Raw genomic sequence first — 72,089 nt, 5'->3', positions numbered from 1 at the left:
GATTATGATAATAATTAGATCCATTTGCAGCATTTCCTAGTCATATTATAATATAATAGTACTGTAGTAAGAATTATTCAGTGTTTGAAAGAAAGAGCCTCATTGTCCTCTTACAGTTGGTGCCAGATTCTCAGGTGGTGTAAATCAACATTGTTTCCAAGAGCTGAAGATCTTGGCTTCTATTTTTTATACATACTTTGTTTAGAATGTTATTTCAGAAGCATTGTGATAGTAATTCTTTCCCTGGCAATTATTATTTTTTCCATTTGCAATTTTTCTTTCCTCAATCCTGTTTTCATTGAAATTAAAATGAAGAATGTTTTTTCACTTCAGCATTAGTTTAGTGATTTGATACAAGATGCTTAGTTAGCATCAATTTTACTGACAAGAGGAGAGGTCTTTTTAATTCTATGTTGTCCCAAGATAAATTCTATAGATCCTTCATAAGTAGCAATGAATATTAAATTCTTAGACAAGCTAATAGGTGTTAGACATTATTTCCAATTCTGTATATATTGGTATGGGCACTGTGTTAAAATGTCCTTCTGTCTGGGATCTGACCAGTAGGTTTTTCTATATATTTATGCATACAAAATGAAAGCTTCCACAAGAAGTAGTAATAGAAATCACTGAACTGATTCACTGAATAGAATTCCCCGTGTTTCAACTAAACTCATTGACAAACTCCCCTTCTGCTTAACCTTTTCCATTTATAACTTTTCTGTTAACAGATCTGTTATTAGCTCCTGTGCAAAAATCAAGTTTCTTATCTCTCAGTTCATAGTCTTTGCCAGCTTTTATGCTACTTACAATTCCACTTCTGTATTTTCTGTTGCTGTTACACCTGTTCCTTATATTCCTTCCTTCCTGAAAATCATTTATGTCTTTTCTCATTCTTTCTAAAGAGCCACCTGTTTCCTGAGGTAGCAGGGTGGCTGTTTCGCTCCAGTTCTCCATTGTGCTCTGTTGCACTGGTTTGTTCATTTGCTTCATGCTATCTGAAATTCACTGGCACATTCTAGCCTCATGCATCTATTCCCCCTTCTCTGTGATGCTGGTCTGCTCTTTCCTCAATCAGGCAAGTATTTTCTCCTCTATGCAGGGAAAATCTTTAGTGATGAGCAAAATTTGACCTAAGATAAGAAGTCTTAAAGACCCACTTTTTTCCACAATTGGTATTAAATTAACCCTAATACCACAGCAGGTCTTTTCATCACTGGGCTTCCAAAATTATGAACTGAGTCCACCTAACAAGCAAATCGTTATATTGACTGAAAAAAACATGCGAGATGACACCCACAATACTGTATTAATACTGATAAATTGTGAAGACTGCAGAAAAGGCAGTTTCTTAAATGTTGAAAGTAAGGCCGCCTCCTGCACATTTGCCTCAGATGGCATCATTTACAGTTTTTTGTTCTAGCCAAGGTCTGGGTCTGGGAAGATGTGTTGAAGCAGCACAACAGGGCAGTACCTGCTCAGTGGGATAGAGTGTGGGGAGAATCCTATCTTCTATGGCATGAACTCTGTTTGGGAAAGGGTGATTTTGGCTCTGAAATGAATTTCCACAAGAACAGCAGAACATTTCACTTTGTGTTCTTTTCACATACTGAAGCACTGCAGCAAACCATAGAGGGCAACGTCACTGTCAGGAGCAGGTTACAAGAATATGTTATAAATTAAAGTCTTAGCTGGATTTGGCATAGTGACCTCTATTCTCTCTGATGTAGTAGTAGTTGCTTAGTCTGGAATTGTTTAAGATGAAGAGTATTCGAAGACAGTGAATAGATATTTGCTTCTCTGAAGGTACCATTTCTGGAGCACTACCATACACAGTACCATCAGTCTCCCTGGGGATCAGACAAGAGCTGAGACCTTAAGGTTGCTAAGGCATACTCTCAAGCTACTGGACCATTCTGGACAGCTTAATAAGCCAAAGTAAGAAACATCTGAAACAAAAATGTAATGAACTCTAACTGGCCCCGAAGGACTGTTAAGTGTTTTTAATTGTTCAGCCAGTTTCTTTCAACTGTTGACCTCTGAAAAACATTGTTTGCTGCTCTCAAATAAGGAATGACCTCAGTTAACAACAGACACTTTTTGTTAACTAAGTTTTCTAGAGATAATCAGCCTTCTTCTTTGACCTTCCACCTGAAAGGCAATCTCTGACAACACAAAGTTATTAGAACAGAAACAATGCATTCTCTTGTACTGAATGCATTTATCACTTTGTGCTTGCAAAATTTTAGTTATAGGAAGAAGTGTGTAAGTTCAGACATGCTGTAGGTCAAATCTGAGTTCCTCATCTTAAGTTGATGGAAAAACTGATGGATTGTTAGTTTCTTTTTTTTTTTTAATTCTTTTTTTTTGTTGCTGCGTGATTTACAAAGGCATACAAATTATCACTATTTCACTATATACACTTGATGTGCAATTTTGCTGTTCAGTCACTTCAGAAATTGTTTGTCAAGGCACTTTGGTGTTTTGCTTGCATGAAGTAGAAGCCAGGTCACTTTGCTAATTATTAGGGATAAGCAAGCTGGGCCAGATAGACAATATTGCAAGGTAGTAATAATAAGAATTATTAATAATAATAACAATAGTAATACGAGTAAATTTGAACAGGTTTCTCTGGTATTAAAGAGCTTTTCTACTGAGTGAATTGCAATTACCCATAATGTAAGAGTAGAACTCTTTCCTGATCGTGTTTTTATATCATTTAGTGCCTGATAGTCCATGGGAACGATGCTGCCCAAAGTGACTACTAACCTGACTCATTTTTATACACACTCCTCAACTTGCAGCTTGCTTGTAACGTCCTTAGACTTCTAATGTGTCTTTTGTCTTCTTTCGATGGGGAAAAATGCTGGAAATGTCATTCATTCACCCCTACAGATGCAAGAGTAAGGTAGCTGGATTCACAGAGTGCAATGATGTGTGTATTCAGTCTCTTGAGATACTTGTCTTGTTGAAATACACTTAACAAAATGTCTCATACTGAACAAAAGAAGAGTCAGGTTGTTGTCTTTGGACTGCAGGAGTGAGGAACCTTGGGAGTGTACCCTCTGTATCCCATGTTTCTCTTGCCTGGGTTGGCTGGGTGGTGGACAGTAAAGGGCAGGCCGAAAAAGGCCATTGTGATGGCATTTTCCAGCATGTTGAACCATTCCCAGCTGACTTGTAAATAGTTTCTTAGAACTGCCTAAGCAGAGATCAATAAAGCTTCTTTAAAAATAAACACAGATTTCTATTGGCATTTCTGTCTAAGAAATTGTAGAGAAATGGAAAAGAAGTCTTTAGCCACCACGGTGCCTAAAAACAAAAAAAAAAAAGTATTGTCAGCAGAGTAGTGACAGCATAGTTTAGTACGCTGGTTTTTTTCTTCCCTGTTAGTGAAAGGAAGGGTTGAACTGAGTGTTGGAAGACATCCAAGAGATTCATGGTTCATGTATTCTGTAGGGCAGGTATGTGATGGAGCCAGACTCTCTGGTTCCCAGAGCATGCATCCTGGGAAACTTGAGTTTGCCTTCTCTGTGCCTATCCATCTAGCATACCCTTCTAATGGAAAACTGAGTAGCCAGATCTCCTTGCACCATAAAATCACATTGTAGCTATGCAAACACTTTTCCAGTCCAATAGATACAGGCAGTATTTGCAGGGTCACAAGCAGTGGCTCTGTTTCTCCACTGTTCTTCAACTCATGAATTCAGAAGTTTTCACAAGTGTTTGGGTCAAAATATGTGGTCTGAGGATTTGTTGTCCCATGTGGCATAAAAGATCAAGGTTCACTTCCTAGGAATATTAAATACTTTCACTGGACAGAATTCATACTACCATATTAATAAAACCTTTGATGATGGCAAATATCTTAGATATTCCCCACCTTGTATATTAAATTTAGGTTTGTAATAAGGTTTTAGGTTTTTGTGATATCTAGCATACCTGTAGAATGGGAAGAGAGTACGGGAGGGCTAAGTGGCACTCTTGTGGCTCTTTCTGCACTTCCCATCCTTTTTGTGTCTTTTGCAAATCTAATGAGCTCAGTTTGAGGACCCAAGACATTCTTTTCAGGCTGACAAACTGTAAAGTGAATGAAAATGTTAACTAAAGTCTTATGGATCTCTAGCTCAAAGAAAAGCGTTGAAGTTCCTCATGTAAAATCTATCTCCTTCCTTCACGGGGTGTGGTTGGAACACACCAAGAACAAGAGACATAAAGCAACAGCTTTTTTTGATCATGATTGACTTTGGGAAGCTTTTCCTCTGCACAGTTTTAGTGTAAAATAAAAAAAAAAAAGAAAAAAGAAAAAAAAAAAAAGAAAAAAGGTATCTTGGTATCTTAAAGCCTGACTAACCTCGTACCAATGCTGTGCAGAGAAGGAAAACTGTTTTGGAGAGGGACAGCGGAGAGAAATAGAAGATTCATACAGAGGAACCTCAGGACTCTCAATCAGAGACCGCATAAGCTTGTGACAGGAAATTGCTATATACTAGTTTGGGAGTATAATCACCGGGTACTGCACCTTTTACTGTACAGTACCTGGTAACTTTTCAGTGCTGATGTCACAACATTGGTATCTCATGTAACAGGGATACAGGAGATTATATTTTCCGTAAATGGTAACTAGTAAGAAAGTACTCAGTATCAGTAAAGCAACTGAGAAAACAAGGCATTTCTGTTTATAAAGCAGGGATATCGTAACAGGCACACTCTAATGAAACACCTTGCATGTCATTAGTTATGCATTGCAGATGGGCTATTACGTAAGCACACTATGGGAAAGAACAGCACAAAAGAAAATATGATACTGTAAAAAATGATGGGAAAAATAGTAATGGGAAATTGAACTTTTCATTCACCTTATGACTAAATACATTTTTACACAATGGGACACCTGGTATTCCAGCAGACTGAATTAACAAGTCGGTATTGGTGGAATACGAGAAAGAGAATAGGAAACTGCATATTTTATCTGCATTCTACCAAAGCTGATTAATGTTCTATGCAATGCTAATGATTTAAGCAGAAAGAGAATATGTTTTTTAAAAGAGGACAAATTCTTTACTCCCTGGCTGAATGAGTTATATGAGTTTTAGCATAAATATGGCAAATACTGGTAGGTCCATATATTGCTTTCTTTTACACCATTTACTTATCTTTTCAGATGATCATAGCATGTTTCAATTATAAGAATTTCTGTATCCTGCTTTTCATAAATGTTACTGCTGGTTCCCACAAGTCCTAGTTTCACTGTCTTTTGACAGAGATGAGGATAACAATTTCATAGACCGAAGAAGGGGCTGGCAATTTGACAGGAATTAAAACAAAAGGAGGTGGGAGCATTTCCATCTTGCATCAGAGCCAGAAGTAGTATAGTTGAATCAGTAGAGCACTGAGCCGTAGCTGTTAAGTCAGTTCACGACTATAGCAATGTGCCAGTATGCTTAGGGAAGCATGTGTTTCTGAACAGCATCAGTGTGTGCTAGATAACTGCCCCTGTCCCATTTCGTACCAATTGATGGATTCTCTGAACTCTCCTTCTTTGCTCAGTACAAATGTCCCTGTAAATCTTTAGAAGCATAAAGTTCAGTGTTCTTTTTTCGATGTATTCAACTTAGAAAAGTTGGATTTTAATTTCACATTTAAATCCATCTTTAGAAACTTTGTAGTGGTCATGCCTTATAAGATCACTTAACCTTATGCTTGATAATAGATACCCAGGTTTGGACACAAAGGATTAGATTTTTAGTCTCACTATAGTATGATGGAGACTTTTCCTTTTATATAGGGAAGCCACAGGTGAAAATAGTGTAGCTATAGGGTGAATTAATTAAGCACTGGCTAAGCACTAATATTTTAGAGCAAGAACACGGATATTCCAAATGTTTCCAGTTACACATTGGTCAATGCTGCATTAAACATGGCAGATCCATTTAGATATTATGGAGTCTCATGATCAACTCATTCCAAGCTATCACTTGATAATAATTTTCAGGCTTTATCTATTTTGATACATTGATTTTGTTTACAATTAAAGTAGATATCTTTAGCATTTAACCCATGAGTTAATCAGAATATATTGTATAAGCACTTTGAGGTAGTTTCTTTTCTTTTTTTTTTCAGATGTGCTTATTGCTGTGTTTCTATTTGAAAGCAGAATGCAAGATGATCATCCCTTTTACTTTAGCAATGAAAATTGAAGGAACCCTGCACATTTAGTTTCTTTCTGAGTGGCCCAACAGAAATTATAGTTTCTTTATAAGTAATTTTACAGCACAAAAAAAAAAAGAGGCTTCATCTGCAATTTTTCATAGAAGTTCTCTGTGGACTGTTCTGATTACTTGCTTTGCACAGCATCTATGTAAGGTAAAGATGGCCTAGAACTCTTACAATTTTACTTTCTTCTTTTTCCCTGGCAGATATCTCTACTCATCTAGACTTTTTGTCACTCACTTTGTACCGTCTAAACCATGTGAAAATCTATCACCTCTTCCCTAAGCAAGATCCTGTCTTTCTTCTGTTTGTAAGCACACCTTCCCCACCCACAAGCCCATCACATCCAGTCAACTGCATTATGTAGCTCAGAGTGGCTTACTACATAATGGGAGTGGAATTCTTAAATTCCCAGCAATCCTTATTGAAATATTTGTGACTTTTAAACCATATCCCTGCATTTATCTTGAGTTTCACTTATAATTTTTAAACATTAGTGACTTAGTTTTTGCTAATCTCTGAATAAATTGTGGGTTTTTTTTTCTGTTGGTAGTATTTTATGTGGTAGCAACTCATGTTTTACTATACAGGAGGAATCATTCTGAATTAATAACAAAAGTAGCCTTACATTACTCTTGGGTCTCATTTTATAGAAAACCCACTGAAACTCCACCGAGGTTCTAAGGTATTATTCATTATTCCATTCTTTACAGGGGAATAAAAAGGCACTCTATTTTAACAATAAAGTAGTTGAACTTCAGTGGCACAATAAATTAAAAGCAATTAAGCAGAAAAGAAGGTCAAAATTCAAGGTGCATGCATGTAGAATACTCATAAATCTTAAAATAAAAAGGAGGTGATCTTTTCAAAATGGAAATGATGGAGGAAGAAGCTGAGTCACGGGAAGTTAGGAGAGTAGCTCATGGTCACCTCACAGAGCAGTAGGAGAGCCAAGCATCGAATGCAGCATAAGGCTCTATGTTCTGGGCTCTATTGAGTATTTGTTCCACTGATTTTTGCCACTACTGAGTAGACCTCTGAAGGAACTAAAGAATATGTAAACGATATATTTGGTCAAAACTGCTGTCTTTACTTTGTCAAAATTACTCTGCAGTTGAAATTTCTCTACATCGATACATTGTTGATGAATCCATTGGATCCTAATTGATGTTTTTTGCCAAAAGACAAAGCCGACTTCACTTCTTAACCTTGAGGGAAGAGGGGGGCATTTTTTTTGCTTTAGGACAGTATCTCAATTATTAGAATAATCAGGACTGATAAAAAAGTCAAGTATGTCTAATCTGAGAATATAAGATTAATTGCTGTGGCAGGTCCTTTCAACAGTCATAGAGTTAACTGTGTTCAGCAGCTGAATAATTTGTGATCAGCTGCATTATTAGCACTGTTTTATAAATACTAAAATGAGATTGGATGAAATTTTCAAAATCATATTGACCACATTGTTAGGTAAAGAAACAGAGTATATTGACGATGGAAGAAACTCAGGGAGTTAATATAGGACTAATAATAGGACTAAAACAAAACATTGTTCAGATGAAATGAAGTTCCATAAGACCCACCACAACCACAAGAAATAGGAAGGTAAAAACCATTTCAGAACACAGACATTCAAGTTCACTCTGAGATTCCACCGTATGAAATATCCTGTTTTATTCACTTCATCCACAGAGGGTACAGAGTAAGTCAAGCGAATACAGAGAATATACTGCAATGTTAATTGCTTAGGAAGGCTTTGGTTTATTTATGAGTCGCAAGATAGGATAGCAAGAGAATAGGTCACAGCTCAGACAACTCTTGAAGACTACATAAAGTTAATTTTTGCATAATTTCTCTCTCACTGAAGGGACTGAAAGAATTGTTTCATTTACTTCCCATATGGGATGAGGACCTGAACAGGTGTACAGTTTATTACTATTGCTTCAATGCATGCAGTTTTAGAAGCAGTGAAGGAAAACTTCTTAGTCTTCAGATCATTGTGTAACTTCATCAAGGGCCAGGTCATCCTGAGAGCTGAAATGCCACGCAAAGTGTATGTAGCTGAAGGAGAGATCGAGGGGAATTTGTCTTCCCTATATATATCCTTGTTTCTGAGTCTCCATGCTCACTTGAACAGAGAGAGTGTTCCTCAGAGTAGTCTGAAACTTTTGAACTCTAGGTTTGGTTTTCAAACCTAAAAGAAGAGAGCTGGTTCCTTTCCTGCTGTAGTCATTTATGTGAGTTCATGCAAAATGTGTGAATGGACATTAACTCTCCCTACGCTCTTTCACTACATGCTCCACTTGCCTTGTTTAAACTGTACCAAAAAAAGCAGCTGAAACCTCCTATCATGATCCCTCCAGCCAATTCTGCAGTGGGTGATACCCTCTGACAGAGGGATGGTAGCAACCAGCTAAAAGAAAGTCATAGCTCCAGCATCCACTTGGTTAGGAAACATATGTCAATACCATAGCAGGTATGTAGTCAAAAACCAGATCAAGAGGATTATGCCGCTACAAGGAAGAGGGCAAGATGTGTGCTTGTGTACTGGGGAGTTCCTGAGCCTTTATGTTATCCCTGGTTTATTCCTGTTACCCTAATTGAACCTTAACGGGATAATCTGCCTGTAAAGCCAAACGTGATAGGCTGAAGAATTCCTTGAAATACCAAAAACTAGACAGCAGTGCAATAAGGTGGGTGACTTTTAAGACTATGAGGAGAAGAGTTCTCCTATAGTCAAGGAAACCTAGTGCTGGAAGCCTTATTACTGTGGCTGCTTATTGCTGTATTGTGCTAGCAAATAGGGACTGACTGTTAAAGGATAAAATGTCTTCTGTGGGCAGTGAGAAATGCACTCTGTTTGCCCCAGTTGCCCTTCCATGGTGTGTGTTATCTCATTATAGCTATTAAGGTCTACAGAGTGAACTGGCCCACAGGTCTCTGTGAAAAATAGCTGACTTAGCAGGACAGGTTATTTTTAGTTAATTGGTCGGGTCAGTTCACTAGCTACATTTATATGATGGCCACTCAATGTAGTTATCTAGGTGCACAACTAGTGAAGGCAGAGGGCTAAGACATAAAGGGTAAAGCTGTTCAAATAGGGACTTCTTAAGGTGACTTCACAGCTGAAGATCGGTTATTGTGAAACACGAGTTAAGCCATAGCTTGACATGCAATATAAACCCTATTCTATCCTTCCAGCCAGGATCAAAACACTGTGACTACATATTGTAAAGCACCTGACTTAATTTGAGCTCACTCTGCTGTTTTAGTTTTCTTTGAAAAAAATCTAATAAGTTAACTGATCGGTTAGCAGGCTTTATTATAGTAGACCAAATGCCAGTTCTCCTGCAGCTGATGTAAAGCCTACTGAAAACTCAACTTTTTGTATTGGGCTGACTTCACACAACTTCAGCTGTGTGTCCATGCCTTGTATAGCCAAATTTTTCCTAGTTACAGGCTTGCTAATATACAGATTTGTTGTTTATGATGGTAAAGCTGTGCCTTTAACCTTATGTGCCCTACAGGATATGAGGTTGGACCTCAGTCTAACAGCAAGCAACACACCTAGTGAAAGAGCATATTTACATATACCAACTGAAGCTTTACTCAGTGCTAGTTTGTATTTGTAAATTTGTGGCTCATTCAAAGGTCTTTTTTATATGTTACTGTTCTGAAAACTTCTGTGATGAACTAGGGATCAGACTTGAAGTCAGATGTCCCCCAAAAGAGAGTTAAAGTTGGAGGAATATAATCTAAGTTTATAGAATGAACTTTAACTCATCAAAGGATTTATGACAGGATTCCATGTGAAGTATTTTTGCTTGAACTGCTTGCAAGTCTTTCTTGGTGTAAGAGAAGGAAGTTATTGAACCCAGGCAAAAATTTCCTTGATAATAACTGTATAATCTTTTGCTTGTTAAGTTCGTAAGTGTAGGTGTTTAGCATACATTGCCTTTCCAATTCTTTCCACACTGTTTTTTCAGTAAACAGACAGAACTGAAATGAGGATAGTGGATATTTCTCTAAATTACTCCACTTTCCCAAATGGATTCATATTGATTTTTTGAATGCATCTTCCAAACAAATAATCTGTTTCTGCCAACTAGATGTGCCAGGCTCTACTTCAACTTAATTACCATACAATGTTGCATGAGATTGAAATAAAACCTTCATAATTGAAAATGAAGAAAATAAATTTTATCACATTTTGGTACCTGCGTGTCTTCCAGCAGATCACAGAATAACTGCTGATCAATTTTTACTTTTTACCCTCTCTCCATGAAGTCAGCCCTCCCCAGTCAAAATGTTTATACTGTGATCCCTGGTACCCAGCTTTTACAGCATTGCATTATTGGCTATGTGTGCCAAAGCTATCGTTACTTCTGGTAGATTTATGGGTTATCTATGCAAATCCCTTGTGTTATGTACACAAATCATGCTTCTCATGAGCTTAGAAATCCCTTAAGATAGTGCTGCCTAAATCATAGCCTTGCTGAAAATACCTTTTAGTTTTTGAACAGCTGTGTGTTTGAGCTCACTGCTAACATAAGGCAATCGAAGCATCTGGCTAAACTTTTTTCAAGGTTTGCTTTGGCAGTAGCCTGGCTGATAAATATTGATGAGTCTGTATTTGAAAGAGCAACTCTTTGTGCAGAGGTCTCGGCAGAGAGGGCGGGCAAGGAATATCATTTGGAACTGCAGAGCTATACATCTGTGTTGGACAGAGTCTGTGTTGTTGCATTGCTTGCTGTGTTATATGAAAGGGACTGATTGGGAATAGGGGGAACTCTGTCTCTTTCCCCTAGCTCCTTCCTTGTTTGCTGGCTGAGATGAAACCTTCTAGTGGGAGCTGATGATTGTTCTTTCCATGGGAGGAGGCAGTGATGTTTTGGGGAGACAAGCTGCTACAGTGCAGAGTGAGGCAGGTAAAGAAACCAACGGGGAAATATAGAAGAGGAGGGAGTACATAGAAAGACTGTAGAATCCCAGAGAATATGAATACATATTTTAGGCAATTATGCAGTGATCGTTATAAGGAAGTGGCCCAAGCTCTGGCTCAGAGTCATAGTCCCATCACTATGTTTTAGGAACATAAACATCTGTCTCATCCCAGGTCATATGTAAGACAATTCTGAGTACTCGATTCCCAGAAGTTCCCAACAATACAGAATGATTTTTCCCCAAAGCATCATCTACTATCTGGGCCAGTAGTGAGGTTAAAATAGATATGAATGAAAAACAGTCTTTGCAAAGAGCAAGTTATAGTATCCAAGGGAAGGTCCCATCTAAAGCCAGAAAATTGTTTTTTAAATTAATTTAGGAACTTGAGGAACATATAGATATGCTAGAGTTCCCAGACTCAAAAATACTGAAGTAGCTTGTACTCCGGGAGGAGAGAGAGCAGGCTATAATCTTCATATATGGAGAGTGCTGCTTTAATTGCTTGTCTGCTGAGTTATAGTGCTTAATATTGGCAATATGGTTAACTTCATTGCTTTATATTTAGCCTTATAACATTGATAGTTTACTGAAAGTTCAAGAGCTTAGAGAATCTAATTCATCTGATTCAACTTCTTTTGTTAAGTTTTTAGCACATATTACTTGCAAAGAAAAGCTTGAAAACATAACCCATACCACCAGTGTTCAGCAAATAGGCACAAAATCATCTTTCTTTCCCTAAACTTAAAATAACAACACTGGAAACTGTCTTATCATTTGCAGCTGGCAGTACTGTGCCTGTTAGTTTCCAATGGCCACTTTTATTTACTTTTCAGAGACTAATTAAATGTATGAAAGCAGATGTGGCTTAGTGAAAAACTGGTGAAGTCTGATTTCTTAGAGTTTTCTTTTAGTTTACATCTAAGGGAGAGAGAGTTGTAGCCAGACTACATCCATAACGCAGGATCCAAGAAGATGGGGATCTGTTATCCCAATAGTTATTAATCTGAATCAAGAAATTTTAACAAAATATCAGGTCTACATTGTATGTACATCCATAAGTTTAAAAAGTCATCATTGCCTCAAACAAGACAATGTAGGGTTTATTGATCACTACTGGACTGTGAACTTGGACTGTCGGATTTTGAGTCTAGAATACTAATGGTTATAATTTCACCTACAAAACCAAATGCTGCATCATATTAGAAATGTAAACAGAAAGATGCTGTTTAATACCATTTTTATGGATTTTTAAAATATTCATTTTAACATCTGCTACCAAATTAGAATCCAAAAACCTCTCACAGCATATTGCATTACTAAAATTCTGGTTTTTATTAAAGGAATAATGCAGTAAAAAAAAATTAGCTGAAAGGGCTACATTCAAGGATGCACTTTGCATTATGGAATCTCATATGTGAGTGCAAAGTGAGGGTAAAACATTGGCTTTTGTACTTGTAGCATTTAAAAAACATTTTGCAACATCATTAGTAAGTATACCTAGTGCAGCATAGTGGTAAATGAGTGTTGAAATTTTTCAGCAGAAAACAAATAGAGTCAAATTCCAACTTATGTTAAACTGATGCAAATCAATTTCCTGTCTGGGCTGAAAATCAAAGCAGGTTTTGATCCAAGTACTGTGCATAAATCAGGTATTCATCATATGTAAATTGGTACAGTTTCATTCCTTCCCTTTCAGTCATATTATTCCAACAGATAATTTTTCTCCTGTATACATATGTACCCCAGAAGCTGATCGGTTTAAAGCTCAGCCAACAGTATATTCATATCATTCATGTCTTTAGAAAAAGCAGTATGAGTCACATAGGTGACTGAAGTATCATTCAATGACATTAGGTATGTTTAGTGTTTGGGACTCTAAGGATCAAAGCTCTCTCTTTTCAGGTGTTTCTATCCACTTATAGTCCTCTAAGAAATATAGGAATTGAGACTGTAAAAAAAAGCCAGCGAGAGAGAGATTTTAAAAATATATTTTAAATAAACAGATGGCATTGGTAGTTTTTATAACATGGAAGAACAAAATTTAAGATTATAAATGCACCAAGTCATATTTAGAAAACTTCATCATGTATAGGAGCATTGCTATGAAGCCATTTTTAGTTTGAGTGTCCTTTATGAAGCTAAAAGTAATGTGGTTCAAAATGAAAGGAGGTAAATCTTTGTGCAGTGAGTGGTATATTTGTGGATGTTTTTGTTACAGAAGAATGTGGGGTTTTTAAATTGTAGATGGAGTCAGGAGGAAAATGGGCAAATCACAGACTAAAAACATTCAGAAATGGTGAAAAGTACACAGAAATACAGGAATTCCCTGAGCTAGCTGAAGATGTTCTAGAAATACTAGGGAGAAATATACATATGTAGCCTTTTGTCTTCTCCAAGCATCTACTTAACATTATTGTTCTCTAATAGGAAACTGAACAACACAGACCTTTATTCAGACCCACAAAATTCTAAATCCTGAATCTTGGACTTAGCAAGATTTTGGGTCTCGTTGAAAAGTTATAACCACAACTTCACTATAAAATTAACTTTAAGGCCTGGAAATCCCATCTGAACTTTCAAAGATGTGCAATATCCTATCTGTACTCGAGCTCTTTGGTACTTGTGGTTCTGCATTCCTTTACTTGAGGGAGAGCTTCTGGAGACTTCCTGTGATCTATGGTTGTGCACTAGGCTCAGCTCTTTCAAAGCAAAGAGCGAAAGTATGACTCTGTTATTTTCTAGGTTATATGTGTGGAGGTGTTGTTAATCAGTGCTAGATTAGGACACTTCAGATTTCAGATTCCAGCTTTGTCCTGGTTTGAGGTAAAACAGAACCAAGTTTCTGTTCAGTAATTTTATATTTCAGCTAAGCCTTTTCTAACTAACTGAACTCTCAGAAATTAACAGCATATTTTTCAGATACTGTCTGCTTCCAGAATGATAAGACCTGATTGCTTATAATTTATGCCAAAGAATGCCATGCAGAGAAGCTCTTGCTTATACTTATTGCTGTAACAACCAACATCAGCTAACTTTGTTCTTTGCCCCATTGGAGGGTCAGAAACGGAAAAGCATGAAGGGGTTGCAGCTGTTGGGAGGAGGGGACAGGACAGGTGACCCAAAACTGACCAACAGGGTATTCCATCTCATGGGCATCTTGCTCAGTATAAAAGCTGAGGGATCGAAGGGGTCAGCCTTTCTTCAACAGCCGATGTCCGAGGAGAACTGTCTGTCTGTCTGCCTTTGATCCCAATTCATGCATTCCTGAAGCCAGATCCAGAATCCAGCTCCCATCCATTGCTGAGTCCAGTCTGGGACTTTCCCAGTGCCTGCCAGTGACTTGATCATCATCCTGGGACCTCAGTATGTTTTTTTACATATTGTTTCTATTTCATTAGTTTCTTATTAACATTATTATTTTTTTCTTACTAATTATTTTATTATTAATATTGCATTAAAGTAGCTTAGTTTCTTTTCAACTCAAAAGTCTCTCTCTCATATCCTTCTCTCCCTGAAAGGAGATGCTCTCCTTTCTTTGAAGGGGAGCGAAGTAAAAGAGAGCATCTGTCGGTTGTTTCAGTGGCCAGCCAAGCCGAAACCACGACAAGCTTCCATTTTAGTTGGTGCCAAAGTTTGTATCTTACTATGAATAACAAACATGGGAAATGCTGGAATTGATACAACCTAGGCAATTCACTTGAAAAAAATGAGGTTAATATTAGGTCCAGAATATGATATAAAGTATTTTGGATTCATTCTCTAAGAAAAGAAGATAAGAGATCATTCTGTGTGGAATGTGGTTGACTGGTGATTCATGGAAAATTATGAAAAACAGCAGTGCATTTATAACTTCCATGTAATGAAGACATTGTATTTTGATTATGGTGAAGCTTACCATAGCCTTCAGCATGACCTTCCATAGTGACATAGACCATAGTCAAGGGAGCAGGTGGATATCATTATCTAAATTGTTATAAGTCTATTTACTAATTTGGAACAATCATATATGAAGGCTCCTGTAAGTTGTCAACAGTTTTTTGCACTACTTCTTCTCTGCTAACCCACAAAGGCCTATCTCCTTGTGCAGGCTGGAAATAAAGTTGTAGTTGCAGACTACAAAAATGCCCACCAGAGAGTCAAGCTGAGGGTAAGCCACCGTTGAACTGCAATGCTTATAGAGATTATTGGACATGCTCTGCATTTTATACTATATGAGAGAATACCACAGTTACGGGGGACTATTTAGTGAGTGACTTCTCAGAAACTGTTGGACTGGCCAAAGCTGCATATACTGCCAATGATTTCCAGTCCTGAAGAAGGAAATAGATACGTGTTTGGAAAATACTGCCTGCAGGAGGAGCTACTGAGGGTCTCCCACTTGTGAAGGACACTCGCCTGTGCCAGTGACTTAGGTTTCCCAAGTGAGAAAACAAATTGAATGCAGTGAGTGTAAATTCTAAAGCCCTGGGTTTTCATTGATAGATCCCCTGATCCCACCAGGGAAAGCATGGGAGCTGCTATGCCTCTTGGAGGCAGGAAGAATGGAGAATGAAGCACCTACCGATGTACACCTCTGCAGTATGTGGCTTCCCCTTCCGCTCTACAAATTCAGACCAGTTAAGCAGTGTCAGTCCTGTTGGAGAACTCACATCTATTTCTCTATGAACACCTTGGTATACCTTTGTTAGTGAAAGAAGGGCTGAAAGCAGCCAATGTCCTTTTTCCACAGCATTAACAATACTGTCCCTGATTCTAGCTCAGTTCGCCCAGCAATGATACTCTTTGTACCTGCTCTTTAAGAAGCTCTCTCTTCTGGAAAACCATTTCTCTTCATACCACTAACAACTCCTCTGAGGAAGTTAGCGGTCGGTTCAATTTGATTTCTCCATTGAGACAAGACAAGACAATGACAAGATAAAACAAGTCAATAAAGCAAATGAGGACCAGGTATTGGACCAGGTTAGAAACACAGGAATTCCAGGAAAAGAGGAACAGGGTTTGCACCTAGTTTAAAGTGAGACATGGAAGCACATCATTTCTTTGATGTGTGTTTCAATACTTTGTTATTCATTTGAAAGGAAAAGCACTTGAAAATGCAACCTAAAAATTCTAGCAGCAGCCTCGTCAGAGATAAGCATCGCTTGTTAAGCTGATAATGTTCTTCCTCCCTCGAGGAGCTTTGTGGTCACAGACTCCTGAGAACAAAGCGCTATTATATTTAGTGTATGATTCACCTGGAGCCCTGCCAGGCACGCTAGACAAGGAGGTTTATCACATCCCCTGTGCTTTCAATTGACCTGTTGCTTGTTGATGTAGGGGATGGTGTTCAGGGCAGTCCAAGGAAAGATAGTGTGAGCTCCATACAGAAATTCTAAATATAATCAAATCTGTTCAAGCTGGTGAGAGGTATGGTATTGATTAGAGATGGACAGGTCTCTTCACCTTTTCTTAATAAGACAGAATAGGGTAATGAATATGTTGGAAAGATGTCCACTTGCTTCTCAAATGATATATTACCTTAACGTGTCTTTGGCCTATTCCCAGATTTCCTTTCAGAGCCAGTTTTCCCTCAGGAGAGGAGGACTCCTACACTAATTGTAGTCTCATTTCTAGTGAGTTGTGATGTTAGCAAAAGCTCTGCTTTACTATTCCTGCCTCATATGACAGAAAAATATGCAGAAAAGTGTGGCCTGATCACAAGGTATTCAGATGGCAGCAGGTATATCAATTACCCCAGGTGTTCTACTTTCATTTCTACCATTGGGTTGAATCCTTTGAGGCATTTACAGCTAAATACTGAAACTGCAATATAGAAACTTTGTTTGAATAAAAAGGTCTAATTCATATCTAGTGCTTGATGGTGGGTTTTTTCAGGAGTGACACGCGTATTTCTCATCTGCCTGGAAGGCGTAGAAGAAAGCAGGAGGTCAATATAACAGTATCTCCTTGCCAGTCTCTTATGGAGCAAATGTTTTAGCTACAGGATGAAAACTGGGTAAAACAGTGTCTGATGTAATACACTGAGCAGGCTACTGTAGCTCTTCAGAAAGCTGTGCTGAGTGTAGGGTGAGAGCTCTGAAGTGGCTCTGGCAGTGGCACCATCTACTTTAAAGCCTGTGGCCCTGTGGACTTTCTGGAGTGACAGATAAACCTTCAGCAGTGCACAGGTAGCCATATTCTTTGCTCAGGGCAGGCACACCTTCCTCACCTGTTGTTGCAGGTGTTGTATGGCTGGAAGTAGATGTGCGATGTGACCACTGTTCAGGTTTTTGCCAGCTGTTCTGAGACCCCATACACAGCCACATGCCCCAGCAGGTGGTGCTGGGCACAGCTGCTGAGCCAAGCGCAAGCTGACAAGTGCGGATTGGCCACTGCCATATGGAGCAGGTGGTCGCTCACAGGACATGTTGTGGCAGACCCCAGCCTGTCCTGGAGAGGTGATTAGCAGGTGCACTTGAGTTTGGAATGCATCATGCTATTGCTGTCATGTGTTTCTACAGGTCATTGACTTGGTGTTCCGATTTCCCCACCCTAAGAAAGCTGATTGCAAACCTTTTCCCATGTATTTGATCCATATAATGAGGACAGAACTGGTTTCGTTCATAGATTTTTAATTTTTTTTTTTAGCCCATTAAATGCAAGCTACCAATGTGGAGTCATTTGTTCTTCTTTTAGGGAAAAAAAAAAGCTTTGAAACTTTTGGATTTTTTTTTTAGAACGCTCAGAAAATGTTGTGCTTTCTTTCCAAAATTATGTTTTAAAAAATCAAGATTGTGAGTTAAAAATAAAATTTCTCTTTACCATTGAAACAAATTGATCTTCCTATCCATGTAAAATGTGCTTTGTTGTTTCAACATGGTTACGTAGTTCAGCTATTATATTTAGTTGAGAGGTTTCTGGCACATGTCAGATTACAGAAAGCCGAGAGAGAAAAAGCTATTAGGTCAGTGAGTCTAGATTTCCACAGTCTGAATTATTTTAAGAAGCAGTCGTTCAGCAGAAAGAAGAAAAATTTACTGGGACCATTGTTAGATAAGTTGTTGAAGGAACAAGGGGAATTACAGAATTTGCATTTTACTACTGTCTTATAGACATCCCTGGGTGTTATTCACAAAATATGATTTTTTTGGTAAAAACATCGTACCCAATCAGAGTAGTTATGGCCAGAACCCAGTTGTCTGCCACATCCTAGGAGCTGTTTGAGCCACGGAGCTGCATTTATTATTCTTTTATTTTTTTTTCTGTTTTCAGAAAATTTGACATCAGCTCATTGACTGTGCAATGACAAAAGAACAACTGAAAAATAGACAGCAGATCAAAAAATAGCAACAACTGACAGAGTGATCCCATACAGCTTCTTTTTTGGTATTGTCCAGACTACTCTCCTGAAATCTGTAGGTTTGAATTAACTCTGGCAAAAGAACAAATGTGCCAATGACTAAGATATTTTATAAAAAGTAGTCACTTTAAGTGCTGTCACCAGCTGCAGATGTATTTATGTACCTGGAGCTCCAAGTCACATGTTCCTCAAATGAAATTGGAGTTCAAATACTCCTCCTTCCAAGCATTTTTTTTTTATTTAATTAGATATCTCCTTACTCAGTCATCGTGCTGGTGTGGATTTCCTAGCAGACCCATATACCTGCATAAGGCAGCCAGACTCTACTTTTGGAGAAGTGAGGAAAAGTTGGACACTGTCAGGTTAGAATTCCCCAGAGGTCCTAAATTCTCATGAAACAGCAAGGAGAAACAATAAGGAAATTCAAGAAATGTCCAGCTGTCATCACTCAAACACGGAAAACGAAATGGCTTCTGACTGGGTTCCCAGGTAACTCCAACCAACAGACTGGACACAAAATGAGTTTGAAAGCTCAAAATATCCAGAGATGTAGGAAATAAAACTGTGATTTGGAGTGTCGGGAGCAAGCAGAAGTTGATGGATCTCTGTGGTATCCTGATGTGTCTCCAGGATGAGGTGTGGCAATTGAACAGACATATTTTTGCATAATCAGAAGTTTGCTTATAGTCTGCCTATGTAACTTCAAATCCTCATGGTGAGCAGTGGGACAAGATTTCCACTTGATTTCTGGGTTCAGTGTCAGCTAATGAGTTTATTGAGGAACGTGTTTGAACGCTTTGCTTGGGCTGCAGATTAAAAAGCAAGTATATGGCAAAAACACAAACGCAAGATTGCTTGTCAAAGTAAAACTTCTCTGAGAGGTCTATATATGAATGCTTTAAAAAGTGTTTGCATCACATGTTAGAGAGAGAGATAAGTCTCTTTTGTGAGCTGTAGTTATATTATAACTCGATAAATCCACCATCCTCTGGCAGGCCAGAGTAAGTGGATTTACCAAGGAATCTTAGCCTGTGCAACGTGGTGGGTATGCTCTACCACATAAAGCAGCATCTCCCTTGGTTTTCACATCCAGCTTGTATCACTTCCACGTTCACTGTGAGCTTAAGCAAGTCAGTCCTTCACCAAACCTCTCTCAGCTAGATGCTATGATTTCAATTTGGAGCACCTGCTTTAGTCCAGGGAAAACTGTGATTTTGTTCCTGGTTTATGGTAGAGTCTCATTCTTCATTGTCTTGGGTTACGGTTTTTACCACATTCACTTTGCTGCCCAGATTGTCTACTTGCAATGGCAAACTTGACTTTTAACATAATTAGTGACAGAGCTCTGCTTTTTAATGTCAAAAGATTTCTTGGCTGCTTTTCTCAACCTGCTGCTCCCAGTGTTTGGAGCCTGCACTGAGCCTGAAAGCCCATTACTGGCTGTCATCAGCGAAATAAGGTATCAAAAAAAATAGCTGATGCATCATTTACTGCAACTGGAAACCACTTAATTAATATACTGGTTTTATGTATTTAGTAATTAAAATTTAATTAATTCCTCTTCCTTATGAGTGTACAGAAGGGGTAACTACTCCTCCAACAAATGCTCTACTTATTGTTTTAAAGGCATTTGGAAATTGTCTTATGAGAACTAAAACACTCTCTTCATATGCTTCCCTTTTTTCCTTCGAGCTAGCTCATGAACTAAGAACTGAATCAGTAGAAATTATGCTCAGAGCTGATGGCTCATCTATTTCCATTCATTGGCTGCTTTTACAAGTAGGCAAAGAAGGTGCTGACTTGGCAGGCTTCAGAGCCAAGACTTTTTAAGACCAACTAGTGATTTGGAGTTCTTCTGTTTTATATGCCTGGCTTGAAATGCTGTAGAGGCAATTGATTTTCAGAGGAATGGCACTCAGCACTTTGTAGAAATCCAAGCCCTTTGTAGCACTTTCAGAATTATTGAGTACTTTTGAAAATCCAAGTCTTTTGAGTTTAGGCTCTGACAGTGACAATCCGGGTGCAGTTTTGCTTCAATGCCTCTGAGGGTTTGGACTGCCAGAGCCCTTTGGAGGAGAGAAGTTCTCCTCAGATGTCTCTTTCCGTGGTCCTTTTGTTTCCTGCTCTGTTTAGGAGCTGGGAGGAATTGACACAGCTTTCATTTATTTAGATACAACCAAAATCTATGATATATGCTTCTTTGGACCTCTGGAATTACTTTGAAGTTCGGTTTGAGGCCACAGGTGGTTTGAGTGGAAAACAGAATGCCAGACAATTTTGAATTTTTCAAATTTTTTATTTTGGATATAATTATAGATAGATTCACAGAGGATGAGATCTAATTTCTAGCCAGTGCCTGCTTTAATTCATAAGGCAGAGCACACAAAGGATTGAAAGCAAGGCCACAAAACCAAAGGAGTAAGTATATACAACCCTCTCTCCTGGGATATAGCAATTCATCAGGCAGAGCAGGCAGTGAAAAGCGTGCACTTTCTGCCTTGCTTCCTGGATCATCAGGAAACACACTGGTTGGCTTCTCTGGTTTTCAGCAAGATAGGGACACAAATGTTGTCAGCTGCAGTGTGGGAATTGCCAGGGAGGGATAAAGCTATACATGTTGTATAGCGTCCCAACACTTTCTAACCAAATGAAAGCACTGAGTAAACAGCAGTACCTACAAAGAAGGGATGAAGATTTTTTTCTCGAATATGTGAAAAACAAAGAAAACCTTTCACCAAGAAAAAAAGGTCTCCCTTTTTATCATTAGGGACTATTCTGTAGTCACTGAGCAGGACTTAGCCTCCACTGTTTTAAGTAGAACATGCTGAAAGTAAATTATTCAATAGAAATGGAGTGACATAAGTCTTGTTTTGGGGTTTTTTACTTCAGATTAAGAAGCAGTTGACCTTAAACCTAAGATTGGCAGCTGTTCTGTGCTATTCAAAGTTGAATAAGGGGATTCATAGGCTGCTCTGAAGGGGTTTACTCAGCACCTCAAAACAATCCTATTATCAATTTTATAGTTCTAAACAACCTTGTGGTGGAAAATGGGAGAGGAGATGGGGAGCATAAATTAAAAGCATTACATTAGTGATCTACCTGTAAAACTAGGTAAATGCACAATTGTTTTAAGAAGAAATGTAGTAGAGGGAGTGAATAAGTAGTGTGATGCATTCCTATTCTAAATTTCAAGGGCAAATAATTACTCTGATTTGCTTTTCTCACTGAACTACTTTGCTTTTTAGCTATAAATAATTCACCCACATGTGCAAATTTGGACAGAATTTAAAGGAAAAAAGTCAGGTGCAAGACATCACATGGCAATTGGTATGCCAATTAACCTGATTCTAAATATTTTTCCAAAGAAGAAACACTTCTGAGGGACTTGACTCAATCATACTACCAGGGCCAGGGCAAGGAACATGGAAACATCCAAGAAGTTTCCTTTGACACTCGATAAACACTAGTTTTCCCTCCTTCTCTCTGCTCCACTGCCAACATAAGAACCAGCTTTCAGTATTTTAAGATTAGCTATTTCCCCCATGTATGGAAACTAAGCATTTTCATTACAATATAAATTTAAATAATATTTATTCCACTAATATGAAACAATCTCCTTAAAAATACAGCATTGTGAAACTTTAAGTAGATAGAGAAAGTGTGTTTTCTTAGGAATTCTGCTGCTAATCCCGTGCCATACAGATTCAAATAATGAAAGAGAGTAGAATAAGAGAAAAAAACAAAGCAAATCCTGAAATAGCCTGTTACTTTTTAACTGTAGTGGTCTTGGGCTAATTTATTATCAAAGAAGCTATTGCTTTTGGACAAGAATAAAATTAGTATATTAAACTCCTTGATTTTCCTCCAATATAATTATAATTATATAAAGTTATCGTTACATATAGTATGCCATCCACTTGCACTTCCAGCGTTTTACTTCAGCATTTTGTTACACACCTGCTATGTTAGCTCTAAGTAAATAAGACAAAAGAGTAAGGGCTCTTTAAAAGTTTTCTTTTCCTGTCTCAAAAAAAAAAAAAAAAAAAAAAAAATCAGTGTAAAAGCCCATAGTATGGCTCACTGTGAAGAAATACAAGACTATAAAGGAAACTAACCTTATCGAGTTTTTAATGTCACCCTCCATAAGAACATCTTTGATCAGACACATCTGGTGCCTTTTAAAGTATCAGTCATTTAAAAAACTAAAAAAATCACCAGTCCTTTTAAAAAGTTGACTTATAAGTCAGTGAAATTAAAATAGATACTCATCAATTTCACTGAATTAAAGTGAAACCAGACACAAAGATCTCTCCTACTTAACACTTAAGCATTTGCCTCACCAGTCAAGTAGCAAAAAGCAAGCCAATGGTTGTTTAGCTTGTCTTAGAAAAAAATATTCTGGGTGTGTCTTCACACTAAAAAAGTATTTTTACCCCAAATGCCAACAGAATTTCCGAAGAGAAATGTTTATTTGCCAGCTATTTCTGTACCAAAATCAGCAGGCATACTGCACCGCTCAGACAAAGCAAGGGTAAGGACCAACATCATGGATGTCACAAAAAGTAGGTATATACACTCGCTTGGTTCTAAGAGTATTAAGCTGTAGCAAATCCTATGAAAAAATAATTTTCTCAACCTCCTTAATTTGCTAATTTAATATTCTCCATCACACCATCACTCAAATGTGTAGTTCATATATATTGTGGCTGAGAATATTTCTTGAGAAAGATTTGAAAAAACGGACTGCAAAGATTATGTAATTGGATATATTGGAGGAAGAGGAGGAAGGAAAGGAAAACAACTTCAGTTAAATAGGGTAAAGTAAAATTTGGATTTAAAATAATTTTTGCCAAATTCACAACCTCAAAAATCATAGTTATGCTCACTAGAGTTTTGGTAGATATATCCCGTGATAGATATATCTTAAAAAGTCATATGTCAGAGCTTGCTAGTACCTCAGAATAATAAAGAATTATTTTTCAATTCTATGAAATTTCTTTGAAGTAAGATAACAATTCTGGGTATCTCATACACAATTTGAAATGCCATGTGTAAGTATAAATAAAACAGACAAACAAAGGAATTTTAGGGCCATCTTCTCTTCAAAAGCACTCATCCTCTTGATCTGCTGAAATAGATGAAATAGACCTGTATATAATACCAGCAATTTTAAAATGTTGTAAAATAACCATGAATCCAACATCACTTTGACATATGACCGACTTTTGTAGACATAAAAATGTTAGAAAAATAGATTATCAAATACTACTACTGTGGTTTGTTTTTTTCTTGTAAGAGATAAATTAAACCTGCGAAACAACTAATAAGTATTTCATCTACACATCTTAAATATTATTTAAATATGATGTTGACCTTACAAGGATTGCATAGGTAACATAATGGCTTGGTACTGTCTGGCAAGTCAACCCCACTCAAAATTTCTGTCAAAGACTTCTCACACCTTGGAGAGAAGATATTCAGTGGCTGATGTAATTAGAAGCAAACACGAGGCCAAAGACTGGAGCAATATCTATGTTTAAAGTGTTTGTTTTATGCTGTACTAAGACCCAAATTCAATCGCGTGCCAAGTGGTAGAACGATGGCTCACACTCATGTAGGTTTTTGAGCTATCCTGTGAGCACCTGCGAAGAGAATGTTTGAGCTTATAGGCAAAAAAATAGATACAAGTGTCCATCAGCCTGCAAGTGGGCATGTACATAACTGTGTTTTTACAGTTATCAGGTATCAACATAAATTGAAGCAGTAGACAAGCAGGATGTGAAAGTCTGTGCTACCCTGAGGAGGTTGTGGATGTGGCTTAAATGCCTAAGCAATAAGCACCTGAAGATTGTCAATGCGAATGAATGCAGAGAGAACACAAAAGTGTGACAGCACAACATCTCTCAGCCTATGTTTCAAGAAATTTATACTTATCCAAATAGACTTACATCTTCCATTTTGTTCTCGGATCTGTGGTATAATCAATAAACACTATTAAAATTAAACCACCTAATTTGCCAAATGCTAGTCACAGGATTGTGAAAGCGAAATATGCAACTAATCACTGTCAGAGCTGCTCAAACAATATTTATAAAAATATTATTAAAATGTTGACATTTTAGGAAATATTAAAATCTAAGTACTGAATCTATTTTAGAAAATTCTGCTATAACAGTTCCTGGGTTTTTCAGTCTTTGTCATTTTCCTTTTTGTGCTCGACTTACAGAATCACAGAATCACACGGGGTTGGAAAGGACCCCTGGAGATCATCTAGTCCAACCCCACTGCCAAAGCAGGTCCACCTAGACCAGGTTACACAGGAACATGTCCAGGCAGGTTTTGAATGTCTCCAGAGACGGAGACTCCACCACCTCCCTGGGCAGCCTATTCCAGTGCTCTGCCACCCTCAATGTGAAGAAGTTCCTTCTCATGTTTAGATGGAACTTCTTATGTACAAGTTTGTGCCCATTTTCTCTTGTCCTATCCCTTAGCACCACTGAAAAATGACCGGCCCCATCCTCTTGACACCCTCCCTTTAGGTATTTATAAGCATTGATCAGATCCCCCCCCAGCCTTCTCTTCTCTAGACCAAAAAGACCCAAGTCCCTCAGCCTCTCCTCATAAGGGAGATGCTCCAGGCCCCTAACCATCTTTGTAGCCCTCTGCTGTACCCTCTCCAGCAGTTGCCTGTCCTTCTTGAACTGGGGAGCCCAGAACTGGACACAGTACTCCAGATGGGGCCTCACCAGGACAGAGTAGAGGGGGAGGATAACCTCTCTCGACCTGCTGGTCACACTTTTCCCGATGCACCCCAAGATGCCACTGGCCTTCTTGGCCACAAGGGCACATTGTCAGCTCATGGTCATCCTATTGTCCACCGGGACTCCCAGGTCTTTCTCCTCAGAGGTGCTCCCAGCAGGTCAGCCCCCAACCTGTACTGGTGCATGGGGTTATTTCTCCCCAGGTGCAGCACCCCACACTTGCCTTTGTTGTAGTTTATGAGGTTCCTCTCTGCCCAACTCTCCAGCCTGTCCAGGTCTCACTGTATGGCAGCACAGCCTTCCAACGTGTCAATGACCCCTCCCAGTTTTGTATCATCAGCAAACTTGCTGAGGGTACACTCCATCCCTTCATCCAGGTCATTGATGAATATATTGAAGAGGACTGGACCCAGTACTGACCCCTGGGGAACACCACTTGTTACGGACCTCCAACTAGATTCTGTGCCCCTAATCACAACCCTCTGAGCTTTGTCTTTCAGCCAGTTTTCAATCCACTTCACTGTCCATTCTTCTAATCCACACTTCCTAAGCTTATCTATGAGGATGCTGTGGGAGACTGTCAAAAGCCTTGCTGACTCCCTGTCTATCTCATTTCCTATCAAATATTGCAGTCTTCCCATTTGTTGAAATCCTGTTCATAGTGCACAATGGAAGATATGGCTTGAGGTGATGACTTCGTAGAAGAGACAGACAGCAGCTAAATGAACCACAATTTACATGAAGTAGCATGGTTTTCCTCCTGAATCAGAATTTTGATTTTATTTTCTTTTTTTTTTTTAAATTGAAGAAAAAAATCTTAGATTTTTAATTACATTCAAAAATCTGAGAAAATCAGAAAGTTTTTTAAAATATCTGGTTCAGTAGAAAATCTAATGGCGTTGCCAAAAGTTTTGCTGTGATCAATGTTTAAAATGTTCAGCAGCCTCAAGTTGAATAATTCAATTGTAAAACCTCATTTTTTAAAGTTTTTGGTCACAAAGTTATCCAAGTCTGTCAGCTAGATAACAATCTGAAATGTTACTGTGCAAATGTAATGATCAATCACAAGATGGTAATACAAAGTCAACTGAAATATCATTGAAATTAACATTCACTGAACAAACCAAAGACATAATTGATTTGTGTGAACCAATCTGGTCAAACAATCTGGTAAACAAAAAAAGAAATATAAACTTCTCAGCTAGTATTTCACAAGAATAATGCACAAAATATGTGCATGATTATGCATACATATATCGATACATATATTTTTGTGCACAAAATATATGTAAGGCTGGAGAAAATGAAGAACAATTAAGCACAATGAATCCCCACCTCTGCAGTGCTGGCTGACCTACGCCAGTTGCTAAGCCTGGGCATCCATTCTGATGAGTGCTGCATTCGGAAGGGTGATACGTGCAGCAGCTTTGATCGCATGTTTTTCATCAAGTAAATACTGCAGGTGGTATAATCAGCAGAATTAATTGGGTTAGACTGTAAGAGGCTGCCAAAAAACTGTGCTTGATGCTTCACTTCTTCACTAGTGTCTGCAGCAAGTATGTCACTAGTGCTAAGTGCCTTGGAGGCTGCTGCTGCTGCATGAGAAGTCATAAGAATATGCTGAGCTTCGTAAATGTGTCCATTTTATACACTCCATGAAATTCACACTAATTGATCTGCAAGGAAAAGCAGCTCCCTGCTCCATTACCGTGTCTTCCAAGTGCCTTTTAGGAACCAGTAAAATCGATATGTTTCTGTAAATAAAATGTGAACTATATCTGTGTGGTTATAAATTTGGTAAAAAGATGGCAAATTTAAACTAATAACACTTTAATAAAATACGTATCTGTATATCAGTAATTATTTCCCCATGGCCACATTTAACTTGAAAGAAAATAACATACGTATGAAAAGAAATACTTTATCATTTACTATTACGAGAGGGGTTTGCCTCTACCTTTTACTGTTTCCTAAATGCATTTTAGTGTTGTTACTTTAATTATATTTTAGTCATGTTGAAAAAAGACCTATGAACTTGCATAAGCGTGAGCAGGTTCATAGGCAGGCACTCAGTGGCTGCAGCTGCAAGCAAACATGGCTGCGTTTATGCGTGGATCTGTCTGAGCTCTGCTCTGTGCTCCAAGTCCGACGAAAGAGCTGTAGCCTTACTGTCTGTGGCCCACGTTTTCTGCAGAAGCTGAGTCCTTGTAGACTGGAGGCTTGCCCCATTTTTCCAAGCCCAAAGTTAGTCATGGTTCAATGGATCACCTTTCAATGTAATGCTGACTATCAACAAGCTCCCCTGTGGCATTCAGGTAGTCTATGGGGATTATGTTGCTTGGATCTACCAGTCCCCGGAGCAGACCATTAGCTATGGTGACCAGTTCATTGACTCTGGCTGTTCCAGCTCTTCTGGCCGCATTTATTGAATGCTGCTTTTGACCCTTTCTTGATTTTGCAAGAGATGTTACCAGCTCATCTCTAGTGTGTCCAGCCAAGAGATTAATGTCTTGCAATGATGAAGCAACCAATTATAACACAACTGTTCCTTTGCAATGTTTGTTACCCATCGTGAAGTACTGTTGGCTCTCAGAAATGAAAAATGCTGTCAGGCACTTTTATTTCAGTTCCTTTTATCTATTTTTTCACTCTGCAAGTCCCTGGTGCCTATTGCGGTTTAACATTCAATTTGCATCCATTTGTAGCTGAAGAAAAAATTATCTCTGTATTTTCAGTATATGATAAGCCTGCCAGGTGCCTTTGACCATGGCACTAATCAGTTTATGGGAAGTTTCAGCTAAGGCTGGCCTCTCGTAGATAAAGTTACACAGTTTTTATATAAATGGATGAAGGCCAAATTTAGGCAGGTGGCATTTTGGTTTTGCTCACACCCACTAATATACAAGCCACCAAGCTACAATGTTGACTCGATTTTGGTAAGACATTGACTCCCAACTGCCCCTTGAACTGTTTACAGATAGTTTAATTCTGTGCTTTCTCTTACAGTGCCTCAGCAGTGTAAAACCCCAAGCTCTCTGTTAAGACTTACAACCCATCAACACTGAACAGTTTTACACATCAATGATTTTAAGGTACTACGGTTAGCTACATCACAGACAAATAGCTTGCTGGCTTCTTTTCTCTCCTGTGGCATTTACTTTCCAACACATAGTATTTAGACATGTTTATTCGGTTGTGGGTCTGACAGTTTTAGAACTGGCATCTCAGTATCTCTCACATTTTGAAAACTACCAGTTGTTATGTTTTCATTACTTTTCCCAAAGGTGAAAGCAGGTTATTTCTGTATTCACAATACTCAATTCATACTATCAAGTTGTTGAATTCTTCAGTGAAATAAATGAACCCAAATGGTAGTCCCTTGAAATGATGCTTTCCAAAAAGGTTAAGAAAACCTAACTCAATTTGTGATCTGGTTTCATAAGGTAACCAAACAGAGCCCTGGCAATAATTTTGGCAGCGGAAATGGCATCAGCTAACTCCCCAGTAATTTTTCCCCTGAAAGTATTGTAGAAATATAGGATAAAATAGGTTGTAAGGTTATTTGATTTTAGAGGTTATATGGCTCAATATTAGGTGTTCTCTTTTTTATGCTATCTTAGAAGAAAAGAAAAAGGAGCAGGAGAAGTTTCATAAAGGCATAAATTATGAATCTGAGGTAGGACTATAGTTCCTCTGGTATTTAGTCCTTTGAAAATTGACCTGCCTCCTGAATAACAGGAACTACCATTTCAGAAATGCACCTTTTAACAGAAAGAGCAGGCAGATACACTTGAACCTGGTAACATTCAGTTTCTCTGAAAATGCTAGAAATAGAATGTCTTTCTAGGTATTTTGACTAATTGCCTATATTGCAGAGAAACTACAGGGCAATTTTGTTTTATCTTATCACCCTGCAATAACTATAAATTATCTGCAAGTTTTACCTTCTACTTACATGCCATTTTTGGCACCATGACACCATGGACAGCCTTTATATTTATGCCTAACATAAATTAGTGAATGTTTCACTTGCTTTTAAACTAATATTCCTACCATGCACTGCAGAAACCTTTCCATTACTCCTGTGAAGAATTCCTCAGTATGTGCATCCTACACTCTGTTTGTAAACACTTGCAAAACAATGAAGTATAGTTCCTGTTTTGGTATCTCTTTCATATGATGCACGCAGGCTTGGCATATGCTATGTATATGGTTTTCTACAGTCCTCTGTGGGAGTTGTTTTCAGCCTTGCTGCCCCTTCATTTGTAGTCATCTTGTGTCCTGTTTATTGTGGTCTTCCAAAGTCTTGTGAGGCTCTGAGCAGGTCAGGTGGGCTCAGAATTTCCTCAGCAAGCACATGAGGTTGTAGTTCAGAAATCAAGGCCAGTGCCAGGGGGTGGTGACCTGGTGATGGAGCTCTATCTCGCAGGTAGATATGGCAGACGTGATAATCATGATGCCCGGTGAGTTAGAGCACTAATCACTTCCATTAGCAGCAGTCTGCCTTCCTTTTCTTGCCAAATTCTAATGGCTTCCTAAGTGATTATTTCTGAATCTTCCAATAGTTTCTTTGTGGTGGACTCTTCTGGTCAAATGAGAACTCCGCAGTAAAGGTATCTACAACCGTGTCAGTCATTTAGACCATGTAATCAATTACAGAAAATAGGTACTTCTAGGGAGTACTTCAACTTACCCTAAAGTGGATTTCTAAAATAGATTAATTATGTTCCAGAAGATCATACTTCTCTCCAATGGCTATAGAGGAGTCTGTACAAATCATTCAGGGAAACGGCAACACTCTAGGTATCTAAAGCCAAATGCAGATAATTACTAGCCTTTACATCTTCTGAGATTTATGTGAAGGACTCAACAAAATCTACTGCTTAGCCTTATATTGGTAATGAGTTCTTCCATGTTTTCACTTCTCTCAAGTCTTGTATGTCTCAATTTTTTGGTATAGAATGGAGAAACCAAAGGTTTTGAATTATAAGTTCCTTCCCTGCCTGCTTTAGCTGTAAACAGTTAAACATATAAGTGTTAGGGCCAGATACATACAGAAATAAAATTATTTTCTGCCTGCCTCAGTTTTGATGACACCTGTGGCTTGAAGGTGCAGCATAGAGCACTATTTAATTATCTCCAGCTGTACTTCACACTTCAGAGAGTACATTTGCTGTACCCCTACTATGCCTGGTGTTCAGTGATCAACTGGTGCCTAAGACATCTGCAGCAAATATATTGGTTTTGATGTGGTCCAACTAACTGGGCATGACAACAATAAGAACTATACTCTCTCTGGGGGGGGAAAATGTCTCTGGCCCCTTTTGCCTATCTCTACTATTGCCAGTCTGGTCTTAAGTCTATACAGAAGGGGTCACCCTGAGTTTGGAATGAATTCATTGTAAGTGAACTTGTTGGGGGATCTCTGAAGGTGCTGAGACCCTTCCCTGTGGAGTGGACCAAAGGACTTCCTTCCCAGAGAAAAGGAGTGTAAAAAGGGTTGCCCTTTCCTTTTTCTGCTGCACCAGCAGCAGAACAGCAATATGCTAACTATCTAGAGCACAAGCAGTCCAACTAACTTCTTACTGTGCTGGAAACATGACAAGAAATGGGGAAGAGTGCTCTAGAATACAAAATGAGACAGATGGTCTGTTAAAAAAATTAGCAGCAGCAAATCTATCTAAGAGACAGTTGGGGTCTGCAAAAAAACCCTGAAAGAACAAGAGGAAGCTAAATTAGTGCTGCTGTTCCAATTTTATGCATGCACAGTTGGGTGGGCCTTCAAAATACAGGGCCAGAGTCTTCCCTGCGTTTATTTAGGTAGAGATGCCACTAGTGAATTTAGCAATCAATCAGCAGTCAATGCAAGCCAGTCCGAATGTAATGTTTGTATTGAATTTTCTGTGGGAGGCAGAGGTAAGATAAGGTTGAGGGTTCTCTCTCTCTCTCACTTGTCTCTAATTTAACTGTTGGAAGACTCTCAAAATGATGCATCTGTGAATGAGATAGATGTGATGCTTAGAAGCAGAAAGATATTAAAGCTAAAGTATTGCATTGTGCAAGCAACTGATTAGGATTACCATACAAATGCTGTATTTCTCTTTGGCTCTAAATGCTGAGATGGGGAGCATTTCCTCACTTCCGCAGAACTACCAAGGCCCAATTTTGACTCCAAATGCTTTAATTCCTGTAGTTATAAGCACGTTAACAGAAGTAGCAGTCTCTCACAGGGGAAAAAAAATGTTTAATTCTGTGGCAATGGTATTTTCTTCATTGTAATGAAGTAAATCATGACAGTTCTACTGGACATAAAGTATGACACAAGCGGCAAGGCTATCATCAAGGTTTGCAAAGAGTCCAACTTCTAAATCAGCAGCAAATGGTTAGAATAGGAGCTGTGTGGCTCAGACCAGAAAAGGCGGCACTGGCTGCTAGGACAGCATGGACATTGAGGTGCTGGAGCCAGTCCAGAGAAGGGCAATGAGGCTGGTGAGAGGTCTGGAGAATAAGTCTTATGAGAAGAGGCTGAGGGAGCTGGGGTTGTTCAGCCTAGAGAAAAGGAGGCTGAGGGGAGACCTTATCGCTCTCTACAACTACCTGAAAGGAGGTTGTAGAGATGCGGGCGTTGGTCTCTTCTCCCAAGTCACAGGCAATAGGACAAGAGGAAACGGCCTCAAGTTGCACCAACAGAGGTCCAGATTGGATATTGGGAAAAATTTTTACACTGAAAGGGTTATTAGGCATTGGAATCAGCTGCCTAGGGAAGTTGTTGAGGCACCATCCCTGGAGGTATTTAAAAGACGGGTTGCAATAGAGCTTAATAACATGGTTTAGTGATGTTTTTTTATCAGAGTTAGGTTGATGGTTGGATGAGATGATCTTAAAGGTCCCTTCCAACCTAGACAATTCTATGATTCTATGATTCTATGAATAGAAAAGGTTTGGGATGTTAGTTATTGGTGGATGGAGAAGAAACTGGGGAAACCTTGTGGAAGGTCACTGAGCTGTCAGGTCTGTAAGGGGAGCTTCTAAATGACAGAATCAAGCCCTTTTGTTCAAGCTCGGGGTACAATTGAAATAGTAGAGCCTGTGCACAAACCATAGACACCACAGTAACCTGCTATAATGATGACTGAGGCAGTCGGCAAAAGTCAGCATCTCCAGGCATTTGATCTGCCTAGGCAAGCTGCAGAGGACTGCTTTCTTATTATCTTAGCAAGAATTCCCCATTTGGATCTAGTGGCATGTGCTACTACTTCTGTGCATAGCATCTTGGGTTTGGGGCCTTAATTTTTATCAGTAGAAATTTCGGTCGAAATCTACCCAATCTCACAAAGACATCTTGTTTCTAGAGGAATGCAAGCAGGTGGGAAGTGCCTGCGATTCACTTTGAACTTCACCAATTAAAAAGAATTTACTGTTTCAAATTACAATACTGACCACCAAATCAATTCACAGTGAATATGTACTTCCAGCTCATTAATGAGGCAAAGCACCAGAATCTAACCACCTGAAACCTGACATGGAAAACTGCTCCTTAGAAAGTTCCTTGTCTTTCTGGGGATTTTAATATTCACATATATTCCTGGCATCAGCACGCTTGCCAAAGAAACTGCATTTTCTTGGACAAGTATCGCTTTATAGTCTTCAATACAAATACTGGGGTCAGGTCATTCTATGCCTGTTCTTTATTATTTACTCTGCCGTACCATGCACTGATGAAGCCAGAAGCAATAACTCTTTGAAATTATTAAGCAGCATTTTCTCTGGAAATGCTGACTTAGATTTACATAGGTAGGGCAGGGAACCAACAAAAATGCCACAGAATGCAATGAGCAGAGGGGCTCTGTGAAAAAGGGAATGGATAAAGCTAGAAGACAGATACAAAATACTGTTTTTCTCTTTTCCTGTCCTTTAGGAATGGCAGGGAAAGGAAGTAGCACAAGAGGAAAAGGGAACCAAGTATTCTGTCCTCTGTCAAGAGCTGCCCCTAAGAGACAGAGAGGCAAGGCTGGAGTTTCTGCCTATTAACCATGTTTTGATCACCTCTGCAACTTGCACTGGATCTCTGAAAGACTTTCCAGGTGAGTGAAAGTCAAATCAGATTGGTTCTAGGAGATAAGGTCCTATAGATGTGGTCTGACAGTAGGACTGCATGTCTACTCTATTATTGTCCATGTAAAAGAGAAACCAAACTTCACCAGCACTAGAACAAGGAGATATATGTATGCACAGCTTCATTCTTGTTTGCCTCCCCCTGAAAAGCTTGTTCCAGAACATGTTTCATCTTGCCATGTAAACATCGCTGTCTTTATATCTCCTTAGATTAAATTTTGATTTAGAACAATTTTAATAGAATCAAGCTACCTAAAACTTTCACCTGATTTTTCTTACAAGTTTTTAACCTCTCCAGTTTCATTATAATAAGACTAAATGTGTATTTCTAAATGTGAAGTTTCTAAAGCACTAGAGTAGACTAAAACACCTCTTGAGACAGAAAATAGCCGTCTGAAAATGCTGATCCACGTTTCTCACCAAGAAAGAACAGTATACCAACTCTGTGCTTTCCTAATCCTGAAAGCTTCCCAGCATCAATTCACTCCAGCACCAGTTCACAGCACAGGGCTGATTTGATTTTCACTGATTGCCAGCAGCCTCGAGGGGCCAGCTGCTCTAGCAACTGGAGACCAGCCAGGAGTAAAGTGGCCCTGGCCACCGTCCCCTGTGCTGATGGAAGGGGAAGGAGGTGTACAAACTACTGCAGCAACTGCTTGAAGATTCGTCAAATGGGGCAGAAATCCAGAAGCTGCCAGCTACTCTAGTTTTTTGGTCATTTTTGACCCAGCAAACTGGTGCAAAACTGTCCTGGTTTGGTGGATCTAGCTCCATGAGTGCATGCTTCCTTACAATTTTTTTCTCTTATCTTACTATATCGCAAGGAAAAAGTGTTTGGCTGTACAAAAAAAAAAAAATAAATTGTATGCTTGCTTATTTTCTAAAATCAAATGAGCTACATTAGCACATTTAATTTAAAATTTGTGTATCATGGAACTGTAGATGGTCGACATAGGAGACAGGAAGCAAAAAAAAGTTGTTTTACATCCTTACTTGAAGTAAGATTTATACAGATTTTAACAGCTCAGATAATCTGTAGAGATGTTAGAGAAGGCAGGATATTGTAAACAGCGTACATTCAGTGGTAATAACCTGGAAGAGTGCAGAACTAGCTGTAGCACTTATCAAAGCACAGCGGACCCCAGTCGCAGAAACCCCTCCAGCTCACAGTTGTCTAAGCCAGGAAATGAGGATGGTACAGGACAGCATCCCAAAGGCTTGCTGGTTCTCAGAAAGGCAGCATGGTGTATCTGAAACCAAAGTACAGGCTCAACACAGGCCAATGTTATTCAAAGTTTATTTATCATAGATCTAGCAAATTATGTAGAATCCACAGGTATGCTTTCTATATATATACTTACCTGCAGATCTATCTTTTCTTATACCAAGGAATAAAGCCATTATAAGGGTAGTTGTAGTATTTCCTTAACAATATGTGAGATTATTTTAAAGGTCAAAGTATTTTTCCTTTTGAATGCCACACTTTGGAGTAAAAATTCAAAGCCTCTTTTCTAATACTACAAACACACATGCTCAATTATTTTTTACTATGAACTACCAGTTATTAGTAAAAGTGGCATTTTTAAATTAAAAGATGTTACAAAGTAGATATAGGTCAGTATGACAATTAACAGCAGTCTTACACCTAAACAAATTTAAACAGGCAGTTCTGTTTATGTAAGTAGAATCTTAATAAATCACCTCATAAAATACACTATTGTAGCTAAAGGGGATGAAAAATTTTCAAAACCTGTTGGTCAGAATTTCAGCTTTTTGCAATAAACTTTCCATAGGCCTAGGATAAATGGAAAGTAAGACCCCAGAAGATGCCAGAGCCCAGCATCTAAGGCACTAATCTGAGATGTGGAAGATTTAAGGAATCTGCAACTGAACCTCATTAATAACCCTAAACTCATTGCTTCCGCAGCCAGGCAATCCACCAGTGGTACTCCAAACAAAAGCAACAGTGGAGATGTATGTGGAGCATTCATTCCCCAGAGTTGTTTTTTTCTTGCATTTTTTTTGTGCGTATTGACAGAATCAACTGCCACCCCTGCTCAGGAAAAACACTGTTAGGTTACAGTCTAGATTTTTTTTTGTTTTCTTTCAAAAAACTACTTTTTTTTGCCATCTTTTTTACAAACTTGGGTATTAAACATGCTGCTAGAGCTATGGCAAAAAGGCAAATATGCAAATGAAAGTGTAGTTTTTAAATTGCTTCTTTTGTAGTTCTAGCTATACTGTAGCAAACCATTTTTTTATTTCAAATTCTCATCTTTAGTAGAAATACAATAGTTAACAGTACAGAACTGTTATACAATATCAATAGTACTCTAATGTAGTCAGTTAGCTACCTTCCAACCATCCACACATTTCTAGGTAAACTCCCCTGGAATAAAATTTTAACTCTAATGGTTATACTCGAAGGGATTTTCCTATAACTGAATTTATTTTTGTGATAGTTATTTGAATTAACTAAAAAATCCATGCCTCTATAAATAATGGAAGTATTTTCTGTCAATAAATAGTCTGAATACAATATTTTCTTCCTTTTCAGACAGATTATTTTACATAAATAATTTCCGAAGTAATCACTGAAAATTTTAGGTACTATTTTGTTCATTATGCAGACTTTGATAAATACTATAAGCATTCTAAAAACTTGTTAAAAATAAGGTAACAGAATGACAGTTTTCGCACATTTTTTTTTAAATTTGAACGTTAAAAGATGTTCTTTATTAGCCACTAGTGATACCGATCTATGCAGATTCAGGAGTTGGTCCTTTACAGATACGTTCGAGTGTATTCCTGTAGGTTCAAAGATATTGTTAACAATTTCTTAAGTGGAAAATATCTCAGTATAAATATGTGGCTTCTATCCCTCATCTAGGCACACACGCAATGAAGGCAACTATAGAAAATGGTCTTTCTAGTTACATAAACACATTTGGTTGTAAAATCTAAGGCTTTGTCCATCTAGACAGATGAAATTGTGAACACCTCTGGGATCCTAACATTTCTAAATAATTTGTTGTCCAGGGGAAACCTGTACTTTCAAGTAACGCTCCACATCAGCCTACGTGTACTTCAAAGGTTTCTGTCTACCTTTTGAAGTTCACTATACGTATCCAAAGCTTTTCTAAGTGGAGACTGGCAGCTGCAAAAATAGACTGCAAATCTGGTTTCAGCCAGACTGTAAGTAGATTTAAAGGCATGTTTTAAAAAGTCCTGAGAGCCTGTCTTGATTACTGTGCCAAGAATTTCTACCTTGACATTTTCACTCAGTAACTCCTTTCCCTAGTGGCCCATCAGAAACCTCTCTGCTCCTCATCACCTTCCCCTTAATGCTTCTTAAGAAAAAACAGCTCTGGATATGAAGTCCCTGATGTGTACTGCCTCCAATAAAAGGCTGGAGCAAATGGTCAAGGCTTTATCTGCAGATAAAAATACAAGTATTCTTTCCACATGCTGCCATATTGATAGCAAAAGGAGCAAGATAAATGCACTGTGCTTTATTCTTTAATTTTGTTATAGAAAACAACTGGTGTAGACTGCATTCTTCCATTCTTACCCAAAATGACCAGAAACTTCCTCTGTTATTCCTGTGCTCCATACTTGAGTCTTCAGTCCATATCATCCTGAAGGTATAAAACAACATCAAAAACTGGTAAACCTAAGTCACCTCTTTCTGTATCAGTTGGTATGAAAATGCTTTAAAAGACAGCAGTCGTAGTTACCTTATGACATAGGTGTAAATAATATGGGTACCTCATAGAGACATGCAACCTCTTCAAGGTTAAAGTTGTCTCTTCAAGCTCAACAAGCACACCCAGTGTGAGAGCAAGGAATAGGACGTTTCAGGTCAGGTACCCAAATGAGCAAATCCACAATATTTTTTCATCCATGGCATCTGGTATTCACAAAAAACACAGTTATTTGTTGCAGCTGGAGGTTTCTCATTTGAACATCTAAGTTCCTGGTCTTTTGAATCCAAACCTAATACAGTGACTGTCAGCCTTGTCTACAACATGAAAGAAACCCTTTTGAGAGGCAGTTTTCCTGTGTGGAAGGAGACAGATTTTTGCAAAGCACCTAACAATGAACATCAACAGGAAAAACACATAATGACTTTTGTCTTGCTTATTAAGACTGAAAGAAGAAAAGAACTTCTGGGTCCCTCTTACTGGGAATTGGGTTTAATGCCATATTTAAGAGTTTGTTATGGTTCTCGATTTGATTGTGATGTTTGGCGATGCTAGATTCAGCATATTCCTAATGTATAATTATCTTGAGCTATCACCCTTAATAGGCCTTTGAAGGAATGATGTCAGATACCTTTGTAATATATGGGGCCCACTTACATTGAGTTTGTCAAAATTTAAAATAGATATGTGTCAGTGCTGGCAGGAGACTGGCCTTCTTCCTGGAAGAATTTTTTGTTGGTTTTTTTTTTTCTTTTATGTAGCAAAAGAGAAGAGAAACTGAGCATGAGAGGAGCAGTTAAGATACTCTGGGTAAACCTGTAGTACTTTGAAAACACACTTGGTGGTTGATGAGATGTTGAAGTGCTGCTTTTTCAAAGACGAGCGTAAGAAATTATTACTTTTGATACCCCTGCCAGTGGATTAAACTATGGCTCCTCATTCTTGCCTGATCGGTGTTTCAGAGGAACTGCTCTAGGTCATTTCTTTGCCCTCACTGATTCTCTTTTCCAGAATAAGAATTAACTAGTGTTCTACAGTGGTACAGGATTTATCCTGAATTAAATCACTTCCAAAGTAGGTGTGTTATATTCACAGGAGTTTCATTTTACTTTTTAAGATTTACTATGAGGTTGTAACATAAATATGGAGAAAACAAGTATTTTCTTGTCTATATTTTATGTTTACCATTACAGCATCCACATAGTGTTTAGTACTGTATTTTTTCATAGAAAAAAAGAATCTATCTTAATATTTAGGCAGTACAGAATGACTTATCAGTATTAATATTTGCATATTGTTTTATTAGTTGTGTCATGATGCCAAAGAACTGTTACTGAAAATTAATTATTGATGAAGAAATTAATTACAGTAAGAATTCACTGGAGGAACAGTAACATCTGGCTTCATTCTTTGTGATTCCCATTCTGATAAGGCTGTTAATAAAATTAATCAGAAATAAAAAACAAGCATCGTAATGTGTTCTGAGAGGTGGAACTGCTATACTATAACTGCCTTGTCTAGGCTTAGCTTGTGTAGCCCTTGTCTAGCACTGCTTCCCAGTGTATCCAGTGCATTAAAAATCTAACAGCTGACAGTCCTGGGGAGGTAGTGTCGCTTTTTCCTTTAAAAAAGAATATATGACACCTGCTCACACTGTGGCTGCTAAGCCATACAGCTTCTCCCAGAAAGGGATCAAGCCAATTCGAAATCTCTTAGCCCTTCTTGTCCCCTGCTGCCACCTGGGGCTTGCCTTATCTCCTCGGTGGGCTGCCAGAGAGAAATGTCTAATCTCCATCATTCTCTTGGTTCTGTTGTTGTCCTTGTTTTTTTCACACTTTCCCTTTACTCCCTAATCTATATATGGTGAACAGTCCTGTCCCCTAAACCCTCTTTTGGCTAGAGTAGGTACAGTGACGTTTTTCAGTTGTCAGATGAGGGGACAGAACTGTCAGCCAGGTCTTCCTCTCTTTCAGACGGGGGATTTTCATGCCCATATCTGAAAAAGTGTATGTATATACTTATATATGTACCTATGCACACATTGTCTCCTATATAATTCAGGAGACAGTTTCTCTCTCAGCTCAACATTACCATCTCTGGGAGGTCAGTGTTGAGCTCAGCAGGCAGCAAGAGAGAGCGGGCAGAGTGGGAGCAGCAGGTTATGGAAAATAACACTAACCACGCTTGGGGAACGGGCTGTAATTAGGACAGATAATTTTACCAAGCTCAAGTGAGTTGTGTTTAGCAGAGCTTCAGTGTCATTGTCCTGCAGAATGGGGAAATTTATGACGAGTTGGGATGTGAGCCTATACGCCCACACACAGGCACGTACGGTAGGCATATCATAGGCAACACGCTTTGCCGTGGTTGTTTCCCAGGTCAGCTCCAGAACTCGTACAGTTGTGACACCGCAGCTCTGCAGCTACACACACGCACCAGGGCATATCCTTTATCTTCGACTAGCTTCAGTCAGGGCTGCAAACATGACTAGCCTTAAGCACGTTTTGGAGCCTAGCTCTCTTTCTAGCATGCAATTTATACACAGGCCTTTATTAAAAATGATACATTAAAGTTAAGGAAGCACTAAACTGTTTAGTTGAATAACACTCCTAAAATAATTTCCTGAGTTAAGGGAAGGAGATTAAGAATGGAGTACACCCTTGCACAGAAAATACGTGCCAATAACTTAAGCAGTGATTCCCCACAGAGGCAGTGAAGGTAGTCTGACAATTTCCAACATCTAAGATACATGTTACCGGTACAGCCTGTGGTTAAGAGACTCTTTGGGGAGCAGATTCAAGATCTGTGGTCTATATATTCTCAGGAGAATGTCTCATCGAAATTTTGCAGAGATTTTAAATATGCTTTTCTAGGCTATGTGTGCAGTAGGGTCTGCAGGCCTGCTGGAAAATTTTGCTTATTCAGCATCTGGAGGTGTCAGCTTCAAAATGATGTTTTAGCCCAGGGGCTTAGCAATTAGACCTTGATCCATTAAGATACTCTATTTAAGAGCTCTCCTCACCCCTCCTTTCCCCCTCCCCAATGCAGCAGTAAGGAAAGTAACAGGGCTTTCTGTAAGTAGTGTGCATTTCACCTTAATAGTATATCAAATGAAATGAGGCCAATTCCCAGCTCCATGGAATTAAATGAATTTCATATTTGCAGAAGTCCTTTATATTGCAATTGATTTTAAGATTTCCCTCTCTTTTTTCTTAAAGTCTTTAATTATTCCTGCCTCTCTTCTGCACTTTGTATTTAAGGCTTCATTATTATTGTTATTACTGTTTGGAAATTGTCCAATCCTGGTAGGTTTTTTTGCATTGCATAGAAAAGTGTGAACTCTGTACCATTTCCACAAGGCATGCGTTATCATAATTCATGAACTTTATCTGTCCTGTAAAAAGGGTGAACTTCTTACATTCATTTCATATTAGGGAAACACCATACACAATCTGATGATTGGGAATAGGCTTTTTTTTTTTTTTTTTTTTGCTATAGGCACTACAGTTTGATGAAAAATCTGGAGGAATATTTCTGACTTAAAAAGACAAATTTTTTTTTTTGACAATTTCTTTTTCTGAAGTTTGGGTCCATTTGTCAAACTGTTCACAGGAGGGGAAGGGGAATGACTGAAAAGTTAAAGTATTCATTTCACTTTTTCTTAAAGGAGTATGCAGGCTTATTATATTCCAAATCCTTTTTCATGCTGAAATTTCCTAAGCTATTTTTAGCTTAGAAATTAGCTTTATTTTAGAAAGAGAAAAATATTCAATACAAACCAATTTTATATTTTTTTATTACAGTTAAATCGTACTGTTTTTCATTAATTTTAGATTCATGAGACAACCAAAGATTTCATTTTTACCAAACTCCATCATTTAGGAACATTTTTAGGCAATGCCATTTTAGATATTTTTAACATATCCCATTGTTAATATATGCCAGAAAGTTTTCATTTGAGTGGTTCCTAGTCAAGCATAATTGGTGAATATGCAAGGCAAATGCATATTAAGCCATCTCAGAAGGAACACACAGACACTGAACAAGGACTTAATGACCAGCTACACAAGGTCTATGGGTATAGCTTTATGAGGATACATAAAAAGCAACCAAAAAAACCCAAAAACCTACAGAGCTAGTATAGCTAGGAGGAATAACCAGATGGTGTGGTTGGTAATGGCCATGGACTGTGTCAATGCTGGTGCCCCAAATCTTCTTATCATCACAGATGTCTTGAAATACTTCCTCGACTCTCTTCGGAAAAACAGGTTGGAAATTATAAAATTGCAGCAAAACCAGAACATTTACCAGACAAATAAATGCATACAAAGATTTTACTTTAATGCTTGTATTTTAGTTAGTACCTAGAACGTACTGAATGGGGGTATAGATTGCCTGTGGTTACTGCCAGTGTACCAATAGATGCTCTGCCTGAAAACAATGATGTTTTCTAAAGTCCTGCAGTCAGAAAGACCACTCAACTTGCTCTGGCTGGAGCATCATCTTTTTGTGTTCCCTCTTCTCTAGGAGAAATAAGTACCTGTAACCCGGGTGCTTTGTACAGCAGGAACAAAACAGTTGCCACTCTGTTGAGCCCTCAGTGGGTCACAGAGAGGCACACACAAAAGCACTTCAGTCTCATTTGCATTTTGTGTCATCAAAATGACTCTAGGGGTGAATAGATTGCAGTATAACTAATCCTAAAAGTTTTTTAAAAAAAAAAGTAGGGCAAGCCCTGCAAAAATAATCATATTAGAACTGAAGTCATGAGCTATTTTTATTTAAGAAGGATCATTTTGACATTCTGAGCTTTTACTCTGCATTTCTTTCATGCTTTCAACTTTTTGCTTATAGCCAAGAGGGTTAAAATCTTATTTTTTCCATTCTGCTGTTATTGTATGCAATCTTTTGGCTCCAGGACCTGGGCTTTAAGAAAAATGTTATGTATCATAAGGCTCATAATGAAATTATGAGAATGACTTTTCAAATTAAGGCTTTGTAAAAGGAAAAATTCTTTTTTTAAGGCTACAAAAAATAGCACACATTCATATGTGTATATGTGCATGTGTACATACAAATCTGAATGACTAATGCCTGCCTATGTCCACTGGGGATTGTGAGTATGCTTGTTTTCTTGAAGTACCCAAAATTCTCTCATTCATAGCCTAAAGACTATATTTAGAACTTTTATTCCTTGGATGCAAAGTTTTTTCAGTCGAATTCATAATTTTTCAGAATTTTATTTTGTCAAAATAAATCAATACTATGTGCATCCGCAAAAAGTTTCTTATAAGTTTTCCTAGTTTGCTTTAGAAGTCTGAAATATAGGTTGAGTAGACATTGTTCTATTATATCAGTTTCGAGACTGTAATCTTTTAATAACCTCTTCAGCTGTTATCTGTTGTGTTCCTAATTCCTTATTTTACTGCCTTGGTAATCCAATTCCTAGTGCAGGCAAGTCTCTACCTTCCTCACTTTTTAAAGTCAATGCAATAATGACTTATTTTTCCTTATCTATTGTGTATAATTCATCATTTCCTCTTAGCTGGATTTTTTTGTCCAAGTTTCTTCTGTGCTCGTTTAGAAAAGCCATTACAGGAGAAATAGCTCAAGCTGTTGCTAACCTGCAACCTTACCAAAATATACTACCAGATCTCAAATACAGAGCAGGGAATATTTACGCTCACCTATTACCTCTTGAAGTGCCACAGGAAGTGGGGATTTAGTGGAAAGCAGCTGATTCTTTTGAGTCAGGTCCAGTTCCTCTTTCTAGGGGCCACTAAGCTGAAAATATACCTTCTGCCTGAATATCAGCCTAAAGTACTAATTGCCCTGTTCATTAAAGATCGCATTGCATCAGAATAGATTTGTTTGGAATTTGCTTCCTGGTTCTAATCCCATTCCCTTTTCCTAATACGGTATACTATATTAGGAAAACACTGTAATACAGTTCTCTTTTCCTAAAAATTCTTTTAGTTCTCACTTAATAGTCAAATCAGCCCTGTTTCAGTGCTGCTCCCTGGCCTGACATAGCTGTGATCCTGCACCCCTCAGCTGTTTTTCTCAGGGTTACATTAAACAACCCTCGCAGATCTTTACAGGTGGCATTTTCTTGCACTCCTCCAGAAACCAACCACAATTAGTCGCTGCAGGTGACAGTGAAAAGCAAGCCCAATAGAAATTGTCCTGGGGCTAAAGTTATTGGCCCCTGGACCTCAACCCAGTGGTCAGCAAATTCAATGGGAATCTCTCCACTGATGGCAAGAGGTAGCATATCAAAACTATAGAGCTATGTGAACTCTAAAGAGCTTAAATCTGTAGAGCATCAATGGTGTCCACACTTCTTGGCTTGATGTAGATAGAGCAGGGGCCAGAAATCATGACGGTGATCTGCTTCAGAAAAGACATGCTGAAATTCCCCAGAAATCTGTGATCTCTTCATCTTACTGCAATTTGAGTTCAGTTTTGTCTAATGTTTGCTAGTATTGTGTTAATCAATGCTAGAGATATGTAGAGTACAGACAAAAAAAAAGTTTTGCAACTTAGTAAACAAGTCATTTCTGTATTTTGGAAATAGCTGATGAAGGCCAGAAAAACATCTGGAAATTCTCTGGCCACGACACTTCTCTACGTGCAAGATGTGTAACATTTTCACACAGTGAGATCAGCTGTGATTTAGGAAAAAAAAAAATCCTGATCAGGTTTTGAGGAATTTTTTACACTACCATGAAATCTTCTGACTACTTTTCATTAATCTTGGTCTTGTTTTAATCATCACAGCTTGTTGTCATAGCTTTCTTTAAAAAAAAAAAAAAAAAAAAAAAAACAACTAAAAATCAAAACCAAAGCCTCCACTTAGAGATATTAAATATTTTGTGTTTAATGGCAGGCATTGCCTCTTAGGCCTTTACTAATTTCTTCACAGATTGTACACAGCTTGCTTCCTGTAATGAAGCCGTTTTCTTTAATACATCTCCCTCAGATTAACTGAAGCAACAGAATCTGACAAATATGAAATAACAACATGTCTATATGAGCTACTTACTTGCATCTATGTAAAAATGCTACCACTGCACTCCAGTTAAAAATTAGATTCCTTTCAAACAATTTATCAGTACCTAACTGGATTTTCAAACCAAAGAACTCGAAGTGTTATTACCTCCTGCATCCGATTAAATTTGGCTATAAATATTGATTAATTCTCTTCCACATTTGGTGAGTCTTGTGATAAATGTCTTTTAACTGTGCTGAAATTCTAGTATTCATCTCTCTTCCTCTAAAATGCCGCATTTATTTTAACACAGGCACACTTCATAATATGAAATCTGAGGCTGAGATCTCTAGTAATTCACTGTATGGGTCCTATTCTCTTATTATTCACAAAATCACAATTCTATGTGTGTATTTTTTTAGCATGTCCCAGGCTTTATTCTCACTATTCCTCTGAAATTACTGGTCAGTGTGGTAGATACTCATGTCAGTGAGATGCTTGGAGGAAAAACTTCTCTCAACTATGAACTAGTTTGTGCCTTACTCTGTTTGGATGCTGGAGAAACCATTTCAGAAGAAAATCTGTTGTATTGTGAAAGGCTACTGCTGTTTGCTGCCTGCAAAAGGGCAGGACTTCCAGTGTCATTAAATATTCCACATAGGGTGTAAGAAAATCGAGCTCTTGGCAACGACGTTTTCCCAATTAGTTGATATGCAAAATGAAAGGGTATTAAAAGGAGACTACAACGACTACTGTGACAAGCTGCCCTCATCCATGATCCAACACCGTTTGGATTGAAATTTAAAGCATTTCACTGGTGTGGCATTAGGAGGTAAGGCATGATTAGAGGGATCTGTTGCTGCTGATACGCAAGCCTATAGGAAGACACAGTTGGGTGTCAGTATCATCTTCCCTTATTGAATATCTCAGGGAATTGAGGTGTGAGGGGCTTAAAGGGAAAACGAATAATAAGATATCTCTGAGAAGGTTTGAAAACAGCTGGAGAATCAAGTATCCAAGTGAGAGAATGCTACAATTAAGTTTACTCATGCGACCTTAATTCACTCACTCTCCATATGTTTCACTGCAGCCTTAAATTGCTCAGTCAGAACATTTTTCCGTAGGGAGTTTTCCCTTTAAATTGTGCTGGATAGATCTCCTCTGAGTAAAGAAGCGATATGCAGTTATGTCTGAAAAATGTTGGACTTCCTTGCTGCATCTATAGAAAGGTATATCATAAGCAGGGCAGACTTCAGTGAGGGAAAGGACAATATCCATCATAAGTGTTTCTGCATGATGTTAGGTACATTACTCAAAGGAGCATTTTTATAAGTGTTCACCAGTTGAGTCCTTCTCATTTTTCAGTTGGTTGGCTTGCAATTTGGACATTTACTTTGCAGAACTGCTGAGCACTCACTGTTACAACTAGAGTTGGTGGGATACATACTTTCAATATCAAGTGAAATCAGTGGGATTCATACCTTAAACATAAATGTACAAAGCTGTGCTGACAGCAGTGTGTAACTGCATTTCTAACTCTAGACCAATTAACCTTCTGAGAGGTCCTGCCTCGTGATGCTGCATGGACATATACAAAAAGGGCTTAATAGTGCTAAGTTCCTTGAAAAGTCAGGTTGTGTGTCTCATACTGGGCACTAAAATTAATAGATAGTCAATTTCCTTCTTAGTCTCAATTGTCTTATCTGAAAAAAATAGACTAATAGGAGCCCTTTATCTCACATGAGCAGAATTAAAGTTTATTAATGGCAGTGAAACATCTTAATACTCACTAGATTTAAAAAAAAAAAAAAGGAAGAAAAAAATGATGACATTCAGAACTGAAGATGAAATTAGTGATGATAGTGACAAGAATCACAGAATCACAGAATCACAGAGGTTGGAAGGGACCTTTTAAGATCATCCAGTCCAACCAATGAAAAAAAAAAAAAAAAAAACCAACACAAAAAACCAAAAACAAAACCACCACACACGCAACCCACACACACACCACCACACCACCCAACACTAATCCATATTCCCAAGCACTATGTCAACTCCTCTCTTGAATACCTCCAGGGATGGTGCCTCAACCACCTCCCTGGGCAGCCCATTCCAATGCCTGACAACCCTTTCAGTAAAGAAATATTTCCTAATATCTAACCTGAACCTCCCCTGGCGCAACTTGAGGCCATTGCCTCTTGTCCTATCATCTGTAACTTGGGAGAAGAGACCGACCCCCGCCTCTCTACAGCCTCCGTTCAGGTACTTGTAGAGAGCGATAAGGTCTCCCCTCAGTCTCCTCTTCCCCAGACTGAACAACCCCAGCTCCCTCAGCCTGTCTTCGTAAGACTTGTGCTCCAGACCCCTCACAAGCTTCGTTGCCCTTCTCTGGACCTGCTCCAGCACCTCAATGTCTTTCCTGTGGTAGGGGGCCCAAAACTGGACGCAGTACTCGAGGTGGGGTCTCACCAGTGCCGAGTACAGGGGGACGATCACCTCTCGGGTCCTACTCACTACACTGTTCTTGATACAGGCCAGGATGCTGTTGGCCTTTTTGGCCACCTGGGCACACTGCTGGCTCATGTTCAGCCTGCTGTCGACCAACACCCCCAGGTCCTTTTCTGCCAGGCAGCTCTCCAGCCATTCTTCCCCAAGCCTGTAGCGCTGCCTTTTCAGTGTTCCTGTTTGACTTCCATTTAGGAGCACACATTGATTGATGCAGGGATCCTGGGGAAAACAAGGTGAATAATGAATTAAAGAAGACAGTAGCATTTGCCGCTAGGAAGCTGTGAGAGTGGGTGCTGAAATAGGTCTGTTAACCTGTTTCTAACTTGAGGCTTTTTGTTCTTTTAAGGTATTTTCCCGCTTCTGGGAAGAAAAAAAAAAAAGAAAAAAACATGGAGAAGATTCTGGACTGTTCCTTCTCCGCAGGTGCCATCAGCATGTACTGCACTGGTACTGTGTGAGTGCAGGCTGCTTCTCCCCCTTCTTCCTAAAGGTGCACATCTGTCTGCTCTGCATGTGCGATTATGAAAATTAAATGGTTTTGTTTTTTCATAGCAGAGGCATCTGAGAAGCACAACTGAAAGCAGTCCTTCCCTCATGAGCAGTTCCTCCACAATTTTTTTTTTGGGTCCTTTCTGAAAAAGTACCCTTTTCTAGGGATTTCTTTCCTGGTGTGCCACTTCTAGCATAGGCATTTCCAGACAGAGGGTAGCTGTTTTATAACTGGCAGCTTAAGTAACTTTTCCACCAATTTTACTATACCTTTTGGTAGGTGTATTTTTGACAAATGCCACTTCTTTCCATATAGAAGAGTTGGCACATCTTTACAGTAGTGCTTGATTTTTTTGTGATTTCTGCCAACCCAAATTTCACAGTGTATAGGAGCAATACATTCTGCCTTGTAATAGATGGCTGGAATTCAAATAGGTGTTTCAATTTTAACCTCTACCCTCATCAGCATTAAGAAGTAACTGCTTGCCAATATAAACCACACAGTTGCCACAGCTTTTTTCCTACTCAAATGTGGACTAAAGATTCTCAGACAGCATTAAAAGGACAAACGATAGCCTGTTACAGAAACTACTGCATTCTGCAACAGCAGTGTTCCCTTTTGAGTGACTAGTTTCTAAAGCTGGAGCAATACTTAAGTCACTGCAAGATTTATGTATAAGATAGTTTTCATAAACATGCTGGTATTTGCTTGTATGATCTGTTTAGCTTTGCCATAGTCAGCTTCATTGACTTGCTTTCGGCCACTGTTACATCTTACTGATGTTGTATTCAGCTGAACAAAGATGGAAGTTGAGGAGCATTAAGTGCACCTGGGCTCCACCTCTCTCTTTACCCCAGTTGTGTTATTTCTACCTTCTCTCTCCCTCTTGGATCAGCATTTCTGGTAGGAGACAGTACCTTGTATTGGCACAAAGAAACACCAAATGATTACAACTGCTACACTTGGAAATATATGTTTTATGTGCTCGGCACCTCTCAGACTTGATCCTTCCTTTGTCCATAATCTGTATTGGCTTTTGTTCCCTTCCCCTGTCCTGATGCACAGTCATGAACACACGCACATGCACACACTTCCTAACACCAAATCCTCATTCTGCTTTGCAGGGTGAACTCCTCCTGTGCATATTCTCCTTGCCGGTTCTGCTCTATACTGTAGGTTTCCCACCCATTCACAGCCTCCTCTACCTACAGCAACTTTGCGTCCCTAAGTCACAATCCTGTGCTGTTCTTAGCACCAGCTTCAGTGTGACGTGGGGTTGTACTTGGTGCTCTTCTGACCGTTCTCAGGCAGCTTTCATTGGTTTACTATTGAGAGGTCCGACTGGGTTGCTACTCGGCTGCTTGCTGGCAATGCTTGGCAGCAAGAGCTGATACTGTTACTCTTTTTTACAGAACCAATTATCTCTGTTATAAAATCAATAAAAATATGGGGCTATCGATTAAGAGGCCAGGCAATGGAGACAGGATAAAATATCAGTAGTATATACTAACACATTGCACATGCTCTTGGCTCAGATATTATTCTTAAATGTGTATCTTCTTCTGAATGATGTCTTTGCTTTATCATAGTGGGTATTGACTCGGTTTTTATCCATCCCCCAATAAAGTTGTTGCAAAACTGTAAAATAAGTAAAGAGCAACTCTAATGCAATTACACATTGATTTAACCCTGTTTCCAGCATGGAAATGCTAACTTCTGAAAAGCAGCTTTCAGATGCAATCTATGGGATTTATCTCCAAATGTGCAGGGGATACAATTAGGTGAGTACTGTTCATCGCGTCCATTGTGCCATTTAACTCCCAGTAAGTCCTTTTTCTTCAAGCATAACTCTCTGCATGGCTGTCACAGCACTATATAACAGAGCTGTTAATTCTCTAGCTTGACTTATTTCATATGGGTTTTTTGGCAATCAGATTTAGCTGTACATGCATAAACTCCGAATCACTTGGCATGGTCATCTTACCTGTCACTGTTTCCTCCCTTTTCCAGCCAGCAAGAACTGGAAATGCTGGGGAAAACAGGAACTTTTCACATAGCTCTGCAGCCATCTGTCCACCTGAGTTAGCACTGATGGGCTCCTCAGAGAGCAAACTTCACCTGCCAGAAGATTGAGATGGAAAATACAGAGGTGAAAACAGAGAGGTAATTTCCTCCTCTGCTCCACAAAGTAATGTTCCAGAAATAGCTTGATTTACTGAAATAGAACAATAAAATATTTTGCAGGTTGTAAGCCCTGCAATAGTGAAATATCAGTTGATAAAACCTACTTGTAAACAGACTTTACGTTTAGATAATGCACCACTTTACACTTTAAAAAAAAAAAAAAAAAGAGGAAAAAGAGAAAAAACAACCAAGCAAAATAACAATTACATTGCATAGGCGATTTTAAACTGCAGCACAAAAGATTAATTATCTATTACTCCTATTTCCCAGTTCTCTGAGAACTATGGCAACAGACAATTGAACACATCTTTATGTTTAGCTCAATAAATAGAATTGCTGCCAGTACTTAAGATTTTGATAGGCCCATAACACTTCTAGTCTATTGTACTGACTGACTTTTTCCAGGCAAAAAAATCTCTAAAACTCAGAAGACAAGCAAAAAAACTCACCCTGCAGGCATTCATACATTTCAACATAGTTATTTCCTGTATTTTAAAGAAATAATTTCTCATCATAATTCACTACAACTCCAAGGATTTAGACATTTTTCAAAAACTTAAAGCAAGTGGCTGAATCTGTAAACACAAAGTCACCAAGAACTTGTTACAAATCTTGTCAGATTTACCCATGGAAAATCAGACCTTACGCATTTTGCTGAGAGTTCAAAGCAAAAAAATTGGAGACTAAAAGAGGCTTTGGTTCATTCATTATTGCAATGTTATTCTGGCTCATACTGAGCAGTTGTCAGGGGGTCCAAGTTCTTGTATGCAGAGAGGTCTGGCATTTCAGATACCATAATTCATATTCACATCAGTGGTAGTGGGCATTCACCATAGGTAGTGTTGAACTTTCCATGGTACACTCAAGGTAGACAGAGTTCATAAATGGATTCTTTACCTTGATGACTTGTGCATATTTCCAAATATATGATCCTGGAGCTGAAGAGTACAAGCAGTTTTCCATTTTAACTGAAGAAGGGTGTGCTAGAATAATTGCTAGTTTGGAGATCCCACATGGCACTTCACTTACTGCTTAAGAGCTCTGTTGAGAGAAGCTTATGACATAGGTGGAAGAAGCCTCGTATGCATCTGATTAAATTACAAGGTTTTGGACTAGGACTTTATATAGAAATATGTTTGTACTATAGAAGATGGATTACTTATGGATTCCTTAATAAACTACAGGCAAATAACATATTTTTTATTCATTTGTCAGTTAATTTAGATTAGAGGTTCATTAAGCTGAGTACTCTGTGAGATTTCCAGGGTGCACGGTTAGATGGGGTTACTGGGAGAAAGAGAATACCATCAATAAACACTGAAGGAGGGACTGTCCTTTGTATTTGTAAAGTCTCCTGTCCACATAGCTGAGATCTATCAACCCAGACCCTTTAAGTGCTAGCATAATAAAGACGTGAAGTAATAACAGTAATCTCTAGGACTATGTGAATGTATAGAAAGTCACCTATTCAAAACACACAGGTGGGCTGTGTGAGCCAGCTGCTGTGAGATATGTTTGGCTGCCACGTGTCCATTCAAAGCAGCTACCCTGGAGGTAACGATGAGAATATGGAATGGAATATTCCCTCACTTTATCACCTACTGTGACTGTGTCACCTACTGTGGCCAAGGAAAGATGAAGGACCTGGCGTGTATTTTTTCCTCCACACTCAGTATACACAAAATCTAGCTGAGTTAGTCATAGTCTCATGAGTCTCTCTTTCACTGACCTGACCTTTCAAACTCCTGCATGCATGAGATCAATCACTTTGATTTTGGAACACACTTCTCCACCCATCCATCCTCCCTGGAGAGACAGTATAGAATAATTGGAGAGGATTAGTCCAAACAAGCCAAACAGATGTTGGAGAAAGATTTCCCCCCACTCAGTCATCTTCTGACTGAAACTTACCTTGTCCTTATCACAGATGGCCCTTTCCGTTTGTCAAGCATGTTAATTTACTATTTAAATATGTACCATTTAGCTAGTACTGGAGACTTTTCCCCAACCTTTGAGTGAGAGGCTTGGAAAAAGGCTCAATCAATCTTGGTGCATGCAGAAGAAATTTGAAATCATGACAAACAAAGTATAACTAGACTATAGTTTTACCAATAGACTACATTTCAGTTGCAGGCTTCAGTGATGGTGTTGATATGATAGTGCTGGTATCCTTGAAGGTAAATTTGTATTTCAGGTTTGTCCATTTTTATGTAGGTTGTGTTCTCATTGTGTATGGACTTTGTAATAATAATTAAAAGGCATATTTGTCAGACACTGCTAGTAACAGTAGGTGCATCATGGGCAGCTTACCCCAGTAAGAAATCTTGGCCCTGTTGGTTTTCATGCGTATGAACTTCTTCAAAGTACAATGAACTTCAGTGGATCCAGTCTCTCACCTTTTACGTGGAAGACAGGCGAGGCAAGAGAGAGGGAGGCAGATAAGAAAAACACTAAGGAAAAATATCTGTCGTATCTGTTTATCCCTTACCTTCAAAGGGTCAGTAAATAATAAAACAGGAATACAGACCACATCAGACCAACGAAGAGAACTGAAAGAAGACTTTCTGGGGAAGGGACAGAAAAATCCCTCGGAGGGAAGCTGCAGATCTCCAGGTTTAAAGTGTGCATAAAACAGCAGTTCTGCAGGGAAAATGTCCAGCTTCCTGGACCTGCTTGGAAAAAGCAGCAGTCCGGAGGGAGGCAGCATCCGAGAGCCATGTTTCTGTGCTGAGCGGGAGCAAAGCAGCACAGCAGCAGGGTGCCAGCCCACAGGCACCCAAAGGTGATGGATAGGCCCATTAGATTTTAGCTTTGCTACTGAGAAGTCAGAGTGCTGTGTTGTTTTGTGATGTGACGCTGGTCCACTAGGATCTGTGCTGTGTCAGTGAGCTAATTTGATATTCACTATCTAACATTTGCCTCATATTGCTTAACAGTCAGTGCTTTCTGGTATCAAAAACCCTCTATCAGTTTAAAAAGTTGGTCTTGAGATTAAAATCATAAATTCCCCTCACTCCTATGTCCAGAAAATTTTCTGCTGCCAAAAAATCCATGAATAATTGTATTTAGGCGGTTACATAGCACCGTTGTGAGCAGAAAAGGTCATTTGCAACGAAAAAACTCATTTCCTCTATAAAGCTAGTTTTACTACCAAAAATTGAACAATGGCCATCTAGTCTTTGCTGAGGGTAGAAATGCACTTTAAAAAATAGCATTAATTTTAAAAAACTTACTTTCATATGTCATGGAATTACATGGGATTCTGCCATCTTTACCACCATTAATATATATATAAATTAATTAAACCTTCATTCTGAGGTATATAAAAAGATAAATAGTTGAAACAGAGCAAGTCACTAGCTGATTACTTTCGCATTTAGTTAGGTATCCTGCTGCAAAATTTAGATCTCCATTGGAAATACAGCAAAGCTTGGGGATTTTCAGAGCTAAGAATTTGGTTTTCACTCCTGTAAAGTTTATAAAAAAAAATTTAAAGGATGTCTCATTAGGGTTTTTGTGTAGATCAAATCTGAGTCAAACTTGCTACACTATTAAAATGCAAATACAAAATTTGGAAGAGTTATAAACAACTGCTTCATTTTGGATGACTCAGAAACATATTCCCCAAAATGATCTTCCCAGTTGAGAGGACCATGAGCAATTTCATAGAATCATAGAATTGTCCAGTTTGGAAGGGATCTTTAAGATCATCTAGTCCAACCACCAACCTAACTCTGATAAAAAAAAACATCACTGAACCATGTCACTAACCACCATGTCAACCCGTCTTTTGAATACCTCCGGGGATGGTTCCTCAACCACTTCCCTGGGCAGCCCATTCCAATGCTTGATAACCCTTTCAGTGTAAAAATTTTTCCTAATATCCAATCTCAACCTCCCCTGGCACAACTTAAGGCCATTTCCTCTTGTCCTATCACCTGTGATTTGGGAGAAGAGACCAACGCCTGCATCTCTACAACCTCCTTTCAGGTAGTTGTAGAGAGCCATAAGGTCTCCCCTCAGACCAAAGGTAAGTGCATAGGACAATGCAATCCACTCTTATTTCATATTTCAACACACAAAACAACTGTGTTACAGCAATAATAAAAATCTGGCCAGAGAGGCCAACTTTTCTTCCTTCATGACCTAATCTACAGTAGATGCTGTGTTTTGGTAGTACTCATGGCCTTCCATGGAGAAATAGTAGTCAGAGAATCACTTCATAATAATTAGTTTCTGGGTACAAGCATATAATATTGCATGATGCCATGTGAAGGTGCTGGAGATCCTGGAGCAGTGTGGTACTCCCAGCAAGGGTAGCTAGACCAGGAGAAGTCCTGAGCTCCTTTCTGCCCCTGAGATAACTAATTCAGAGTTAATTCAGGTTCCATCACACTGCACTAAATCCTGCCATGTAGATGTAAGTATTACTTCTTAACTGTCCCCGTGTCTTCCAAAAACTACAGATAGCAGGTCTGCAAATACCAAAGGTAAAATCAGAACTCATGCAAGTCCCTCATTAAATACTTTGCACATACATTTTGTGTGCTATGTGCCCCAGACTTGCTGAAATGTCAATGCACGAACTACAAAATCAAGACACTTAGATAATCTAAATGTTTAATTTACTCTCTTTTTTTTTCATTTCCAAGTTATTTGACACTTGTTCATGATCTACTGTTCTCTTACTATAAATTAGTGATATATTTAAAGCTAGGTTAAGTCATTTATGTAAGTAACCTTTGCTTCCAGATGCTACAGAGTCAGATAAAGACCTGAAGACCAGTGAATATAAAAACTTAGACGGTATCTACACTATTACATACTTTACCTAGCTTGAAACCAGCATGTTGGAACATGCTCATTGTGTTTTGCTTTTCAATAGAATTCACGTCCATGATTGGATGTGCTTAATAGATCAATAAAAAATCAAATTGATACAACTGAAGGTTAGTGAACTGGAATTTGGGGGACATAAATGAGGTATATGGGGAGGGATTGTAGGAAATATATGAAAAATTTGCTTAAGTTTAGCCTCAGAAATGGATAGTGATGTAGCTTCGTTGACAGCGTGTATGTTCAGCAGCAGCATGGAGTTCAATGCATGTTACATAAATCCAGCATGGAGTCCAAATACTCCGATGGGTTAGACTACACCAAACTACATGTTTTTAAATGCTGCTGGCACCCAAGATCAAAGTTTAATGGTGCCAGTCTGAGGAGGAAGAAGCTGTCCGCCTTTGGGATTGGCACCAGCCAGGCCACTGCTTCAAGCATGCAGTTCCTCAGACAATACCTGGACATCTACTGCAGGCCAAGGAGTGGTGCAAAAGAGATTTCCAGAGAGCACTATTTGTATTTGTATTTCATTAATGATCTTTGATTCCTGTCCAGTTCCTGAAGAGATAGTGCATTTTTTTTTCCCTGTATACTGGTTGTGGCTTTTTACCCTTTGCCAAAGGTGATGTTGCTACTCTTTGAACAGCAGTTTCTGACACCCGTAAGACTCATGGGCACTGCTGATCCTCTCTGAGGCAGGTGAGCAAGAAAGAAGGTATGCATGGGGGATTACTTTCAACTTTCTTATCCTCCAGTGCACTCATCAAAATAGTGCAGATATCACACAGTGAAAACAATTGACGCTACCAGTGAAAGTGAACATTTCCACTCAAGAGGTAGGACACTAGGCCAGTTAAGTATAACAATGTCTTATTAAGTATTGGTTCGTCTCCTAAGACACTCCAGTGTGTTTTGCATGGCTACATACTATCCATGCAAAACATTTATACCACCTCAGATGAGCCCTGTATGTTAGGATAACAGGACTGCTAGAAACGTTCATGCCAATCTGTAAACCATCAATCTCACCAGGAAATCTTGATTGCTTTCTTTGCCAGAGTTATGAAATTAGTAGAGAAGGCAAAGACGGTGGCTTTTTATGCTGAAGAGAAGCATTTAATCAGTGTGTCATGAAATCCTGTTCTCAGAAATATTTTAATTTTAATAATTTAATTAGTTTAGATATGAACAGAATCATATAGGTCAAAAATTAGCTGAAGGGCTATAAGCAAAGGAGTGCATATGCGAAAACACTGTGCTGAATGCAAAGTAGAGAGTGAAGGGGTTTTCCTCCTTGTACAACTCGAACTCCAGAGCCGGTATTTAATTTCTAGGAAACCGTTCATTAATGGACTTCGGAATGGGTACTAAATTAAGGGCTATGGCACCATAAGGGAGTGAGAAGGAACTCACCAGGCCAAGGCTCTAACTCACCCATAACAAGGTGCCTAAATCCTCCAGCTCTCGTCGGCTTCACTTTAAACACATGCTTAATGAAGTTCAATTGCTAAGGCTCTTTTCCATCTCTCAGGCTTCTGAGTCTCGTGGTCCTTTCTGTGCTGCACATTAGAGGGGAGCAAAAGGCTGCTCTTACAGACTAGCTGATCAGCAAATGGGGAAGATGAGGTGGGAGCTAATGCCAAATGGTTTTCCCTCCTCTTCAAATCTGGCAGTTCCTGTACAACAGTAGACTGTGACAGGCTGGAGAAAACATGGCCAGCTGGAGGGGAGCAAAACTGGCAAGCAGGGTGGCATTTTCTCATGCAGAAAATATATTGGAACTTAATGTTGTTTTCCAGAGCCAGGAAAATGCCGCCACAGGAGGAGCATGGCTAAAGCGCAACTAAAAAAGCACAGTGAGGCATGGGTGATCAAAGTCACCTTTTTTAAATTGTGGGCTTGTTGTGGACAGAACAGCCTCTTCTATGCATCCAAACACAAAGCCATGGCTTAAAAACAACATCTATTTGGAGTCAAACTTAAAGTCCCTTCAGGTGAGATCTACTGTAAACCAGCTGGCAACCTCAACAGCTTTGTGTGAGATGAGAACCCAGCATTTATTTTCTTCTCCAGCCTGTTTTGCTGGGGCACAGTGGGGATGGTTTTGAGCCTGCTGTGAGTTGCATCCCAGTGATCAGGCTACTTAGGGTTGGATGGAGAGCTGCTCCATGGAGTCTGAATTTTTTGTGATAAGGTAGGCACATTAAACTGCTTGCTAGCAAAGTCGAGAGGTAGCCCAAAAGAAGTCAAACATTTGTCATTTTTGGATAATATGCTTGTGCCAAGCCTGATGACCACAATATGTCCTGAAAATTTATTTGTGTTTGCTAAAGGACCAATATCCACCAGGGACTAAAAACATTTTGAGGTAACCTAAATGGTTTTCTAGGTGCCACATGTCTGGAACTCCAGATGAGATAATGGATGTCAGCTTAAATCATTAAGCACACCAGCTTTGTATTATCTCCTAGCATCCTAATGTAGCTTAAGTACTTCAGAAGCTTGTTAGTGATGTAGTGGATATTAGTGTAATCAATTTAACATTCAGCTTTAGGTGACAATGTTACTGTGGGCTTAGTCTTTTTCATTTTCAGGTTTCTGTGACAATTTGAATACTGTGAGTTGCTTATTACTCAGTAACTAAGGAACACTGTTTTTTACATCCTTCCCAGAGTCTACACCTCTTACTAAAACCCACTAATATGATAGTGATTTTTTTTTTCCTGCAAAAAGATGACTGAGCATCCCTATATTGCAAGTGTCATCACAACCTTTAGATTGTTTGTATTCTGTGCTACTGGAGGATTCTGTACTGCTAAATACAAATGTCTGTATGGTATTGTTTAGATAAAAGATAAAATGATTTAATTTCAGACCAGCTCAATAAGCTGCAGTCCTGAATGCAAGCCAGTATGGCTGGGAAGCTGAGACTCAGCCTCTTCCTTGCTTTTTTTGCCATGGCTATGTCAGCAGTCAGCAGCTTTTCATGACTGAATAGTGTAAGAGCTGTTTTGCTACCCCTCTGTAGCAATGGACGTTCTGGAAGAATGGCACATACAATCTTCCACCATTTGAGCGTATGTCCAGGGCTAGCAAGGATCTGGCCCTCAGGATTATAGTGGCAGTCATGGAGACTAATGTAGCATCTAGCACGTCCTGTCTTGCAAATGGATATTATTTAAACAAAGCAGAAAACAACCTACTGCCCATTTCCGTGGATTTTGGCCCAGGGAGGGGGGGAGCTGTGTGGGGTGTGTCAAGGAGGAGACCCAAGTCAGTCTGTGAGCAATAAAACTAAAGACTCCTGATGGGTTATTATCTCAAAGTCTCTCTGCTGTGATTCTTTGATGCTTGTTGAAGGGTGAGCTCATACTTGGGCCTTTTCCTCAGTAGGGTTACTGATTGTAGACAAGTAGCATCTCTTGCATCTATTCAGCCACTTGTAGGAACTTAATAACTTAATATCTTTTCCTCTGTCAGATTTGATCAAAATTGGACAGGAGATTCTAAAGATATTTAAAAGGAGGGTAGCAATAGACTCACATATGCCTGCATACATAGAGTAATCACATAAATGTCATTTCCTTATTAAACCAGACCAAAACCAGTCATCACTGTAAAAGACTGTGCATGTAAGATGTATCTCATAGGCTCTGCTTCAAATCTAGGACTTGCAGAAAGATTTTCCAATATGTTGAGATACCTTCCTAACCCTATTTGATTTAAACATTTAGGGTCCTATGCTCTCCCAGAGTCTACCATCACACATACTGCAATATCTAAAGCACTTAAAGCTTTAATAAATTTTTGCTTGTATTGTTGTGTGTTTTCTGAGACTTAAAGCATGAAAAAATGTGTTTACAACATCCTTTGTAATTATCTGAGCAATCTGTCATAATTGTATCTCATATTATTTTGTTTTAATTGAAACTTTAACTACCACTACCAATTAACTACCTACCTTGGACAAGATGCAACCATTTCAGCTGATTATATCAAACACGAAAATCATTCAGTGATCCTGTCTGAAACGGTTTGTCTGAAACCATACTCTTCTGTGTGTGTTAGAAGGGTTAAATAATGGCTAGGGAAGGCAACTGTAGCTGGATCTACCTTTGGAGGTGGGGGGTTAATTCTTTATAAGCAATGCTCACAATTTCCCTCTGAACCTTTCCTTCAGTGTGGTTTTTTTAACAGTCTCAGATACTAGAGCCAAAAGGCTTACAGCAGAATTTTAGCTTTTGTTTGAAATCATGCAAGTTTCCATTCCTCATACCTACCAAAAAAGCTTAAAGCTAGTACAAACCTAAAAGAGGAATTTTCCACTGCTTTTGACTATTTACCTAGGAAAAACAAGCCCGCCTGCCCCCCAATCCCTTGATTTTTCAGCTGTTTTCACTATTTGAGGAACTGATTTTGACTGGCAGTACCTCATTCACCAGGAGCAGATGCTGGTGTCATAATATCTGCATGAAGTCTGGAGCAGACATCGTTCTTGTCATCCTGCACTTACAAGGAGATGCATCCTCTGTTGTTCACAATGTCAACCAACCTATGGTAGGTCAACCTTTTCTGGAGGTCAGTAACACAAATGCTTGGTAAATGTTCCTAGCCCTATTGTATTGCCTTCCATGCTGTAGCTGTAGGGAAAAAACAGGATTTCTGTGTTTTCACATCAGCTCCACAAATTACAACACTGGGCAGGTGTAATTTGATGCAAGGAGTATGAAGTGGTTTCTTTTGGTATATGTTTCATAAATAATGACTGCTCTGAAGCCAGTGAGGCTGTGCTGGTTCTATCGTGGCTTAAAGAAAATTAGATGAAGCCCAACGCTCCCAAAGCCAGTAGACTCTAGGATAGCAGCTGGAGGATTGAAGCGGAATCAGATCCCTGTAGCACTAAGCACTGTTCAAGCATACAATGAAATATTGTCCTCCTGACACACACAGCTTGAAGACTAAATGCAAGTGCCTTATTCAATTGTATCTTTCTACTAAGTAAAACAGTAAAATGAATGATGGAATAACAACAATATGTACAGAAATGGATTTAAACGAAGATTAATTTTCTGACCCAGTAAAATCTTCCCTATCTAGAGGTTCTTAAAACGTTATCACATTCTACAGAAGGCTTGCATATGCTGACACCAAATTGTGGGAAAAGACATTGGTCTTATTATAAAATACAAAAAATTGGCTCTTCATAACACTTTTACAAAGAAGTAATAATGTATAGTTTATGAGAAGTAATGTAAATTATACCTGCAACCCATTAAGCTCCCTTTTGTTAAGAAGCTCTGAAGTGCTGATATAGTCCTGGTATCAGCAAATCTGCCATTTTATTGCAGTTATTCATTGCCCACAGCAATTCAACAGAAAATTAATTAGCATCACCCCACCATAAATCTCAACAGTATTAACTAAAATGCCAGTTCTGTAATCACTTTTCATTAAAGCCAAAAATACTAATTAAAATTGATTTTTGCCTGTGCTTTGGTAAACTGCTGCCAGTGTAAGGATCTCAGCAGTAATACTGGATGAAGGGAGACCTTTACTTAAGTGGATTTTATATATTGTCTTATTCCCTTTATAAAGATAACAATGTGTGAAAGGATAAGGGCTTTGAGAGCAGAAGCTGACAGGTTCCATGAAGAAGAGTAAAAATGTGAAATCAGTAGGGAATGTAACCTTATTAAAACTGTAATATCCTATATTTTCAATCTGGACTATATCTGTCTTTCAGGCAAGTGCCTATTAATACACCTCAATCAATAAGCTATGGAGGATTCTTTTGATGAATAGGTCTAACCATTTAGTGATACTGAATAGAGATATGCCAAATACTTTTGCCCCAGTATAGTCACTTTCTAAGGGTTTTTCTGTATGCCTGAAAAATAATATACTGCAATCTTATTCAGTTAAGTGGGCTACATTTGTCCCTGCATAGTTCAGGAGATGTAGAAAAACAAAATATGTTTTAACGATGAACTTGCACATTGTTCAGTGTCATTCTCAGTGAGGGAAACATTTCAGTAATAAAAAATGAGGCAGAAGTCCTGTGAAGAAAAGAATGTGTCAACTATTCCTGTAGTTAAAAATACAGATCATGCTGTTTAGACTCAGTCATTTGCAGTCTCTGTGCTGAAGTTTACTTTTTTTTTTCTGAATTTGCAAGATCATAACTTATCTACAGTGTAGAGTGTGTGCCTGTGTATGGGAGTGAGAGCCTGTTATTAATGGCAAATTAAAACCAAATTCCACTGTTGAGCATCACTTTAACACCCAAGCATTAAGCAGCACTGAAACCTTTTCATGCACAGATTTAAGCCACTTACATGGTACAATAAGAGACAGTAGAAGTAAGCTGTCTACTCTATGAGTAAGAATACACTTCAGCAAGGGGTTTTACTGATACTTCCTGGTATCAGAAGATTCCTGAGATATGGGAATTATGAATTTCTGCCCGTTGTCTGCTGGGGAATGTGCTAAAAGGCAGTTGGGTTACAAGAACTAGAAAGTAAAGTTATATATGCATAGCCATGATTTTGTCATATGACAGAGGAGCACATATTTCATTTTCTGGTAAAGCTGTTTCTGCAGTGAACAGACCTGCTTTTCCATGCTGCTGCCTCCCTGGACTCGATGACTGCTTTATGTTTTCTTCCAGTTCACCATTCCCCTGCCCCCTCACCTAACTGTGTTTCAAAGCTATCTGGCTTCCCTTTACAGTTCCTAATACTAATTTTGCTCACTATAGTTTCAGTCTCCCTGCCCAGCTCATGGTCCAAATCCTAATCTCAGGCACATTCAGGTCAGCCAGTTCAGCCTATGCTCCTTTCCCAACTGTGTCCCAGTACCTTCTTGCTCATCTGACTGATCCCTCTCCTAATATCACTTGGGTTTTTTAGCTCCTCATACCATGTCCCTCCTGGATCCTCCTCCTATATCCAAGCTTCCAGCAGAACTGGTCCTATTCCTCTTTCTCCCCCATCTCTACCCAAAAACTCACTTTCTGGCCAGTTTCTTATCCTTGGTCATATCTTCTTCTTCCCCAGGCTAAACCGTTCTTGATGGGAGCTTCTTTTGCTGGAATTGTTTTGTCTGTTACTGCTCAGGTACTTCCTTCACAAGTTTTCATCTCAGGCACTCCCATTGTAACATTCGTCATCTCCCCTGAGATGCCACACAGAAGAAACGGTACTTCAGGCTGTAGTTATTCACAAATCCATCCCCTACTGTTACAGAAGTAAAATTTTGCTGTCTTTAAGTGTTTTGTTTGGAGCTGGTTGCCATGGGCACACTACAAACACTTTTATACCTCTTGGCTCAAAAAAGCTGAAGGGATGTTGCCTGAAAATAACTTGGTTTTGTGAGAAATACAAAAATGTAAAAGGTATTGTCACTATTTCAGATGTCAAAACAAGGATATGTAAAAATTAGTTTTGTAAAGAAAAATTAAATATAGTGGATGTTGTAATGACTCTATATGGTTATTCTTTGCATGACTTTATCAGTGTGTATAATATTCTGAAGCTGTTGTTTCTGTTGTAGTTTTAGTAACTTAGATATACTAAATGAATAATCATAGCCTAGAATCAAACATAGGAAGTGTGAATGCCAAGGCTTTAATTATAAAATACATCAAACATGAAACTATTTTAAATTTTTTTTCTGAAATGGATTATGTTAAATTAAATGCTTAGAATAATACTAAGAAAAATCTGCAGTGCATTAGACAAGCCAGAGAGATTGCTTCAATTCCAATCCAGTGCATTTTCTAAATTTCCAATACTTGTAATGGAAAAAAAAAAAAGACATATTTTCTTATAACCGTGCCATAAATTTGGGATATAATCTCATCAGGCATCTGCTCCATTTGCCATCAATTAGTTTGATGAAAACAGGCTAAAGCTGTGCAGTGATCAGCAACAGGGATTAAATACACTTCAGTCTTGATTACACATCTTGTCTTATCCATCCTACCAGCTATGGGGCACCCCTACCTTTTGTTATAGCTCTGATAAAACTTTAATGCTTCTCATTTCAATTTTCAAAAATGTGTTGTTTTTCCCATGAAATATTTCCTTTCAGTACATCTAGAGAGAACTAAAAAAATGTACTAGGACTGACTGATCAAGAATCCTTTTGAATGGGGAATCCTTTCTCAAATGCATTATGTGAAACTATGAATAGTAAAGCAATTATTCTGTCATTTCAGTTCTATTTCTGATGTGGAGGTATAAAAGCTAGGCAGCGGATTCAGTCACTTCTTACAAATGTTTCTGGAACTTGAAACTTCTAAATGCTTTGTATGTTACAAGCAATTATTATAAAGGAACCATAATATATCTGGAAACAATCTTTTGCTTAGAAATTACTCCAAAAAGGAGTAAGGATGAAAAAAATTTAAAAACTCTTTACAGAAAGTCAGAAGTTAAAAATTGTAATTACTTAAGAACATGGTCATCATATCAAAACAGTTTTCCACATATGATATTCTTTTTATATTCAGAATATTTTACTGAAATAGCTAAGATTTTTTCACACCACCCTAAACTCAATTTTGCATTGTCATTAAAACATCTCCAGAGAATTAATAGGGCAACTTCTCAGACTGCACTGATGTTTTGATACATCTAGGGAAAAAAAAAAAATAAAATTCAATATTGTAAGAAACATCAATTCCTGTTTTCAGCCAAATGGAAATTTTTCCATAATAGAAATCTTGTAGTGATTTTAAGAATTATCTGAAAACCATTTTCCATGGTTCAAGTTGTCAATCAGCAGGGTATAGTAAAGAGCTCCTACTAAACTGGACTTTACCAATAAATAAGGCACATCCAAGGCAAATATCCTTAGAGAGTAAACCTTGGCAATGAGGTCTAATAAAAAAATGTATATTTGCAACCAATTTCAGGCTCTTTTCCTTTTATTATATGAGGCTCCAACTATGATTCAACAGTTATTGAGTATGGCATTTTGATCCCATGAATCACGTGATCTTCTAAATCTTCTAAATGAGATCTATTTAAATAGTTGCTTACATCACAAAAAAATAAACAAGTCTTTTCTTTACATTTTTTAACTGAACAAGCAAAGCTTTGAGGCTACAGTTATACAACTAAATATTAAAACCACCCCAATTAAAATGTACAAATCTTCACCTTCTAAGTTCTAAATACTATACTGTTGTTTCAAGCTGTAGTTGCATTTTTGATTGGCCCTGCACTTGAACACATCCTTATTACAGTAATGATCATTTGTATTGTGTATAGGTTCATGGACTGCAATTGTGCTTAGAGCTGGGAAATGCCCTCCTGAATGAGTTCGACCGTTCACAAAACCTCTTAGTATCAAAACAATACCGATCCACTGCCAAGAACTTAAGTACCTGCTATTAACTCCTCATCAGATCTGAAGGCACCCGTTATTTTGCACAAAAAAAAAAAAAAATGCTTTCCTAAAAAGAAATGGGCCAAATTCACCTCAGATGTAAGTTCATAGGCTTCATCAAGGGTTCATTTAGCCAGTGTGCCAAATAAATTAATAGCTTTTCTAGTTCAGCCAACATTTTGTACTTCATTTCAAATACCCTGCAGTTATGTTAACTCTTGGTTGAAAGAAAAAAAAATCTTTTTCTCATCTTGATAGCACTGTTGTTCAAAAGGAAGAAATGAGACACTATGAGAGAAGTGAATGTCTACATAGAAGCTTGGTTAAATATCCACCGGGAAGTTAAAAACTGGTGAACTGTCAAAACCACAGCATTCATCTTTATGTGTGTATGCATTTTCATTAGGGCATTCAATGATGGAATTGTTTCTTGTCACGTGTTTGTCAGTCTCGTATTCTCCAATGAAAGGATGCTGCATAAAACAAAAGTCAAGGGATTGCTCATTGCTGAAGATGATGAGGGTGCTTATGGTATCGAAGAAGTTCAGTCCACAGGGCTGAGCTGGCCCTCCAGAAGACTTTTACATCCTGCAGAGGTGGGTTCTTACTCTTTTTGTAGGACATGCTGTTATGACAGGAACCTGTCAAATCACAGACTGATCCTTGAATTTTGGTGGGTTTTGCATGTTGTATTTGTGGGAAGGAACACCAGGTGTTGAAAAGAAACACTAAAATGTTCCAGATCAGTCACAGTTTCATGCAGTATTGAAGACTCCTTGTGTATGTATCTTTCATAGCTCTAGACCACCGAAAAAAAAAAAAGGGAAAAAAAAAAGAAGTCTAGATTAACTCATTCAGAATGGGACTGAAATTCTGAAACCATTAAAGACTAGAGAAAGCATTACTCATAGATAGTGCTATAGAGACCTTAGTACCAACTGTGCAAATGGAGGGGGTTTCAGCAAAAGGAAATTTCAGCACTGTTTAAACCCCAAGTCCTTCTCTTGACCCAGCCAGCATCACCTCAATCATACATGGGCTTCAGGTTATTCATAGACAGTTCTTATCTGAACACTGAAGAAAAATCTCTTTCTGAGACCCAGCTAGTAAAAGATCAGTAGTGTGGACTTAGTTTCCCTTCACTGCTTCTTGAATGTTACATTCTCAATAGGTTTTCATCCATTTTGTGCTGTAGCCAGGGGCCCTGCCACTCCTCTCAGGTGAAATGGCATTATCTAATGGCCATCAGAAAGAAACATTTCAAGAAATCAAGAAGGATGAGAGGAAATGTCTGCCCTCTGTCCACTGACAGCTGAGGTCATCTATCACTGCCAGTAAAGCATTTTTGGTTTTGTGTCCTGGCCCAAATCCAGACTGTGCCAGGTCTAGGAGATTAGTTTTGATTAGATGATGTTATAGTTGGCCTTCGGTTATCTTTCCTTCTTGCTCATCCTTAGCAATCAAAAATCAGAAATCAGGTCACAAAAACTTAAGACTGGCTTTTTTTAAAAAAAACCCAACGTTATTTTTTAAAAGGTTCACTGTGGAATGTCTCTATCTACTGCTACTTACACTTTTGAGGTGCGCTTCAGTCAAGCTGTCCTCTATGATCATTAAGGTTAGAAGCTTACATTGAAAAAAGAAAAAAAGAAAATTAAAAACTCATCTAGTCACATGACTTCAGAAGCTCTTCTGTAAGAAGAAAATTAACTGTAATAGACATAGGAAAAATCTTTCAAAGTCATTCTTGCTGTATGTATTTTATATTGCTTTAGCATCTGAAATCCTGCTTTTGGAATTGCTTGCAAATGGAAGCCTTGATATACTTGAAGGAAGGTTATCATATCATTTCTGGTTTACTTGTAGGGGAAAAAAAAAGTAACAAAAATTAATTTATTGCTATCAGATATCCAAATCAAATAAGCTGGAGAAATCCACAAAATAATGAGTGACTTGTTCCCCTCATGGAAGTACATCCTTTTATAAGTGTACTTTGACATTAATCAACTTTGTCATTTCTACCTTTTACATAATGTTTATGACCCAAATCTTAAGATTAGACTGGAAATAAAATAAAAAAAAAGAAAAAATACAAAAAACTTTAAAGGATGCCCATAGATGGTGACTGTTTGAATAAACAGATAAGTCTGGAACTAAAGCTCTCCAGTGAAACACAGGCATGTTTCATATAGCTATGAAAGCATTCAGCACGTTACTTCTTCATTCATATAAACAGTGGGTGTGTACGTCTGGGTGCTTTTTTTCCTTAACATTTCCCACTCTTGTTGTCTAAAAAGACTTCTGGGTGGGTCAATAAAGATGAGAAAATTAACAGCCTGTGAGCAATAATATACATCAATAAGGCACCATTTCACCTTATTTAATGTACGGTTAGATTAACAACATTTGAAGTAGTAATGATTTTTAAGAGATAGCCAACATTATCACTTTTTCCATTTTTAGAAAGGTTGAGATGCTTAGAAGAAAATCCACTGTAGACAAAACCACAGCATGCAGTTGCAGTGTCTATGTACCTAGCCAAGGATATGTGTGCATCCAGGAAGTGAAGAAGAATGGAAAGCCATAAGCTTGTCCCAGAGGTTCTCCCAAAGCAGGTGGGTAACAGGATTTTCCACCGCCACCTACTGTGATGAGCAGAATACAGCTGTGTTGCATCGAGGTGATATGGAAACAGCTAGGGCTCTGAACCTGCATCCTGTGGCGGTCAGTTGGTCAGACCATGAATGTTTCACGGTGTCGCTTTTCTTTCAAATAAGAGCACAGAAAACCTCTTCAAACAACTGGCAGTTGACAAGAACCAGCCTGAAGAGATTGTAAATAGATCATAATTGTAAGAAATCTCTATGGGGAAAAGCAAGGTGGGAAAACACTGTTGTAAAGGGCATGATTTTTCCCCATGAGCATTGGTTTAAAAACATACACAAGAATGAAAGGATTTTACATTGACAAAGCAAGCATTCAGAGAGCATGTTTTTACATTTTGAATTATTTTATGGTTTGAATTGTAAGTTGTTTTGTTAGCAAGGTACACCAGGGGTGCAGCAAAGTGATGCAGAGGGGGTTGAAGCTGAGTACCACTCATCAGGGAACTGGCTGGGTGCTTCTCTCTTCTCTGCTCCAGCCACAGCAGTCAGGTGTGCAGTGCAGTCAGGTCACTGAAGACCACACACAGGACAAGGCCTGAGGAGGGGGTGCAAAGTGCACACAAATTCCCCTCTCCAGGTGTTGCAAATGGTCTGAGTGTGGCTTGGTCTGTCAATGCGCAGTTAAATCTACAAGCAGATTTGCTTGGGTTTGCTTCACACTCATGCCCTGTTGTCCTTCCAGAAACACTGGAGTAATTTGCTCTTTCCGATTTAGCAACTCCAGATACACTTGAGCTTCAATTGTATGATTAAATTATTAAGGTCATAAAGTACTGCAATTTCAAAGCGGCTTGTTCTGGGGTGGACTATAGGATGATGCAGCTCAGATGATGTTTGCTGGCAAAGCAAAGGGGGCTCTAAACTGGTGTCAGCTACTCAGGAGAATATTCACTCACCAGAAGAACGGGTCCCTTTGTTCCAACCACTGTAGAGGTGAAAGAACCTGTCTATGTAAGAACTGATGCCATGAAATCCAGAGGCTAGAGTGAAAAAGAATGACTGCACCACACAGTGAAGAAAAAGATGTGTCAGCAGTCATTCAAGCTGATATGACTGCTATAAATACTAATAACAAACTGTTTTTTAAGTTTTATTAAAAAAAATCAAAACTAAATGAAAATACTCAGAGAAAATTCATTGAATCAAACAGCTAGGGGGGTTTCCCCTAAAAAGACACATTTTCCAAAGGATGGTTAACAAATCTTGAAAAACCAGCATTTTCCAAAATGAAAATATTATTTCAAAAATTGTCACCTGACTGTTTCCCTCAAATGTCACAAGTGAGCAACTAACATCTTTCACAGAAATTCAATCACAATCCTCTCTGTAGTGGTGAAGAAACAGAAGTTTTGATTCTGTTCCAGTGACAAAAACATCACCTTCTGTATCATGCTGCTGGACTACGTTTGACAGCAGAATGCTGTACAAATCTAACTTCTCCCAAATCATGCTTGACACAACGGACCACAAGAGAAAGCAGCAGGTCTTTCCAACTTCATAGGTACAGTAAATCTTGTTTTTTTGAATAAATAATATCCATTCAAAATTATCTGAGCTCCCATGTAGTCTGGGCTCAGGAATTCTCTGGAAAGGCAGAGGGATTTTCTTTTTTCATTTGAGGGAAGTGGACCAAAATGTGCAGCGTGCTGAAGTAATTGTAAAGGTTTGGGACAGAAAACAGGTATCTGAAAGTCAATGAAGACTATATATGTGTACTGATTGTTCATTTTCACTATTTCTCTCTCTTACCTTGTCTCTATCATGCCTCCGTTTACAGCCATTGTGATCAATCAGCAAACCATCCTCAATAGAGTCTCAGTACCTGAGCAGGAAACAGTGGGTCAAGCATGTGGTTTCAGTCTTGATTCCATGTTTCCTGACTCTGGTGAACTGCAGCCAATCATACCCTGAAGCTAATTTCAGCACATTTTGCAAACAGGAATATACCTTTACATTCTGCTTGGCAGCTGGGCATGGAATAGTAGAATAGAAGTGCTTTGAAGGATTGTGAATGGTGAATAAATGGGGCTGGAATACACAGACAGAGATTTTTCTTCTCATTTCAATGATCAGAAAGATTTCATAACAATAACCCCACTGTGCATTATGAACATTGCATAGATGAATCATTCTGATTCTGAGGCCGTGCTTATTTCTGACTCATCAGGTTTTGATCCTGGAAACCCTGAGACTGGAGGTGCTTAACAGCTTCCTGCAGACCCCAGTGTCCTTGCAAAAGACAAACCTTGGTGAACTTCACATTTTCTTGTTACCTCTGTGTTTTATAAGCAAAGAGGTAGGCTGTGTAATTTAATATCATTACTGTGCTTTTCTTAAGTCGGTTTGGCAGAGATTGATCTCACTAACTTTAGACAGCTGAAAGAGCACTGAAAATGAGAGAACACTAGTTGTCTGTGTTCCCTTGAGAACCTGTGGAAAGTCAGGAACCTCTCAGCAGCACTTCATCACATCTGTATCACATACTTACCTTGGCAAGGGATGAATCACCTGCTGGAGGTGCATGTACCTCTTGACAATGATTCATTTTAGCCCTGAATAGGCTACAAAACTGTCTTCAACCAGATGTTTAACCTTTGGACAAGCTAAAGTAAGTTTGATGAATCCCATCTGAAAGCCCTAAGTAGTCTTTGCTGATTATTTTGCTGTATTTCAAGTCAGAGGAGAAAGCAAATTTATTCATTAAGACCTAGTTTGGCCATGGTCTTTTGTGTCTTCATTTGATGTGCATGTTATATATCTACCCCCTTATATGAATGGTACCAGTACAAGGAAGATGATTCAGTGCTCCAGAGGATTTATGTATCATACTTTTATACTGAAAGTGATCTGGGACAGCAGCTCTTAGCTGCCTCTGATGGTAGTCCCATTCAGCTGAATGTTGTATGCCATATGATCCTATAAATGTAGCTGAAAAAAGTTATGATAGTCAAATTAGCTTAGAGTTAGTTTGTTTTCTTTTGCCATATTTCATGACTTTGATGTCAGTTACACTGCCTTATAACATTAGACCAAAGAATTTTCTTATACATAAATGTAGAATTTTTGGTAGATATATTAGATGTGTAGTAATAGCGGGCATCAGCAAAAAGGTACATATAATTCCATTATACCCAAAGGACAAGGAACAAAATTTACAGACAATAAAACTTTAAGTAAGCTGTGTAGCAGTAATTTGCTTTCTACTTGGTCTTAAATTAATATGGATGGAGGTGAAGTAAAACACAGACCAAAGGAGCACCTGAGGGACAGACAGAAACAGGGGCCTCTTATTGAAAGGATCTGATGATAAAGGAACACGAGATTTGAATATGAGACTCAAGACTTCACATTTAATTTATAAAACATGCAAACACAGACATTTTTTCACTTATATGTAATACAAAAGAAATGTAAAAAACATAACCACTGTAGAGGGTTCATGACAAAATTCTTACAGCAATAATACCATTCAAATAATGTACAAGAATATATTTCCACTGTGTTTCTAGTGTGCGTGAATTCCATCTCATACTCCTTTTGGTTTTAGTCACCTTATGCTCAATCAGTTTCAGCAATGAAATTTTTTCGGTCAGAAACTTTCAGAGAACCAGCTTAGTTGGTCTTATTTAAAACTGCAGCTCTCAGTCTCTTTGAGCAAGACAACTAACAGAGGCAAAACACCTTCATTATAACTGCGAAATACTGTTAGGAAATACAATTGAATCCTAGTGAGGTAGGAGTTGTGATGGCTGCTTGGAGAGACTTTTTTCATGAAATGATGAAGAGCAAGACCTTCTTGTCTATAATCAATACGGTTGTCCTACTAAATCAATTTCTACTTTTCCATGAAAATGAATAGATTAGCAGAGGTACAAGAAAGGGCAGAGTCAGAGCCACTGACTATAATGATAGATCAAAGCAAATAGGATTTGTCCTTTTCAGCATTACTGTCAGAGCATAAACACGGTGGTGTTCATGATCAAATGTTTCTTCTGTCTACCTGTTGCTTGCAGACGCATGGACACCAGGCAGCACCTTCCAGGTCCAGCTTCTGCAAGTTCCAAACACTTCTACATGTCATGAGCTGTGCAAAAGCACATGCAAATGAAAGAACGTTCTCAGAAAATTTAGGCTGCCCTAGCCCATCCTCCTTTTTGGACCCTTTGGCATACTCTTTACCCGGGGTAAAACTGAGAAGTGGCTGAGTGCTCAGCCTGTAACAGCCTTCAGCCCCTCGGTCAGATGGCCTCCCTCACCTCCCCAGGGAGTCACAGGTCTCTGTCAGCGGCAGGTTTGTCTCGGTGGCCACTGCTTCTTTTTCAGATCAGCTCTCTTACTGTTTAGGATGCTGGCATCTGAATTACCAAGTTTCTGTATTTAATGCCCGTTTGGGATTTCAGTTGATGTGAGATGATAAGACATCAGAGAAGGTAAAAGGCTGTGTATCCAAAATGCAGTTGGCAGATCGGTCATGTTATATACATGGTTCATACTTTCACATAAACTCTGTAGGTGGATTGCCTCAAACCATCACAGAGGCAGGCTTGGTAAAAATAATGAGTGGTGCTTAGATAGCAAGATACTATGTCTTATTATGGGTAAGAGCTTCTCTTACTATGAATGCTGGGAGAGGAAGGGTTTTTCATTTTGATTTTATCTTGCAGGCCGTAAGTTTCCTCAGCATCAAGAAGTTCTGCACATATCTGGGCCTGGTACCAACAGCAAATGAATTTGCTCTCAGCACTGAGGCAGTGAAAGGCTACTTAAGCCTTCAGAATAAAAGTTCTTCAATGTTTTGCATATAAGCTTTTAAGAATTTTGCAGATAAAATGAAAAGGTGAGGAGAAAAATAAAATAAAAGGAATTAAGAATGGCATGTATCTGAAAATCTTAGCTCCTTCAGTCTCTATAACCACAAAGAGTTAACAGGTTAATTACTTTCAAGAGAGTGAAAATTAGATTGTGACGACAGTTTGATACATTCATCGCTGATGTGGACCATTTCTTCCACACTTTATGAACACCCTTTCTAAGGCTCCTTTTCTCTTTCTCTCTGCAATGAGAATTATGCAGAAATTTCTGTTCACTCTTAAAAGTATTCAGAAAAATTGATTCTTGCAATTTCCACACTTTTTATTGTCACTTCTATTCCCACAAAATTGAAGTGAGATGGCCGAGACAGAACAGCGTAGTTTCATGTAATCATCAGCCTGAAAATCATTCAGATCATTCTCTCCAATCTTATTTTTACGCAGAATTATTTTGTTTCAAACATACCTCTTTCTCAAATTGCTCCCTCACCCCATCTCCCAAGAAAAGAGGCCGCATCACAGTTGTCAGGTTTCTAATAAATTGTCACAGATGAGACTGAATATAAATGTGAGAGTTCCTGTCATGCACATCTGCACGTGCCAAATTGCCAAATGGATAGAAAAGTAAGTTAGGATGGGAGTTCAAGGACCTGCTCTGGATCAGACAATGTGAGGATTTAGAGACTCAAGACCAGAAGATCCATTTGCATTATCAAATCCTCCCTCAATCACAATAAAACAGATATTCAGGCTACAAGAGCACCTACTGCATGCTCACCTCAAATCATATTTTGCAGCATCCTTGAGGATGTAAACTAAAATGTAATAGAACAAAACAGCAGAATTTATGAACAATTGAATACACAGGAGATCTGAAAACACCCGAGATATCACTTACATTTCTGCGACAGTACAGCATTTTGTAAAGTCATCTGGTCTCCTTCACCTAGCAAATGCAACACACCAGAGAGACTTATTTTGGGCTAATCAGGCCCTTAGGCTATGTCTGTACTAGTAAATTAAGGTACAGACTCAGGTTGAAGCTCTGGCCTGTGATTATCCAGACTGCTTACTGTTTGTATGCTCCCCAGCACAGCTTTTGCCTGTATCAGCTAACACGCTCCCAGACAGAGG

Source organism: Numenius arquata, chromosome 1 (genome assembly GCF_964106895.1).
Source record: "Numenius arquata chromosome 1, bNumArq3.hap1.1, whole genome shotgun sequence".
Lineage (NCBI taxonomy): Eukaryota > Metazoa > Chordata > Aves > Charadriiformes > Scolopacidae > Numenius > Numenius arquata.
Note: the sequence above shows the minus strand (reverse complement) of the source record.